Source organism: Lepus europaeus, chromosome 18 (genome assembly GCF_033115175.1).
Source record: "Lepus europaeus isolate LE1 chromosome 18, mLepTim1.pri, whole genome shotgun sequence".
NCBI lineage: Eukaryota > Metazoa > Chordata > Mammalia > Lagomorpha > Leporidae > Lepus > Lepus europaeus.
Genome location: NC_084844.1, coordinates 51,096,483 through 51,162,882, shown reverse-complemented (window position 1 = coordinate 51,162,882; position 66,400 = coordinate 51,096,483). Strand labels below are relative to the sequence as shown.

Below are 66,400 nucleotides of genomic sequence, written 5' to 3'. Positions count from 1 at the left end.
AATGGCTGGAGCTGCACTGATCCGAAGCCAGGAGCCAGGAGCTTCTCCAGGTCTCCCACGGGGGCACAGGGACCCAAGGACTTGGGCCATCTGCTACTGCTTTCCCAGCCCATAGCAGAGAGCCGGATTGGAAGAGGAACAGTCGGGACACAAACTGGTGCCCATATGGGATGCCAGTGCCTCAGGTGGAAGCTTAGCTTACTGTGCCACAGCACTGACCCCTAGGTTTATTTATTTTATTTTAAAGATTTATTTATTTTCTTGAAAGTCAGAGTTACACAGAGAGAGAAGGAGAGGCAGAGATTGAGAGAGAGGTCTTCCATCTGTTGGTTCACTCCCCAACTGGCTGCAGCCGTCGGAGCTGTGCCAATCCAAAGCCAGGAGCTATGAGCCTCCTCCAGGTCTCCCACGCGGGTACAGGGGTCCAAGCACTTGGGCCATCTTCTACTGCTTTCCCAGGTCACAGCAGAGAGCTGGAAAGGAAGTGTAGCAGCCAGGACTCTACCCGGCGCCCACATGGGATGCAGGCACTGCAGGCAGTGGCTTTACTCGCTACGCCATAGTTCCGGCCCCTGGCCCCTAGGTTTAAATTCATAAGAATTGATTGGTTTAGTTCATCTTTTCACCTCATGCCAGTGGTCAAAGGTCAAAGGCCAACTTAGTTTTATCTCAAGTTTTTATTGGCACATTAGTTTTATCATCCATATATGTATGGTGCTAGTTGGAGACATCTCAATGTTTGACATATCAATACTTCAGCATTTGTCTCCTGACAATAGGATTTGTCTTAAATAACCACACCAAATTATTACACTCAAGAAATTTAACCTTGGGTTGGACATTTAACATAGTGGTTCAGTTGCCAGTTAATATGCTCACATATCATTTCAGGCTGCCTGGGTTCAGCCCCCAGCTCCAGCTTCTGATTCAAGTTTTCTGCTAATGCAGACCCTGGGAGGCAGTGGTTACGGTTCAAGTGGTTATGCTCCTCTCAGACCTTCTCCTGAAGTGTCAAAAGAGTGGCATTATAGCTCTGTGAATTAGCAGATTATTGTTCTAATGAGATATTCACTCATGAAGTTGAGAGAAAAGAAAATTCATCTCTGCCAAGGGGGTAGGCATTTAGATTTGCAGTTAAGACACCCACATACGTTGGGGTTGCCTGAGTTTGATACCTGCGTCCAGCTCCTGACTACAGCTTCCTACCCATGCAGACCCTGGGAGGCAGTGGTGATGGCTTAAGTAATTGGGTTTCTGCCATCCATGAGGGAGAACTGGATTGAGTTCCTGGCTTCTATTGTCCCATTCCCAGCCATCGCAGCCATCCCAGTGGATGGGGGTCTCTCCCTCTCTCTGCCTCTCAGATAAATAAATTAAAATAAAAAAATAAGTTTAACCTTTATATATAACCATAAGCCAAAGTGTTATCCATAAACATATTTCTTTAATTGCCCCATAATGTTCTTTACAAGATTCTCTTTCTGATCCAGTATCTAATCTGTGATCACACATTGAAATGTCTGTGTCTCACTAATAATGTCTTTTATCTTAGTTAAGTTTCCTGCCTCCCCCCACCTTTTTTTTTTTTGTTTTTTAGCCCATTGATATGTCAGAGAGCTTAGGCCAGTTGTTTTGTACACTGTCAGTTATTTTGAATTTGCCTGATTGCTAACTAGTGATTTTATTCAGCTTAAACATTTTTGTAAGAACATGACATAGTTAATTTATGGCTAGCCATAATTCTTAGACAATTGCTGGCCAGTTGCCTGTCTGTGCTCACTCTCGATCCCCTTACTCCATCATTTCCAAGGCTCCTTTTCCCAGAGGCTTCTGGGTAAGTTTGGCTAAGGAGAGACAATGGTGGATGACTGGAGGTTAAGAGAGGGGCTGAGGCTAGGATATTTTCTCCTATTTCTCTGATTCCTGTGAGGCCCTTGACTGTGGCTACTTCGCTTCTGTGTCTCCAGTTCCTCCAAACAGACCCCGCCTCTGTGGTTGCAGCTCCCTTAGGGAAATCCCCCTTCCTTGGTGCTGGCTTCTTCTGGTTGGCCACAACTTCTGTCCTCTGATAAAACCACTTCTCCTGTGTCTCTTCTGCCCTAGGCTAGCCGTTGTTTCTGGCTGTGGCTAACATTTCAGTTATCTCACCTTCCTGTGTTTGATTTCTCAGCTTTTCCATTTCCTATGCAAGCAATTTCCTTATTAAATTTTCTCTTAGTTGGTTTGAAAAACCTAGGGTAGTGTCTGTTTTCATAACTAAACCCTAATACAGGCAGGGTGTTCACCACTGGTCAGATCTGCGTGACTTATGGAATGGGGTCACATGGTACAAAATCAGGCAGCGTTAGCAGCAGAGCCTATAAGAGGGGGAAAGCCCTCCTCCTTGGTTACAGAACTACATGAGAAGGTAATGTGTAGAGGTGGTAGAATTTTAGATGGTTTTTAAAAAAGATTTGTCTATTTGTTTGGAAGACAGAGTGACACGTAGACCAGGCTGAAGCCAGGAGCTCCACCCAGGTCTCCCATGTGAGTGGAGGACCCCAATGTTTGAGCCGTCATCTGCTGCCTCCCAGACAATTGGCAGAAAGCTGGATTGTAATTGCAGAATAGAGGGGACTCCACCAGACACTCCAGTATGGGGGGTGGCTTGATCTTCTGCACTGCAGTGCCCACACCTTGGATTGATTTTTATATTATTTTTATTCTTTTGTTTGTTTGCATTGCCTACATTTTTTTTTTTTTTTTGACAGGTAGAGTGGACAGTGAGAGAGAGAGACAGAGAGAAAGGTCTTCCTTTTGCCGTTGGTTCACCCTCCAATGGCCGCCGCGGTAGCGCGCTGCGGCCGGCGCACCGCGCTGTTCCGATGGCAGGAGCCAGGTGCTTCTCCTGGTCTCCCATGGGGTGCAGGACCCAAGGACTTGGGCCATCCTCCACTGCACTCCCTAGCCACAGCAGAGAGCTGGCCTGGAAGAGGGGCAACCGGGACAGGATCGGTGCCCCAACCGGGACTAGAACCCGGTGTGCCGGCGCCGCAAGGCGGAGGATTAGCCTGTTGAGCCACGGCGCCGGCCATTGCCTACATTTTTTACAATGAGCATGGATAGTTTGGCATGAAGAAAAACTCTTCTGCATGCTGTGTTTAATAAACAAATGAAGAGCATTGGATTTGCTGTGCACAGTAAGACATATCAAAGAACACAGAGGGACCCATAAAAGCATTTTGTCCCTCAAATCTTTTCTTTTAGAGGTTTATTTATTTCTTTGAAAATCAGAGTTACACAGAGAGAGGAGAGGCAGAGAGAGAGAGTGAGAGAGGCCCTGTATCTGCTGGTTCACTCCCCTAAGGTCACAATGGCCAGAGCTGCGCCGATCTGGAGTCAGGAGCCAGGAGCATCTTCTGGGACTCCCATTTGAGTACAGAGACCCAAGGACTTGGGCCATCTTCTACTGCTTTCCCAGGCCATAGCAGAGAGCTAGATTGGAAGTGGCGTAGCCAACAGCTGGGACCCATATGGGATGCTGGCACCACAGGGAGAGGCTTAGCCTACTGTGCTACAGCGCCAGCCCCATGTGATATAAAAATATGATTGTGTCATAAAAAAGAGAATCATCAGGGCTGGCACAGAGGGTTAACGCCCTGGCCTAAAGCACCGGTATCCCATATGGGTGCCAGTTCAAGTCCCTGGTGCTCCACTTCTGATCCAGCTCTCTTCTTTTTTTTTTGACGGGCAAAGTCAGACAGTGAGAGAGAGAGAGAAAGGTTTTCCTTCCGTTGGTTCACCCCACAAATGGCCGCTACGGCTGGTGCACTGCACCAATCCAAAGCCAGGAGCCAGGTACTCCCTCCTGGTCTCCCACGTGGGTGCAGGGCCCAAGCACTTGGGCCATCTTCCACTGCCTTCCTGAGCCACAGCAGAGAGCTAGACTGGAAGAGGAGCAACTGGGATAGAACTGGCACCCCAGCTGGGACTAGAACCTAGAGTACCCACACCGCAGGCAAAGGATTAGCCTAGTGAGCCGTGGCGCCAGCCATCCAGCTCTCTTCGATGGCTTGGGAAAGCAGTAGAAGATGACCCAAGTCCTTGGGCCCTGGCACCCAAGACCTGGAAGGCCTGGAAGAAGACGTGGTAGACCTGGAATAAGCTCCTGGCTCCTGGCTTCGGATCAGCCCGGCTTTGGCTGTTACAGTCATTTGGGGAGTGAACCAGCAGATGGAAGACTTTTATCTATCTCCCCCCCCCCCCCCGCTCGCTCGCTCGCTCGCTCTCTGGCTCTACCTCTCTATGTAACTCGTTTTTGAAATAAATATTTTTTTTTTTTTTTTAAAGAATCATCAAGAGGGAAATGGGGGTTGGGTATTCACCTAAAGGTCAAGCCAGCTAGTGGGTACCTGCATGTTACAACAGAGTGCCTTTTTTTTTTTTTTAAGATTTATTTATTGATTTGAAAGTCAGAGTTACACATAGAGAGGAGAGGCAGAAGGAGAGAGAGAGAGAGGCCTTCCATCCGCTGGTTCACTCCCCAATTGACCGCAACGGCCGGAGCTGCGCCAATCCGAAGCCAGGAGCCAGAGCTGCTTCTGGTTCTCCCACGTGAGTTCAGGGGTCCAAACACTTGGGCCATCTTCTACTGCTTTCTCAGGCCATAGAAGGGAGCTGGATCAGAAGAGGAGCAGCCAGGACTCGAACCGGCGCCCATATGGGATGCTAGGGTGTTAACCCACTGTGCCACAGCGCCGGCGCCATGAGTGCTTGGGTTTGAGTCCCAGCTCTACTTCCAATTCCAGCTTCCTGCTAATGGAGACCCTGGGAGGCAGCAGTGAGGGCTCAAGTTGTTGGGTCCCTCCCACCCACTTGGGAGATCTGGAGTGAGTGTCTGGCCCAACCCAAGGCCAACCTTTGTGGGCTATTTGGGGAGTGAACCAATGGATGGGTGTTCTATCTCTCTGTCTCTATCTTTCTGTGTCTCTGCCTTTCAATTAAAAAAAAAAAGTAGAGAAAAAGGGAAATGTTTCAGTGGTCGAGATTTGTACATTGTCACTTGATCCCACAAATGGAGAAGTCTTCAGTGATCCTGAGAAAATCATACCAGTTTTTAGGTGTTTGCATTCCACAGTGGCCTTTCTTGATTGTTCACACTAACTGATGGTACTGTTTTCAGTGCTTAGTTAATTAAATATTCTTAGGAATTTTGGAAAATTTATTAGATATGAAAGGATTTAGAGGGCTATTAAAATGAAATAATTGCAAAGTTAACATATAACTGTCATAATGAAGACATACAGAAATCACTGGAGATAAAATGAACTATTGAAAATGAGAATAACAAAATAAAATTTATAATCAACAGCTACTGGATTTGAATAGCTTTCATAGAAGGGCCACATATAGAAAATACGAATTCTGATTGACAGCATGCAAAAACCTGTTCTGCTCTGCATATAATCGTATCTAATCAGGTACAGAGGATCTTACAGAGTCAGGGGGCAATGGTTTTCTAGGTGTTCGGCTCTTTAGTCGCCATCGGCAGTACCAAGCAACAGACTCTGGACTTCAGCCTCTTACACCTGCCAAAACCTGTATTTAGTCAGGCTCTAATGTGGCTTTCAGGAGTTTATTCATTGGGCTCATGAAGTGTGAGACTAGGGTTGTTAATGGTATGAAATGAAACGAAGCATATGAATAAATAAATGTCTCCATTTTATTATGAATGATTATGACTTTCTCATATTGCATGTTTAACATTATCTTTTATGAACATGGAAGCAAAGCCAGAGTTAAACCTCTTTGTCTGCCACACACACAGGTCCAAGAATCATCTCTGACTCTGAGACTCTCTTCCTTTAGGACTTTCCACTAACAGTATGAAGAGTCGGGTCCAGGCTATGCAGTTGTTGGTTCCACGTGGGCTCTGAAGTTTTGAGAGGTGTTGGTATGTATCTTTGCAGATGTCTCTATTTTAAAAATCATGTATTTATTTGAGAGGCAGAAAGAGAGCGCGCTGAGTGAGAGGGACAGGGCACTCCCATCTGCTGATTCACTTCCCCATTGCCTGCAAGGACAGGGTTGGCTCAGGCCAAAGCTGGAAGCCAGGAGGACAGTCCAGATCTCCTAGGTGGGGCAAGAACACAATACTCTGAGCCATCACCACTGCCTTCAAGGGTGGTGCATGGGTAGGAAGCTGTCAGCAGGAGCTGGACGCAGGAATCCGAGCCAGTAACTCCAGTGTGGGATGCAGTGTCTTAGCTCCTAGACTAAACACCTGCTCCCTTGGCAGAGAACTCTTGAGGAATTAATCCATTATCTTTATTTTCTCCCAACTTTTATAATAATAAGTCAGTATCTCATGAGAGCACTAATCTGCCAATTCACAGAGCTTTTTTTTTTTTTTTTTTTTTTTTTTACTTTTTGACAGGCAGAGTGGACAGTGAGAGAGAGAGACAGAGAGAAAGGTCTTCTGTTGGTTCACTCTCCAATGGCCGCTGCGGCTGGCGCGCTGCGGCCAGTGCACTGCGGCCGGCGCACTGCGCTGTTCCGATGGCAGGAGCCAGTTGCTTCTCCTGGTCTCCCATGGGGTGCAGGGCCCAAGCACTTGGGCCATCCTCCACTGCACTCCCTGGCCACAGCAGAGAGCTGGCCTGGAAGAGGAGCAACTGGGACAGAATCCGGCGCCCCGACCGGGACTACAACCTGGTTTGCCGGCGCCGCTAGGCGGAGGATTAGCCTGTTGAGCCATAGCGCTGGCCCAATTCACAGAGCTTTAATGACTTCCTTTGGGTACATCAGGGAAATTGAGGAAACAGATTTGGGAGGAGAAAACTTAGGCTTGTGATGCCTGCTCAGTGGTATACCTGACACTACCCAAATAAATTGTTTTAAAGATTTATTTATTTATTTGAAAGAGTTACACATAGAGAGAAGGAGAGGCAGAGAGAGAGGGAGAGAGGTCTTCCATTCACTGGCTGGTTCACTACCCAATTGGCTGCAACTGCCGGAACTGTGCTGATCCTAAGCCAGGAGCCAGGAACCTCTTCCAGGTCTCCCACGTGGGTGCAAGGGTCCAAGGACTCGGTCCATCCTTTGCTGCTTTCCCAGGTGTGTTAGCAGGGAGCTGGATTGGAAGTGGAGCTACGAGGACTTGAACCCATGCCCATGTAGGATGCCAGCACTACAGGCAGAGCTTTAACTTGCTGCACCACAGCACTGGCCTCCCTCTTTTTTTGTGTGTTTCTTAGGAAATTTCTTGTTTCTCTCTCTCTCTCTCTCTCTCTAGCTTGAGAGAGAGATCTTCCATCCACTGGTTCATTTCCCCAAAACCTGCACAATACCTGCAGTAGCCAGGGCCAGAGCAGACTGAAGTCAGGAGCCAGGAACTCCATCTGGGCCTCAGTGTGGGTGGAGGGCCCCACGCGTGTGAGCCGTCATCCTCTGCCTTCCTGATTGCATCAGCAAGAAGATGGATTGGAAGCAGAGGAGCCGGGACTTGAACCAGCGCTCTGATATAGGATATGGGAGCCTTAAGTAGTGGCTTAACCCACCGCGCCACAGTGCCTGCCCTCGAGCTTTTCCTTTTGTGTTCTCTCCCTCTCTTTTTGAAGTAATTCTAGATCACAGTTGTATTTCCAGAGCACTATGAAATAAAATTACTTAGACTTTTTTAGTAGGTGATAAGTGAAGAAGTTATTATAACATTCTCAGCATGATAATTGGCATTCTTAGAAAAGTCAAGGACAGCTGTCATTTATGGAAATATCTAAGGCCTTGAGATATCAAGGCAGAGTGGAAAATATATCTGAGCTGTGGTGAATGGATGATTGGGATTCTTTTGAAAGTTACTGATTTTAAGTTGTATCAGAAATATTAAACTGAGAGTAATCACGTTTATACTCCAAACTGCTTTTCCATTCAGTACATTTAACTTAATTACCTAAAAACAAGGGTATTTGTGCAGTAATTTGGCCTTTCTAAGCAGTGAACCATTGACTGTTCCTCTCAGTTGCTTTCCATCATGTTCAAAAGGCATATCTCCCAGAGGAATCTGGTTTTTTTTTTTTTTTTTTTTCCCAATTCCTACTCAGTTTAATTCGCTCTCCTGCATTGCCTAAATAGGACCTAAAGTAATTCGTCTTTATTTTAGGATAAGTAGCTTTCTTTACATTCTTTCTAAACACAAAGGAATCTACTTTAGTTTTGTTTCTAAAAATTAAGATCAGAAATGCTAACACTTAAGTTTTGTAACTGTTTAAAAGGGACACATTGATTCTATGTTTTTTATGAAAAAGAATACTATTTCCATGGTATACATTTTTTTAATTCAATAGAGCCTTTTTAAAAAGAGCGATTTTAAGCTTATAGAAAAACTGAACAGAAAGTAGCAGTCTATTTTTTGAGCAGAAATTCTTAAAAGCACATGAAATTTCAGAGCCTGTTGCAGTACTTGGGTTCCTGTCCTGATGAGCTTGTGGGTACACCAATAGCTGTAACTAAGTGCAAAGTAGTATATCAAAGTCCATGACTATTATAGTGTGCTGTCAATCAGATGGCTCTAAATTACAGTTTTCATATACCTATAGTTTTGACACTGCTGTTTCCATAAAATAGTTGCTGTTATCCTCAGTGAAGTATGTTCCAAAATGTCATTACATTTGGCATTTTTAAGACCACCTAGAAACTGCCCCACACCAAACTTACCATCATGTCTTCTGTTTGAATACAATGGGTGGTGCAAATCAAGGTTACACTGCTGATGCCATCAAAGATGCCACTACAAAGCTGGTGCCAAAGGATTGCTGGCCTTTTGGATGTCATTGTAGCGCTGCTGAATGACAGGACAGCCATTTCCAAGGCCTGACTAAAGGATTTTACCCTTTCCCAATTCACAAGCAGAATCTCTTTTACTATTAAGTTTCTCTAAAATGGCTAATGAGACACCCTCAGCTCATTGCTCGCAGGAAGGTTTCTGAGGTATTGTGTCAGTGTTCCATCGTTAGAACAGATACATGAAGGGAGCTATTTAGGAAAGAAGGTTTATTATTTTTTTTTTTGAAGTTTTTTTTTTTTTTTTTTTTTGACAGGCAGAGTGGACAGTGAGAGAGAGAGACAGAGAAAAAGGTTTCCTTTGCCGTTGGTTCACCCTCCAATGGCCGTCGCGGCTGGCGCGCTGCGGCCGGCGCACCGCGCTGATCCGATGGCAGGAGCCAGGTGCTTTATCCTGGTCTCCCATGGGGTGCAGAGCCCAAGCACTTGAGCCATCCTCCACTGCATTCCCTGGCCACAGCAGAGAGCTGGCCTGGAAGAGGGGCAACCGGGACAGAATCTGGCGCCCCGACTGGGACTAGAACCCGGTGTGCCGGTGCTGCTAGGCGGAGGATTAGCCTAGGATTAGCCTAGGACTAGCCGGCCAGAAGGTTTATTTTTGTTCATGGTGTTGGAGGTTCAGAGTTCATGATCAGCAGCCCCATTGGTCTAGCGTCTCATGAGGGTGGTGGATAGTGGACCCACGAGGATCACCCAGCAAATCAGGAAGTAGAGCGAGAGACAGGAAGCACAGTCTTTGTCTTCCTCCGAATGGGTTCTCATAGTCACCATGATCGATCACAGGGCACTTCTCCAACAAAGAATTCATCACTCCAAGGCCTCATCGTCAGACACCATGATTGGCTTAAGTTCCATCCTTAGTCCATCGACATCAGACTCTGGGGAATCACACTTGTCACACATGGGCTTTTGGGGGACACTCAGACTTTTTTTTTTTAAAGATTTGTTATTTGAAAGTCAGAGTTACACAGAGAGAAGGAGAGGCAGAGAGAGAGAGAGAGTCTTCCATCCACCGGGACACTCCCCAGATGGCCACAATGGCAGGAGCTATGCCATTCCAAAGCCAGGAGCCAGGAGCTTCTTCCAGGTCTCTCACATGGGTGCAAAGGCCCAAGGACTTGGACCATCTTCCACTGCTTTCCCAGGCCATAGCAAAGAGCTGGATTGGAAGTGGAGCAGCTGGGACTTAAACTGGCATCCATATGGGATGCTGGCACTGCAGGTGGTGGCTTTACCTGCTATGCCACAGCGCCAGCCCTGGGACACTCAGACTTATCCAAACCATGACAAGTAGTGTTCTGAATGTAGAATGTTTCCCATCTTTTCTGTGCTATTTTTAGTTTCAGAAGACTGGCCTTGGGTGGCTGGGTTGCCCTTGGAGGCATGCTGATCCAACTGACTGACTGACTTCATGGCCCAGGAGGCTACTGGACAATCATGTTAGGTCTGAAAAAAATAAGATATCTGATTGTTGGTTTCCAGGCCTGTGTTCCTGTGACATCTCTCAGAATGAGAGCCTAAACTCATAGATTCTATGGCAAAATTCCTAATGTGGGGTCCAAACCTCTTGTTCTTGGTTATGAGTCTATAAATCTCTTAAAAATACATGCAAGTTTCCTGTAAATTTGACTTTCCCGGAAAACAAGTTTGCTATGGTTTGGATGCCAAATGTCTCCCAAAGGCCCTTTGTTAAGGCTTGACCTTCAAGGTGGTGCTGTTGGTAGGTGGTAGAGCCCTCAGTAGATGAGGCCTAGTGGGAAGTCCTTAGGTCATTGAGGTTGTGCCCTCTGGAGAGACACAACCCTCATGGGACTCCTTAGTAGTTCTCCTGAGAGGACTGATGTAAAAGCCCGAGTTTGGCCTCTCTATCTCTCTGCTTCCTGGCTTGCATGTGATCTTTTCTGTGAACACACTCTGCCACCTGCCGTGGGCCCCTCACCATTCCCAAAACCTGTACCTTGCCATTTGGACTTTGAGCCTCCAAAACCATGAGCCAAAATAGCCCTTTTCTCTGTAAGTTAGCTGCTTCAGCTATTTTGTTACAACTGACTAATGCAAAATTCTTCTTTCCCATCAGATTTTTCAAGAATTGATGTACCCCAAAAGGTTAACAGCCACTGGTATGTCCCATCTTCTTTAATTTCACTGCTTGGTATACACAGTTCCTCTGTTTTGTTTCTGTATTTTTAAAAAAAGATTTATTTATTTGAAAGAGTTGCAGAGAGAAGGAGAGAAAGAGAGAGAGAGAGAGAGAGAGAGAGAGAGATCTTCCATCCCCTGGTTCACTTTGCAGATGGCCGCAACAGCCAGGTCTGGGCTTCTTCCAGATCTCCCATGTGGGTGGCAAGAGCCCAAGCACTTAGGCCATCTTCTGCTGCTTTCCTGGGCACATTAGTAGGGAGCTGGATCGGAAGTGGAGCAGCAGGGAATCGAACTTGCAGCCATGTGGGATGCAGGTGCTGTAGGCAGTGGCTTAACTTGCTGTGCCACAGTGCTGGCCTCTTGTTTGTATTTCCAACCAATGGAGTGAATATTGGTTTTTACCAAATCCTTAATTGTCTCTCTCTCATTCTTTTTTTTTTCCAAAAAGCTAATTTATTTTTAAATTGACACATGAAAATCATTTATGTTTTATGATGTACAAGATGACTTTTTGAAACATGTATACAGAGACTATTGCTTGACCTAGTAAATAAGATTCTGGTTGAGACTCCTGTATCTCACATCAGTGTCTGGGTTTAATACTTGCCTCCATCTCTCAGCTCCAGTTCTGGCTGAGGCAGACCCCGGGAGGAAGCTGTGATGGCCCCAGTAAGTGAGTCCCTCCCACTGGGAGACCTTGACTCACTTCCTGGCTCCCAGCTTTGACAGGAGCCAATGATCAGCCCAGCCTTGATCATTGTGGGTAGCTGGGGAGAAAACGAATAGCTGAGACATCTCTTTCTCTCAAGTTTTAAAAAAATTTTAAAGAAATGTGTGTACATTGTGGAATGGCTAAATTGAACTAATTAACATACACATTACTTCATATGCTTGGTTTTTATGGTGAGAATACATAAAATTTACACAGTGATCTTCAAGTGTGCAATACATTGTTATTATCTATAGTCTCCATGTTGAACAATAGATCCCTCAAACTTACTGCTCCTGTGTAACTGAAATGTTACGGCGTTTGACCAGCGTCTCCCCAACCCTCTCTATCCTCCAGCCCCTGGTAACCACCCTTCTACTCTACATCTGAGTTCAACTTAAGATTTCACATAGATGTGAGGTCACACACTTTCTGTGAGTGGCTTTTTCCTTACTCAACAGAGTGTCCTTCAGGTTCATCCACGTTATCACAGATGACAGGATTTCTTCCTTTATCAAGGCCGAATAGCATTCCACTGGCATATACCACAGCACATTTTCTTCATCTGTTCACTCACGGATGGGCGCTTAGTTGATTCCATATCCTGGCTATTGTGACTAATTCTGCAGTGAGCATGCAAGTGCAGACATCTCTTAAATGTACTGATTTTGTTTCCTTTATTTCTAATCCTACTCAGCTGCAGGATTACTGGGTCATACAGTGTGGGGAAATTAGGCACACGAGGCAATTCAAAGATGGCGCCCAAGGGAAGTAAGGTGGGGTGGAACTCAAAGTTGTTTACCACCAAAGCTAATTGGCCTCGCAACATCAGGGGAAGTGAGGACAACTGATGACGAGTGTACAGACATGTGGCTAGTCCTATGAAAATCGCCCCGTAAAATGATCTTCTAAGTTATTGGTTGGTTCTTATGCCCTGCCCCAATGACTCTGCAGTTTTGTGCTTTAAAAGACTTTGTTATGCGCGCAATAAATGAGTCCCTGCTTGACTTGGCTCCCCATATGTCTGATTGTCTCCGGGATCAGGAGGCTGGGAAACGGGCGAGCGGTGTGCTTACCTTTCCTCGGGCCCAGTCCATCCTGGTATGGGTGGACTAAGACCCTGCAATACAGTACTTTTTAATTTGTGAGATACCTCCATAGTGTCTTCTGTAATGTCTGCACTAATTTACGTTCCCACCAGTAGCCTGCAAGGGTTCTCTTATCTCCACGTTCTCATAGCACTTATCTTTCATCTCTTTTGACAGATGTCCTAACAGATGTGAGCCGATATCTCACTGTGGTTGTAATATCTGCATCTCTGATAATTAGTGATGTTGAACACTTTCTTCACATACCTGCTGAATTTTTTTTATGTCTTTGAGAAATGTCTATTTAGGTCCTTTGCTATTTTTTTTTTTTTTTAATTTTTGACAGGCAGAGTGGACAGTGAGAGAGAGACAGAGAGAAAGGTCTTCCTTTTGCCGTTGGTTCACCCTTCAATGGCCGCCGCGGTAGCGCGCTGCGGCCGGCGCACCGCGCTGTTCCGATGGCAGGAGCCAGGTGCTTCTTCTGGTCTCCCATGGGGTACAGGGCCCAAGCACTTGAGCCATCTTCCACTGCACTCCCTGGCCACAGCAGAGAGCTGGCCTGGAAGAGGGGCAACCGGGACAGGATCAGTGCCCCGACCGGGACTAGAACCCGGTGTGCCAGCGCCGCAAGGCGGAGGATTAGCCTAGTGAGCCGTGGCGCCGGCCGGTCCTTTGCTATTTTTAAATTGGACTATTTGTTTTCTTGCTATTAAGTTGGTTGAGTTTCTTAGATATTTTGTATATTAAGAGCTTCTCAAATGTATAGTTTACAAACATTTTATCTTTGTAGGTTGTCTCTGTACCCTGTTGATTCTTTCCCTTGATGTGTAGAAGAGTTTTAGTTTGACATGATCCCATCAGTTTGTTTTTGGTTTTGCTGGTTATTGCTGTGGAAGGCTCTTGTTCTTTGTAGTTAGATGTTTGGTTGGACAATGAGTCTTTGGGTATTCTTTCTTTCTTTCTTTCTTTCTTTCTTTCTTTCTTTCTTTCTTTCTTTCTCTCTCTCTCTCTCTCTCTCTCTCTCTCTCTTTCTTTCTTTCTTTCTTTCTTTCTTTCTTTCTTTCTTTCTTTCTTTCTTTCTTTCTTTCTTTCTTTCTGTTGTTGACAGAGTGGACAGAGAGAGAGACAGACAGAGAGAAAGGACTTCCTTTTCCATTGGTTCACTCCCCAGTGGCTGTTGTGGCCGGCGCGCTGCAGCCGGCGCACCCGCACAGATCTGAAGCCAGGAGCCAGGTGCTTCCTCCTGGTCTCCCATGCAGGTGCAGGGCCCAAGCACTTGGGCCATCCTCCACTGCATTCCCGGGCCACAGCAGAGAGCTGGCCTGGAAGAGGAGCAACCGGGACAGAATTCGGCGCCCCGACCGGGACTAGAACCCAGGGTGCAGGCGCTGCAGCTCTGGCCTTGGGTATTCTTTCAAACACTGCTTGTGAGGTTTCATTTACTCAATAATTTATCTTATGGTAGTAGTTGTCCCTAAACATGACTTCGTCTTACCCTTCTATAGTGTGGATTGTATAAAACATACAAAACGTGTGTATGCGTGTGTGTGTGTGTGTATATATGTATGTGTATATATATATGTATGTGTGTGTGTATATATATATATATATAGAGAGAGAGAGAGAGAGAGAGAGTCCAGCTCAAGATTTAGAATATTGACAACATCCTGATATTCACACTGTCCCTGCCACTTCCCCCACCTGCAACAGGTTCTCCCTCTGCCCCAAAGGAACCCCTCTTCCAACCTTGTGAAAACCAGCTCCTGCCGCATCCTCACAGTCTTACCATCTGTTTACCTGTGCGGATTGTTCAGTTTTGCCTGGTTCTGAACTTAATATACAAGGCATTATACTAATTTATTTTTGTCTTGCTTTTTTAGGTCGATGGTGTCTTTGTAACAAAAAATCCCATTGCTGTGTGTAGCTGTGGTTCATTTATTATCATTATTCTGTCCAGCTGAGTGTATGAATATACTACAATCAATGTATTCACCTAATTATTGATGGACCATTGGGTGGTTTCCTGTCACTGACAGTGAAGGATAGTGCTGTCTTTCTCATGTAAATGGAATGTACAGACAAGAGTTTCTGAGAGACCTGTGACTCTGAATTGCAGTCTCTGTGCTGCTGGGGAAGGAGCACGTTCAGCTCTGCTAGGAAGCGCCAGATGGCCTTCCTGAGTGGCCCTGGGAATGTGAGCTCCCACCAGCAGTGAAGAAGGGTCCCCAGTGTTCTACACCCTTGGCGTTCTGAGAGCTGCTATTTTAGCTATTCTGGATGTATCTCCTTTGAGGTTTTCATCTCTATTTTCCTGATTACTAATGAGGTTAAGAATATACTTATTGGTCATTGGATCTCCTCCTTTTTAAAGTGCCTTTCTGAATATTTTTCCTTTATATTTTATTCTTTTTTATTTTTTAAAGTTTTATTTACTTATCTGACAGAGTTACAGGGAGAGAGGGAGAAACAGGGAGATCTTCCATCTGCTGGTTCACTCTCCAGGTGGCCACAACTGCTGGCCAAAGACAGGAGCCAGGAGCTTTCTCCAGGTCTCCCATGTGGGTGGGAGGGGCCCAAACACTTGGGCCATTTTCTGCTGTTTCTCCCAGGCCATTAGCAGGGAGCTGGATCAGAAGTGGAGCAGCCCTGGGCTGGGGTGGAGGAGGGAACAGGAGCTGGCGCTCATACGAGATGCTGCTGTTACAGGCAGTGGCTTAAACGAACCCTGAATATTTCACTCCTAGATTGTTCCTTACTGATCTATTGGAGTTCTTTGTGTATTTGAGATACTAGCCCTGTATGCTGACTGTAACTTCTCTCATCATTGGTTCTCCTACAATTTTTTGTCTTTTATAAAAATGTTGTTAATGGTCGTTTTCAAACATACACAAAAATAGAATATATAATAAGGCTTCATATTCTAATCATCCATATTGAACAATTGTACAGTGCTTTTTTTTTAAGATTTATTTTTTTTTATTTGAAAGGCAGAGTTACAGAGAGGCAGAGGCAGAGAAAGAAAGTCTTCTATCCGATGGTTCAATCCCCAAATGGCCAGGACAGCTGGAGCTGGGCCAAGCCGAAGCTAGGAGCCTGGAGCTTCTTCCAGGCCTTCCATGTGGGTGCAGGGGCCCAAGGACTTGGGCCATCTTTTACTGCTTTCTCAGGCCATAGCAGGGAGCTGGATCAGAAATGGAGCAGCCAAACTCAAACCAGTGCCCATATGGGATGCCGCTGTGCCGACCCCTATACAGTGCCTTATTTTTTTTTAAAGATTTATTTATTATTTATTTGAAAGTCAGAGTTACACAGAAAGAAGAGAGGCAGAGAGAGAGAGGTCTTCCATCCGATAGTTCAGTCCCCAATTGGCTGCAACAGCTGGAGCTGCGCTGATCAGGAGCCCGGAGCTTCTTCTGGGTCTCCCATGCTGGTGCAGGGGCCCAAGGACTTGGGCCATCTTCCACTGCTTTCCCAGGCCATAGCAGGGAGCTGGAAAAGAAGAAGAGCAGTCGGGACTGGAACCGGCGCCCATATGGGATGCTGACGCTTCAGGCCAGGGCTTTAACCTGCTGTGCCACAGCACCAGCCCCTGTACAGCACTTTTTGATGAACAGATGTTTTTAGTGCAGTCCATGTTATCAAGCTCTTTTTTTTAAGGTTAATACTAAATTTTGAGAATTACTTATATATGTATGTATTTATTTGAAAGGCAGAGTGAAAGAAATGCGGAGATAGATGGAGAGAGAGAGAGTTTCATTCATTGGTTCACTCCCCAAGACCCACACATCTGGGGATGGGCTGGAGCCAGGAACTCCATCTTGGTATTCCTTGTGGGTGGCAGGAACTCAAGTTCTTGGGCTGTCATCCATTGCCTTCCCAGGTGCATTAGTAGGAAGCTGGATTCAAAGTAGAGGAGCCAGGATGCAGACCACTCATTCTTTTTTTTCTTTTAAGATTTATTTATTTATTATTTGAAAGTCAGAGTTACACAGAGAGAGGAGAGGCAGAGAAAGAGAGAGAGAGAGGTCTTCCATCCGATGGTTCACTCCCCAATTGGCCGCAACTGCCGGAACTGTGCTGATCCTAAGCCAGGAGCCAGGAGCTTCTTCCAGGTCTCCCACGCCGGTGCAGGTGCCCAAGGACTTGGGCCATCTTATGCTGGTTTCCCAGGCCATAGCAGAGAGCTGGATCGGAAGTGGAGCAGCCAAGACTAGAACCAGCGCCCATATGGGGTGCCGGCACTGCAGGCCAGGGCATTAACCTGCTGCTCCACAGCGCTGGCCCCCAGACCACTTATTCTAATATGGGATGCAGATGCCCTAGTAGTGGCTTAAACTGCTCACTGCAGCACCTTCTTATAGTTTTGTCTGTTTCTCCCTTTTTTTTTTTTTTTTAATATTTATTTATTTGAAAGGCAGAGTTACAGAGAAAAAAGGAGGGAGGAAGAGAGAGATCTTTCATCTGGTGGTTCACTCCCCAAATGACCATGACAGCCAGGACTGGGCCAGATCACAGGCAGGAGCCAGGAACTCCATCCAGGGCTCCCATGTGGATGGCAGGGCACGAGCACTTAGACCATCTTCACAGCTTTTCCAGGTGCATTAGCAGGGAGCTGGATTGGAAGTGGAGCAGCCAGGACTCAAACCTGAGTTTATATGGGATGCTGGCATCGCAGGCAATAGCTTAACCTGCTGTGCCACATGCTGGCCCCTATAGTTTGATCATTTATATTTAGACCTTTACTAAACTTGAAACTGACTTACGTATAAGGTCCTTTGTCCCCCATAAGGGCACCTACCCATCCCAGAACCATGTTAAGTATACCTGATTGTTTGCCAACTGATCTACCCTATGTCTCTACCTAGAATAACGTATTCAGGGACAGGCGTTTGGCTTAGTGGTTAAGCGGCCAGTTGGGACATCTGTCTCACACATCAGAATGTCATGGGGTGGCTAGCTGGATCCAGGTTCTTGTCTCTGACATAAGGGAGAGTGCAAGGATGAGAATCAGGTACAGGTCAGCAGCAAAGCAAGATTTATTTGCATCTGTGTGAAAAAATGCACACTCAAGAAGGAGTGGAGGGAAGCTCGAGAGGAGCCACAAACCTACGGTTGCAGTCTTCTGTTGTTGAGACTTATTTATTGTCCAGTGTGATTCAGTTTTAAAGGTCCCACATGTCCTGGAAAAGAATGTATGGATTGCAAAGTTGGGTGGTATGTTCTACAAATATCCACTTGATCAAGTTTATTGATTGTGTTGTTCAAAAATATATTCTTACTGATTTTTCATCTGCTTGTTCTATCAATTACTGAGGCAGGTGTATTAAATTTCCCCGTATGATGATGGGCTTGTTTGCTTATTTATATGAACAATATTTGTCTCATATATTTTGAGATTATGTTGTGAGATCTATAGAAATTTAAAAATTGTTCTGTTTTCCTGGTGAATTGAACATTTTATCAATATGATATGAACTTCCTTGTATCTAGAAATATTGCTGACTTCAGTTTTTTTTCTTTCTGCAGTAGTAGAGTGACAAGTATTTGCTGTATATATGTGTGTATGTATGCATGCTTAAAAATGTAAATGCGTGTGTGCATATATATATATATATATATATATATAATTTCTCATTGTGAGATACACATAACACCATTTGAATCTAAAGGGACAACTCCGTTGCAGTTGTGCAACCATAACCACCGTCCATTTCGAGGAGATTTTGATCATCACAAGCAGAAACTGAGTACATGTTAGACGATAGCTCCCCAATCTCCCTCCTCCTAATCCCAGATAGCCTCTAATCTGCTTTTTGTTTTTATGAATTTGTCCCTGCTAGGTACCGTATGTATTCTGTCTCTCTCTCTCTCTCTAGTTTATTTGTTGAAGAAACAATCATTTTTTCTGTAGCATTTCAGAGACTGTGTTTCATTTAGCATGTTGTGTGACTACTTTTTTTTTTTTAGATTTATTTATTTGAAAGGCAGTTTTAGAAAGGCAGAGGCACACTGAGGAGGGGGAAGGCCTTCCATTTGCTGGTTCCCTCCCCAAATGGCTGCAAAACAGCCAGAGCTGGGCTGATCTGAAGCCAGGAGCCTGGAGCTTCTTCTGGGTCTCCCACATGGTGAAGGAGCCCAAGGACTTGGGCCATCTTCCAGGCCATAACAGAGAGCTGGATCAGAAGTAGAGCAGCTGGGACTCGAACTAGAGCCCATATGGGATGCCAGCACAGCAGGCAATGGCTTTACCTGCTACGCCACAGCGCCGGCCTCTATAAGAGCTCTTTGCATGGTGTTCTGCATTGCCTGATGGTGTGTTTAGATGTAGATTTCTCAGTTCTGAACTGTTCTCATCTATTATATCTCCAGGTACTTCCTTAGGATGTTGGCCTCTTCATTTTATTCTGCCTGCGTGTTAACATTCACCTCATATTGTCAATCTTCGCATCGTTGAGTTGCAGTGTAATTTACGTGTCTCTGATATTCTTTTTTTTTTTTTTTTAATTTTGACAGGCAGAGTGGACAGTGAGAGAGAGACAGAGAAAAAGGTCTTCCTTTTGCCGTTGGTTTACCCTCCAGTGGCCGCCGCGGTAGGCGCGCTGCGGCCGGCGCACCATGCTGATCTGAAGGCAGGAGCCAGGTGCTTCTCCTGGTCTCCCATGGGGTGCAGGGCCCAAGCACTTGGGCCATCCTCCACTGCACTCCCTGGCCACAGCAGAGAGCTGGCCTGGAAGAGGGGCAACCAGGACAGGATTGGTGCCCCGACCGGGACTAGAACCCGGTGTGCTGGTGCCACAAGGCGGAGGATTAGCCTAGTGAGCCGCTGCTCCGGCTGTGTCTCTGATATTCTACTAATTATCTCCTCAATTGTGTGTAATCTGCTGATTGTGTTTTTTTATTTTTATTTTTTTGACAGGCAGAGTGGACAGTGAGAGAGAGACAGAGAGAAAGGTCTTCCTTTGCCGTTGGTTCACCCTCCAATGGCTGCCGCGGCCGGCGCGCTGTGGCCGGCGCACCGCACTGATCCGAAGCCAGGAGCCAGGTGCTTCTCCTGGTCTCCCATGGGGTGCAGGGCCCAAGCACTTGGGCCATCCTCCACTGCACTCCCTGGCCACAGCAGAGAGCTGGCCTGGAAGAGGGGCAACCGGGACAGGATCGGTGCCCCGACCGGGACTAGAACCTAGTGTGCCGGCACCGCAGGAGGAGGATTAGCCTAGTGAGCTGTGGCGCCAGCCTTGATTGAGTTTTAATACTTTGCTATATTTTTACTATGTTATATTCTATTTGGTTCCTTTTCAAAATATGCTAGATTCTATGCTATAGATGGAATCTTAAAATTTTTCACATCAGAATAAGTTTATTTTTTAGTTTCATTTTTAAGACATTTATTTATTTAAAAAGTTTATTTATTTGAAAGAATTACAGAGAGAGGGAGAGACAGAGAGATCATCCACTTGTTCACTTACCCAAATTGCCGCAATGGCCAGGGCTGAACAAGGCCAAAGCCAGGAGCCAGGAGCCTCATCTGAGTGCCCATGTGAGTGACAGGGGCCCAAACACTTGGGCCATCTTCTGCTGTCTTTCCTGGGCTCATTAACAGGGAGCTGGATTGGAAGTGGAGCACTCAGTACACAACCAGCGCCCATATGGGATGCTGGCATTGTAGGTGGTAGCTTTACCCCCATCCCAGCCCCTTCTGAGACCTTTCTGAAGTATCTTCGTATGTGGGCCAATTCTGTGTTTTCATGTTCTTTAGACAAACATAGACCAAATTGCAACCTAGAGCCACATTCTACAAGGGATTTGAGAGCCATGCCACAGAAGCTCTACTTCTAGGTGTGGCCACCCACAAAACCCTTTAAGCCCGGACAAGCAGGTCTTCAGCAGATCTCTAGTAAATTCCTCTCTGTTCTGTTTCCTATTAGTCACCACCTCAGAGAGGCCCCGACGTCCTCATTGTGATGGGCGTGTCTCCAGTGTGTCTGTCTCAGCTGTGATACAAACCTCAGTCGCTACAACTTCTCAGAGAAAGAAGGAAGCTTCCCTGGATTCTGTGTTCCACTTTGTCAGTCATCACATTCTGACTAGATTTACCCCCTGGAAGAAGCAACTTGTCCTAGGAAGACTCAAGCCAACACTAGCACAATGTCTATGAGTTCCAGGCTGCATCCTTGGGATGTCCTACCCCCTCCGAAAACACCTGCCCAGTGAATTTACTGTCACTAGCAGCTAACACTAGAAGATGGGGCCCCTGTCTCCCAGCCTCTGTGAGAAGCAGCAACCTAATGTTGATACACTGTGGTTAATACCATGTTACTTTTGTTTTCTTAAGATTTATTTATTTTATTTGAGAGTCAGAGTTACAGAGAAAGAGAAGGAGAGGCAGAAAGAGAGAAAGAGAGAGATAGAGAGATAGAGATATTTTCATCTGCTGCTTCACTCCCCAATTGGCTGCAATGGCTGGAGCTGTGCTGATCTGAAGCCAGGACCCAGGAGCTTCTTCTGGATCTCCCATACGGGTGCAGGGGCCCAAGGACTTGGGCCATCTTCTACTGCTTTCCCAGGCCATAGCAGAGAGATGGATCGGAAGTGGAGCAGCTGGGACTTGAACTGGTGCCTTTATGGGAATGCCAGCACTGCAAGGGCAGCTTTACCTGCTACTCCACAGCGCCGGCCCCACCATGTTACTATTAAAATCTATCCTTATGACTTCAACCAGCATTTAGTTTGTTTGTCCATGGTTCCACATGAACCAACCTGGCTGTCCTGCTCTTGGTAATTTTTAACTTCCCTTACTCCCTGAGCCCCGTCTCACTCATCCTCCCGGAAAAACGCCCCTCAACCCTGTACAAATGGAAGTTGCACTCAGTTCACCCTGGGCTCTCTTCCCTTTTGCCATACCATATAACTGATGGATGTCATCCTTACCTAAACCAGGATCTGGGTTTGTTTGTCTTTAATAGACTAGTCTACAGTTTAAAATACTTTCTTTTTGATGGGCATTTGAATAATTTCCAGACCTTGGTTATTGTATAGGATATACAATATTATATTATGTGTAGAATAAAGTTGCTATGAACATTCAAATGTATGCCGAGTATGAAATCAAGTGTGTTGGGTCCTATGCTGTGGCGTAGCAGGTAAAGCTGCCACTTGCAGTGCTGGCATTCCATATGGGCATGGGTTCGAGTCCCAGCTGCTGCGCTTCCAATCCAACTCTCTGCTATGGCCTGGGAAAGCAGTAGAAGATAGCCCAAGTCCTTGGGCCCCTACACCTGCATGGGAAACTCAGAAGAAGCTCCTGATTTCTGGTTTCAGATTTGCGCAGCTCTGGCTATTGTGGCCATCTGGGGAGTGAACCAGTAGATGGAAGATTCTCTCTTTCTCTCTCTCTCTCTCTCTGTCTCTGCCTCTCTAATTCTACCTTTCAAATAAATAAATAAATAAATCTTAATTTTTTTTAATTTTAAAAAAGAAAACAAGTGTGTTTTCATTTCTCTTGGAGAAATACCCAGGAGTGAAATTGCTGGATCATAGGGTAGATGCATTTTTTAATTTATTAGGAATTACAGTATCTTCTGTCATTTTAAACTTCTATGAGCAAAGTAGGGCAGTACCAATTTTTTTCACATCCTTGCTCAAAATCAATTTTGTCAGTCTTTTCAGTTTAGCCTTTCTGGTGAGTATGTCATTCAGTTATGGTTTTAATTTATATTCGCTGAAGACTGAAGTACATCGCCTTTTCACGTACCTATATCCTCATCTTGTCCTGTGGAGTATCTGCTTAAGACTTTTCTTCTCACTTAAAAAAGTAAATTCTTTGACCTTTTATTTATTTGTAATTCTTCACTTTGAGTATGAGCTGTCTTTCTGATTTATGCATTACAAATATTTACTCCTTGTCTGTAGTTGCTCTTTTCATTTGCTTTGTAATTTATTTGATGAACATCAAGTTTTAATTGATCACGTTTTCCACGTGTGTGTGTGTGTGTGTTTAGTATCTTGTTTTCTGAGAAGTCTTTTCCAGGGTTATGAAGATATTCTACTGTGTTTGCTCTAAGCAGTTTTCTAGTGTAAGCTTATCACATTTAGATGTATCATTCTTTGTGAATCAATAGTGTCTGTGGGTTATTAACAGTCTCTTGTGATATTTTACTCTACAGTCTTATGTTTTCTGTTGTTTCATGGGCACTTGTTGAAGATTTTCTACAGGAAAGCTGCCCCTCCATTCACACATTTCTGATACTACTGTGGAGGTTTTTTCCACACCAATGAACAGTTCACCAGCTCGCTGACAACACCAACCAGGTGGCTCACAACTCCATTTAGTTCATTCTGAGACCGTCTAAAGTGGTGTCAGACCCCACAGGCTTAGGGCCCAGTCCCCTCTTCAGATACCAACTTCAAGTGCCAGGCCTCCAGTATGTCTGTCTTTTTTAAAAACCTTTTTTTTTTTCTTTTCACTTTGTAATTGTTTTAGTTTTTAACATGTTCAGTGTAATTCATATAGTTTTTTTCCCAAAAATTTATTTATCTATTTGAAAGTCAGATTTTCAGAGAGATCTTTCATCCACTGGTTCACCCTTCAGATGATGGCAAAGCCAGGATGGGCCAGGCTGTTGCAGCAACTCCAGTGTGCATTTCTGACCACCCTGGCTACCAACTGGGTATTCCCATGACCCTCTTCTCAGGTTTGGGAAATGGATTACTCAACTCAAGGAAATGCTATTACCTATTTATTATCAAGGATATTATATGGATAGATATGAACAGCCAGTGGAGTGGTATAAAGGGTGAGGCCCTTGAGGGGTCCTGAGCATGGGAGCTTGCAACTGCAGGGGGCTGCTGGATACTCACCAATGCAGAGCTCCAAACCCTTCCACTGCAGAGTCCAGACTGATCAAATTGTTGGCCACTGGTGATTGCCTCAACCTCCAGATCCTCTCTCCTTCCAGAGGGGAGGAGGAAAGAGGTGGGGATAAATTCTAATCCCCTGGTCATATGGCTGGTTCCTCTGGTCCCAGGCCTCATCCTCCAAGGATCACTTGTGAGCATAACACAGTCAGTAGAATGGTTGAAGGGCGATTATTATAATAAGCTCTTGTTAAGTATGATTGAATAAGAATCTTCCTTCTCACCCCATCACTAAGGACATTCCAGTGGTATTTGGAGTCCTGGCAGGAGATAGGGCAGAGGCTAAATACTGTTGTGTATTTATTATGTTGCACCTTCCTTCATAAAAAACAATAAATCACATTGAAAGTTTATTGAGAAATCAATTGACTGTATAATGTAGGTCCATGAATTCTGTTTTTTTTTTAATTTGACTTTCTTTAAATGCCACATTACCTATAAAGTAAGCCCATAAATCCACTAACTGTATTATCATTCATGATTGTCTTGGCTAATCTAGCTACCTTGCATTTGTATATACATTTTATTTCAATTTCTACAAAAAGATTCTGCCAGGAATTTTACTGAGGTTGCATTTAATCTATAGGTCAAATGGGGAGACAATTGAATATTAATGGTATTGTCACTGGATAATGCCTCAGGCAGCTCTGAAGTCTTTATTGTGACTCATTTCTACTTCAGATCTAAGGCTTCCAAAGCCCTGTGTTCTCCAAAGGCGTTTTCCAGGTTTCCAGTTACGTTCAGGATAGATGTGCAGTCACCTACCACCCTGAACTGGTTCAGACTCTACTTACTGCAAGGGCGAGGCCTGTGTAGACAGGTCAAAAAGCATCCAAAGGCCACCCTTTGCTTCTTTTTGATACTAAGAGCTCCACTCCAGGAGGAGCTGAAGCCTTAAGGACAAGCGCTGTGTGTATCAGCATGTTCTAGACCTCAACTGCCTGAGCGTATGCCACCTTACCTGGGTGACAGCCACTTCCCCTCTTGCATTCATTTCCCCTACGATGTGAGACGCCCACTTCCCTTTTGCTCAGAGAGCCGCAGCTTTGGACAGGTTCCCTGTGGTCTCCTTATTTTGCCTTGTGTGCTGACTCCTTGTGCATTTCTTGCTTGAACTTGCCAAAAGGCGACCCACAATTCTGGGCAGGTAGCAGTACTGAGTCTTCAAACCATGACCAGAGTATCTGCTTCTCCATATACTTGTCTTACTTAGCTTCTCTCTGCATCCATCTATCTTTCTTTCTTTCTTTCTTTCTTTCTTTCTTTTCTTTTCTTTTCTTTTCTTTTCCTTCCTTCCTTCCTTCCTTCCTTCCTTCCTTCCTTCCTTCCTTCCTTCCTTCTTTCCTTCTTTCCTTCTTTCCTTCTTTCCTTCTTTCTTTCCTTTTTTACTTTTCAGTGATGTTTTATATGAGTACATCTTTTATTAAATCAATTATTAGTGTGGAAGAAAAGGAAGTGATTAAGACTAAGAGTTTCTGAAGTGGAGTGAGGAGAGCGAGAGATGATTACATGCATACCTGCTAAAGGTTAAACCAAACTAATCAGTCAGAATGGGCTTGCAGTTTAGGATTTCTGCCGTCTCCAGAAACATCTACTGAGAACATTCCCTTCAAAAAAAAACCCTCTCCTGTATTTGTCTCAGGGAGCACTATTTAGGGTTGTCCTGATTCAGTATACCTGAATTGCAGTTGTTTGCATTGCCAAATGAATGCTATTTCTTTTGACCTCTGTGTTAACTTTTATTTTATTTATATATTCATTTTGACAGGCAGAATTAGACAGTGAGAGAGAGAGACAGAGAGAAAGGTCTTCCTTTTTCCATTGGTTCACCCCCCAGTGGCCGCTGCGGCTGACAGGTGCTTCTCCTGGTCTCCCATGGGGTGCAGGGCCCAAGGACCTGGGCCATCCTCCACTGCCTTCCCGGGCCACTGCAGAGAGCTGGACTGGAAGAGGAGCAACCGGGACAGAATCCGGTGCCCTGACTGGGACTAGAACCCAGTGTGCCAGCGCCGCAGGCGGAAGATTAGCCTAGTGAGCCGCGGCGCCGGCCATGATTGCTATTTTCAAATTATCTATTGCTAATGTGTGGACATTTAATTGATTTTTGTATATTGACCGTGTGTGCGCCAACTTTGTTAAACCCATTTAGTAGTTCTAGGTTCTATTTGTAGATTCTTTTGTATTTTCTGCACACACACACAATCATGTAATTTGTGAATAAAGACATTTTTACTTTCTTCTTTTCACATAACATATAACAAAAGACATATAAACAAAAGACAGACTACCAGTTACCACTGGCTAGTGGTAGAGGGATGTGAAGTATTATACAAATGAGCCAGAGATAGTCTCTGTGTATTAGCCTAAAATAATCCTATGGTTTTGATATTTTTTTTTCACAATTCTTTTTAATTTATATAAGGTGAACATATTTCTTGTATTTCATAGATACAGATTTAGGAGCATAGTGATACTTCCTACCCTACCCTCCCTCTTGCCCACACCCCTGCCCTCCCTCTTCCTCCCCTTCTTATTCTTTTAATTTTTACAATGATACTTTCAATTTATTTTATAATCAGAAGATTAACCCTCCACTAAATTGCTTCTTTCTTTTCAGTCTTTACACTCTATTTTCCTTGACTTATTACATCAGATATAATCTCCGTTACGAGAAAGAAATTTAAAACCAGGTAAGATTGAGGCTCACAGGGCCCAGCGTTGTGATGCAGCAGGTTAAGCTGCGGTCTGGACACCAGCCTCCCATATGAATGCTAGGTTGAGTCCCAGCTGCTGCACTTCTGATCCAGCTCCCTGCTAATGTGCTTGGGAAGGCAACAGAAGATGGCTCATGTGCATGGGCCTCTGCACCTGCGTGGGAGACCTGGTTGAATTTCCAGGCTCCTGGCTTTGGCCTGGTCCAGCCCTGTCTGTTGGGCCCATTTAAAAAGTGAATCTGTGGGGGCCGGTGCTGTGGCATAGCAGGTAAAGCTGCTGCCTGCAGTGCCTGTATCCCATATGGCCGCCGGTTCGAGACCTGGCTGCTTCACTTCCAATCCAGCTCTCTGCTATGCCTGGGAAAGCAGTAGAAGATGGCCTTGGGCCCCTGCACCCGTGTGGGAGATCTAGAAGAAGCTCCTGGGTCCTGGTTTCAGATCAGCACAACTCCAGCCATTGCAGCCAACTGGGGAGTGAACCAGCAGATGGAAGATCTCTCTCTTTCTCTCTCTGCGCCTCTCCTTCTCTCTGTGTGTAACTTTTGACTTTCCAATAAATAAATAAATATTAAAAAAAGGTGAATGGATGAGGAAAATCTCCCTCTCTCTGTCTTTCTGTCTTCCTCCCTCTCTGTAACTCTGCCTTTCAAATAAATAAATATTAAAAAAACAACCCGAAGGTTACTAAAAATCACCACCCCATAAGCGTGAGCCATGGGACCCTAGTCAGGTAAAGCTGTTGCCCGCCAGCTGACCCCACCTGGACAATAAAAAGCTCAGGCCACCCACAGGTCACTGCATGTGAACGTGCAGCAGAGTGTGAGCCCGTCACCCGCTGTGCTGTTCCGTGTACCCGGGTGACCGTGACGAGCAGTACTCTGTTCCTCCTGGTTTTGGTCTCTATTCAGACTGCTCTGAAGCTGCTCTGGGGCACCTGTTCCAGGCAGGGTGTTTCCAGAGCGGCCGTCCTCACCTCATGCAAGGAAACTCCCTTATTCCGACATTCGGTGGCCTCAGCGTGCTTCCTAGGTTGACAAGTTCAGCGATAAATAGAAATAGTGAGACTGGACACCCTAGCCTCGTTCTCCATCTGAAGTATGAGGCTGATTGCAGTTTTTTTAGTTACCCAGTAGCAAATTGAGGACATTCTTGTTTCTAGTTTACCAAGAGGTTTTTTTTTTTTTTTCCAGATATTGTGTTTTAGCAATTTTTTTCTTCATTTATTGAAATGAATGTTTACATTTTTTCCTGCATTTTATTTGAAACAAAGCCCCTATACCTGATGCCTTTAAAAAAAAAAAAAAAAAGACAGGCCGGCGCCGCAGCTCACTAGGCTAATCCTCCACCTTGCGGCGCCGGCACACTGGGTTCTAGTCCCGGTTGGGGCGCCGGATTCTGTCCCGGTTGCCCCTCTTCCAGGCCAGCTCTCTGCTGTGGCCAGGGAGTGCAGTGGAGGATGGCTCAAGTGCTTGGGCCCTGCACCCCATGGGAGACCAGGATAATAAGCACCTGGCTCCTGCCATCGGAACAGCGCCGTGCGCCGGCTGCAGCACGCTACCACGGCGGCCATTGGAGGGTGAACCAACGGCAAAGGAAGACCTTTCTCTCTCTCTCACTGTCCACTCTGCCTGTCAAAAAAAAAAAAAAAAAGACAATAATTTATTTATTTATTTGAAAGATAGAGTTACAGAAGTGAGGAGAAGGTCTTCCATCTGCTGGTTCACTCCCCAGTTGGGCACAATAGCTGGGATTGGACCAGGCTGAAGCCAGGAGCCAGGAGCTCTATCCAGGTCTCCTGTGTTGGTGGCAGGGGCCCAAGAACTTAGACAATCTTCTGCTTTCCCTGGCACGTTAGCAGGAAGATGGATCAGAAGTGGAGCAGTTGGGACTCAAACCAGCACCCATATGGGATTCACTGATGGCTTTACCAGCTCCACCACAATGCTGGCCCCATTACCTAATCCCTTTGATGTAGACCTTATCAAGTACCAAGCTTCCCCCCTTAACTTTTTTTTTTTATGAAGATTTATCTATTTATTTGAAAGAGTTACACAGAGAGAGAAGGAGAGGCACAGAAAGAGAGAGAGGTGTTCCATCAGCTAGTTCATTCCCCAGTTGGCCACAATCAGCTGTGCTGATCCAAAGCCAGGATCCAGGAGCTTCCTCTGGGTCTCCCACGTGGGTGTAGGGGCCCAAGGACTTGGGCCATCTTCTACTGCTTTCCCAGGCCATAGCAGAGAGCTGGATCGGAAATATAGCAACTGGGACTTGAACCAGCGCCCATATGGGATGCCGGCATTGCAGGCAGCGGCTTTCTCTGCTATGCTGTAGCACCAGCCCCCCTTCCTTAACTCATAGTCCTCTGTTTCCACTTTGATGATCACAAGTGAACTCCTTACAGAAGATTAACTCACTAAACAAAGGGAGTGGTGCAAACATCAGGTGGATTCCCCAGCACCCCAGTTCACAAGATTCAGAGTTCAGTTACCATCTCCATCATTACCATCCTAATGCTAGACCCCAGTTGAGGGTTTTACAGGATCCCCAGGCTCTAATCAAACAGAGTAATAACCAACTCCCTACAGACCCCAGACCCCAGCTGAATCAGAGCTCACTTCACTGCAGTCTCCTATCACTGACCAATCTAAGGAAGGCCACAAGCACTGTGGGCCAAAGACCTGCACACGAGCAGATTGTGCACTGCCGAACCCCAACTTTGATCTGTAGACTCACCACCCTTAATCCCTCGGGGAGTCCAGAAATGAAGCAATAGCTGCCCGACTCCTTACTCTGTGCTTTGTAAAACAAACACCTCCTTTCTGCCAGCACCCAGTGTCCGTGATCGGCTCGCTGGGCCTCAGGCGGGCAGACCCAGGTCTGGGGAGTTCTGCAGCGTGTTAATCCAGTCTTAGGTTCCGGGATGTGCTTCTGAGTCATGATGTACTTTTATGACTGGATGTGATTTTCCAGTGTTGTATTTGAGGGTTTTGCATTTGTTACGAATTTTCTTCCTATAATGTCCTTGACAAGTTAGGATTATATTGATTTTGTAAAAGAAACTGTTTCTCCTCTGAAGGGGTTTTGCCCAAAATTGTCACTGTTTCTTCCTTAAAGTCTAGTGGAATTCAGCAGTGAAACCATCCTGAAGCTTTCATTTTGGAAGTTTTAAAATTTTTGTTTGATTTCTTAAAAGAATAGAGCTGTTCAATTTTGTCTATTTCAGAAAGTTGTGTTTTTCAAAGAATTTTGCCCATTTCCGAAAAGTTGTCCTATTTGTCAGATAAAGCTATTCATAATATTTCATTCTCTTCAATGTCTGTAGATTCTATAGTAATGTTTCATTTTTTATGTATTTTTTCTAATCAATGTTGCCAGGGATTTGATAACTTTATTCATTTTTTCAAGAAGCCAACTTTTGATTTTGTTGCAGTTTTTTTGTTTCTTTTCAATTTTAATGACTTTTTACTCTTGTTTTTATTACTTTTTTCTTCACTTTACTCAACTTAATTTGGTTTTTGTTGTCGACCTCCTCCCCCTCCTTCTCTTCCTCCCCCTTCCTCCGTCTTCATGTTTATCTTCTTCCTCTTCATCTGAAAGGCAGAAAGAGAAGGAAAAAGATTTTCAATCTGCTGGTTCACTTCCCAAATGACTGTAACAGCCAGAGCTGGGCCAGGCTGAAATCAAGAGTCAGGAACTCCACCCAGGTCTCCCACATAGGTGGCAAGAGCCCAAGCTCTTGGGCCATCTACTACTGGCTTCCCAAAACAAGAAACCAGAACTCCAACCAGCATTCTGCTATGGGATGCCAGTGTTACCAGCAGCTGCTTAACCTGCTGCTTTCTAGCTTCTTTGGTTGGAAGGTTAACTCTTCCTCCTTTTCTGTTACATAGGCATTAACTCATGAATTTCTCATCATACTGTTCTTTAGCAGCATGCTACAACTTTTGTTATGATCTCATAATTGAATTTCAAATACTGTCTAATTTCTCTTGGGATTTCCTTGTCCCATTGTCTGTTTAGAAGAATGTTGCTTAATTTTCAAATGTAGAAGATATTCTGGTTGTGTATGTGTAATGAGTTCTGATCTAATTCCATTTTGGGGAAGGATCTGACAACTTCATACTCTGTATTTCAGTCCTTTGAAATCCCATGGCAGTTACTTCATGGTCCAGCGTAAGGTATATCTTGGGGAATGCTGTGTCTGCACCTGAAACAATATTATTCTGTAGTTGTCAGGTCTTGTCAATGAATGAAAGTGATACACAGTTCATTTTATTGAACTTAATTGGCTTTATTTTCAATTCCAGAATCAAGTAACACTTTAGTCCATGAAAAAGGTGTTCCAGTGAACACTTATAGACAGAGAAGGACTGAAGAAAGCAGAAACAAAAACACAAAAAGTGGGTTGGTCACTTCAAAATTACTTTCCTTTTAAGGCGGGACTAGGAGGCTGAACAATAGGAAAAGAACTCACTGGTTAGCATCAGGTTACTTCAGGTTCTCTGTGTGTGTGTGAAAGGATTAAGGCAGTGGAACTTCACTGTCATGCCAACTGAAACTGGCTGGTTTAGGAAAGTTGGCTTTTACTTCTCTAATCCTGATTTCTCATCAGATAAGCAATTTCATTTCAGTCAAGTGACTCCATTTTGATTTTTAGACAAGTCGGCTGGGCCCTACACAGGAACTTAATTCAAAACAATGGCCTCCTGGAATTTTTATTTAACAATCTCCAGACCCTTCGAAGAACTTTTTGTCACATTTTTGCAGAGTTTCTAAGTAATTTTGGCAGGATTGGTTTGAAACTAGCTATGGCTCCAAAACAGAAGCTAGAACTCTGGCTGTAACTGGACAGTCCTGTACAAGCCTCACTGGGTCTCTCCTCTGGCCCTAACACTTTGTCTTCAAGGGCACAAGTTCCCCAGCCCAGTTGGTTTATGCTGATGAGATCCAAAATGGATACCAGCGTGACCTCCAGTCAACCCTAAGTCTCAGTATCATCTCATTTTCATGCTAAAAGTCACTCCCACAGGCACCATGACAACTAGTGGAAGAGACCATGAATGAGCAAAAAGAGGTTGGTTTCCCAGTTCTGAGAATTACGATTCCCCTTCTCCGGAAAACCTCAACTGTTCTGCCACTCTCTGGCATGTGCCTTCTCACATCTGCTGCCCTCCCCCTCCGACTTCTCAGCCCCGCAGACTGAGACGCTGATCTGTGAGCTGGGCCTCTGTCCATCCTTTGGCCATGGAGTACAGCTTGTGCCATGGAGGCTCAGCTTCCGTTTCGTTATTGGCTTCCTGACACCATCACTTTTCTCTTTTTACGTGTACTTTAATCACTTTACTCTTTTAACGTGTACATACTAATGGTCACAACCCCTAAGCTGCACGAAAGCTTTCCTCTCCAGTGTCTTCTTTTGATGTTCTGTCTGAGGGAATTATTCTTGGTTAATAATGTCTGTGAAGAAGAAACCAGAAAGGCTCATCAGGCCTCTGAATGGCGCATTCTTTTTTTTTTTTTTTATAAAGAGTGTCTTTTTTTTTCAAGATTTATTTATTTTACTTGAAAGTTACAGTTACACAGAGAAGAGGCAGAGAGAGAGAGAGAGAGAGAGAAGTCTTTCATACACTGGTTCACTCCCCAGATGGCCGCAACAGCCGGAGCTGCGCTGATCTGAAGCCAGGAGCCAGGGGCTGCTTCAGAGTGTACACCGCTCATATCCAGTGTTACTCCCAGTCAGGGGACCCCACACAGTGCTGGAACCCCTCTGGGTAACACAGATGAGCAGCCATTGGTCTGCAGGCTCAGTGGCAGGTGCTCGGCTCAGGGTTGGTGCAAGCGTGAGACACAGAACCCTCTCTCCTGTGAGGGCCTAGTCTTTGTGTTGGCCCCAAACCTCCTATTCTCTTATGATTTCTCTAGTACTTTTTTTTTTTTGCCAGCTCACTTCAGTTGAAGGGTTCTATTTTGATTAGAAATAGGTCAATAATTTGAAAAATCAAGGGAAACCACTTAGGCCCTTATTTCCATTTTTTTTGGAAGGGTCTTGTCTTTAGGGTGTAAATAGATGAGCTAAGGAGGTACAACCTGCTTTTTTCTACTAAGAGCATTTAAATTCTTGCCCTCAAAACAAACAACAAAAAATCCTGCTATACTACTGAACAGTGAGTGACTTTACTATGTTAGCAGACCGTGCACTTCCTCAAATACTTTTCTTAAAAGGATTTATTTATATATTTATTTGAAAGGCCCAGTGATGGGGCCAGGAAGGAAGAGAGAGAGAGAGAGAGAGAAAGTCCGTGTACTGGTTCACTCCCCAAATGCCTGAAACAGCCCAGGGTTGGGCCAGGCCAAAGGCCAGAGTCAAGAGCTTCATCTGGGTCTCCCACGTGGGTGGAGGAGCCCAAAGACTTGGGCCATCTTCTGCTGCTTTCCCAGGTGCATTAGTAGGGAGCGGGACAAGAAGTGGGTGGGAGCCAATGTAGTGGTGCAGTAGATTAAGGTGTTAACCCGTGGGCAGAAATCTGTACTTAGGTAGAATAAGATAAAAGGGCTTATGTGATGGGACTTTAAAGAGTTTGAGGAGAATTCTCACTAAAAGGTAAGTTTATTTTGGTATCCAAATTTTTGAAATTCATGCATAGTTTTTCCATAAAACATTTCCATGAACATTTTGTGTACATGGATTTCAATTTTGGCACCAAAATAAACTTGCCTTATTATTACATTTCTGTGAACTTTCTGAAGTACTCTCCCATTGTAGTCTCCCGTGGAGTGGGAGGGAAGCATGGGCCAGGCATGTCCCGGGGAGAGGGGGTGTGTTAAGATGTGGAAGATGCATATCGTGGAGAGGGAACAGAAGGACTCTGATGGGTGGAACGAGCTGAAAACAGGAGAGCCAGGGCTTCAGACCCGTGGCTCTAAGGCAGGTTGCCTGGGTGCCCTCAGGATGGGCTCAGCTCCCAGGTCCTACACTGTGCTCTGTCTCAGTCCAGCACAGCCATCTCCACTGCAGCGCAGGACACGGTGAGGCACCCTGCCTCTTACACTGTCCCAGGGCCACTTGGGGTGCAGAGAAGAGGGGTCTCAAAGTGTTGGAGCCTTCTAGCTCCTGGCCCTCATGTGTCTGTAGCTGCCTCCTGCTTAGACCCCCAGGTTCCTTTTTTTATCCCCTACCCTTAGTGTGGGCTTGCTACCTGGAGTTAGTAATTTCCCCTCCATCCTCTATCCCACCTCTCCTACCAGCCCTGCGGCTCCCCCTTGGGAGTTGGGGAAAGTCCAACAAGGAGGACTGGAAGGTAGACTCTTTAGGACACTCCCGCTGGGGAGGGAGACTGTGAGCTGGCATCGTGCGGGAGATCTCGTCCCCATTCCTGGGTTTCTGATGAAGAAGCTTCCTGACCCAGGGCCGGGGTCCTCAGCACACTTGAGGGGCAGAACCTCGGGGATTCTGCTGCCCACTCTCTGGCCTCAGCCTCTCTGCTCCCTTCTTGTCCCTTTTGGTGATTTCAGGGCTCGAGAGGACCAGCCTAGGACTCAACTGCCCAGCTGCACAGGCCATGGGAAGTCAGGGCCGGGACAAAAGATCCACAAGGACCCAGACCACCTCACGCTGTTGTATCTACTTTACCCACTGCACTGTGTCCCACAGGTCTCTGAACACAGACGCCACCTCCCCCTTCACCAATGCAATGGAAAGCAAATAAAAATCAGAGCCTGCATTTTTTCTGGGAAGGAGGCAAGGCCATTTCTGCTCTTGGGAAGGGAAGTCAGGCCTCCCTTACAGCAGCGTGGAGATGTGGTTGGCTGCAGAAGATCCACAGGCTGAGAGAACTCAGAGCAATGGTCCCTTCAAACAAGGGAGGAGAGGGCCCCATCAGTGAGAGGGAGGGGACAGGATTTGCTCTTGCAGGAAGGAAAGGGGCAGATATTGCTTTGGGTGTTGGGCAGCCACATCAGCAAAGTGGGAATGGGGGAGCTGAGAGGCAGGGCACACAGGAGCCAGCCTTCCCTTCCTCTTTCACGTCCCACTTGCCTGCCTTTTGCCCTGGGTGGGTTTATCTTTGTCATCCTTTTTCCATTGAGGATTGTATCGTAAGCATTTTCTAGGTTGCTAATCTGTTTTCTCAGTAAACTTTTTTAATTTGGGGATCATTTAGATTTGCCAAGAATTTCCAAAGCCAGTACAGAGCATTCCTGTGGCCCCTCACCCAGTGTGCTTCTCCCAGTGTTACTGTCTCACATTCCTGTCTGTGGTCCCTGGTCAAAACTAAGAAACCACTCTTGCAACACTACTGAACGTTACTGTGTGAAGCTCCGGGCTTTGTTTAGATTTTGCCAGTTTTTATGTCAATGTCGTTTTTCATTTCTTTTTTTTTTTTTTTTTGACAGGCAGAGTGGGCAGTGAGAAAGAGAGACAGAGAGAAAGGTTTTCCTTTTGCCGTTGGTTCACCCTCCAATGGCCACCGCAGCTGGCGCGCTGCGGCCGGCGCACTGCGCTGACCCGAAGGCAGGAGCCAGGTGCTTCTCCTGGTTTCCCATGGGGTGGAGGGCCCAAGCACTTGGACCATCTTCCATTGCACTCCCGGGCCACAGCAGAGAGCTGGCCTGGAAGAGGGGCAACCGGGACAGAATCTGGTGCCCCGACCGGGACTAGAACCTGGTGTGCCGGCGCCGCAAGGCAGATTAGCCTGTTGAGCCGCGGTGCCGGCCGTTTTTCATTTCTTGATCCAGTCTAGGACGCCATTCTGCCATGGGTTCTTGGGCTTCCTTCATTTCAGACAGCTTTCCCGTTCCTTACCTGTCATGGCTGTGATCCTTTGGGGTTGTACTGACCAGGCATTTTGAAGAAAGTCTTTCAGATTAGCTCATCTGATGTTTTTCTCATGAGAGTGGGGTGATATGTTTTTGGGAAGACTATGATAAATGGTGATATGTCCTTTTTGTTATATCATATGAGGGTACTTAAAAAACTCACGGGGAATGGAATTTGAAGATAAGTTTATTTTGGGACAAAAACAAATTTTGAAGAGTAGGCCTTAGGCGTATGATTAAGATGCCAGTTGCAATGCCTGCATCCCATATAGATGTGCCTAGGTTTGAGTCCCAGCTCCGATCCTTAATCCAGCTTCCTGTCAGTGCATACCATGGGAGGCAGCAGGTGATGGTTCAAGTTATAGGGTTCCTTCCACCCACCTGGGAGACCTGGATTCAGTTCCTGGCTGCTGGCATTGGCCTGACCAGCTCTAGCTATTGTGGGCATGTGGGGAGTGAGCCAGTGGCTTCAAACTCTGTCTCTTTGTCTCTCTGCCTCTCAAAAAACTTTTTAATAAAGATTTCTTTTATTTATTTGAAAGACAGAGTTATAGAGAGAAGCAGAGACAGAGAGGGAGGACTTCTATCCTCTGGTTCACTCCCCAGATGTCTGCAACAGCTGGAGCTGCACCGATCCAAAGCCAGGAGTCAGGAGATTCTTCCAGGTCTCCCATGTGGGTGCAGAGGCCCAACGAGTTGGGCCATCTTCTACTGCTATCCCAGGCCATAGCAGAGAACTGGATCGGAAGAGGAGCAGCCAGGACTAGAACCAGCGCCCATATGGGATGTCAGCACTTCAGGCTAGGGTGTTAACCTGCTGCGCCACAGCACTGGGCCCTCAAAAAACTTTTTTAAATTTAATTAATTCAGTTTAAAAATTTGAAATCCTTGCATAATTTTTTCATAATTCACAGTATCCATGAAGACTCCTTAAATACATGATTTTAAATTTTTTGCACCAAAATAGATTTATTTTTATATTCCATTTCCCATGAATTTTTTAAGTTCTTGGTTTTTTAAATATTTATTTATTTATTTGAGAGGCAGAGTTACAGAGAAAGGGACCAACAGAGAGAGAGAGAGATTTTTTTTTTAAGTTCACTGTGACTTTTTTCCCCCAGAAACCTTTATTTAAGGTATACAAACTTCATGCATTTCATAAATACAACTTTAGGAACATAATGATTCTTCCCACTGTACCCACTCTCCTACCTTTCTTCTTCCTCCTTCTCCTATTATTTTTTACTAAAATCTATTTTCAATTAACTTTATACACAGATGATTAAAGACTTCAACAATTAGTATGGGAAAAAAAACACTGTTCTTCAACAGTTTTTTTTTTTATTTTTTGATTTCTTCTATGACCCACTATTCACTCAGGAGCATGTTGTTCAGTCTCCATGTGTTTGCGTATGTTCTAGAGATTCTTGAGTTGTTTATTTCCAGCTTCATTCCATTGTGGTCAGAGAAGATGCATGGTATGATTTCAATTTTTTTTAATTTGCTGAGACTTGCTTTATGACCAAACCTGTGATCTATCCTAGAGAAAGTTCTGTACACTGGTGAGAAGAATGTGTATTCTGCAACTGTAGATTGAAAAGTTCTGTAGATATTTGTTAGGTCCATTTGGTCTGTAGTATTGATTAACTGTTGTTTCCTTGCTGATTTTCTGTCTGGTTGATCTGTCCATTGCTGAAAGTGGGGTATTAAAGTTCCCCATTACTGCCGGCGCCGTGGCTCAACAGGCTAATCCTCCGCCTTGCGGCGCCGGCACACCGGGTTCTAGTCCTGGTCGGGGCACCGGATTCTGTCCCGGTTGCTCCTCTTCCAGGCCAGCTCTCTGCTGTGGCCAGGGAGTGCAGTGGAGGATGGCCCAAGTGCTTGGGCTCTGCACCCCATGGGAGACCAGGATAAGCACCTGGCTCCTGCCATCGGATCAGCGCGGTGCGCCGGCCGCAGCGCGCTACCGCGGCGGCCATTGGAGGGTGAACCAACGGCAAAGGAAGACCTTTCTCTCTGTCTCTCTCTCACTGTCCACTCTGCCTGTCAAAAAAAAAAAAAAAGTTCCCCATTACTATCATATTTGAGTCTATGTCTCCCTTTAGATCCATTAACATTTCCTTTAAATATCCAGGTACCGTATAATTAGGTGTGTATACATTCATTATAGTAATATCTTCCTGTTGAATTGGTCCTTTAATCATTGCATAGTTCCTTCTTTATCTCTTTTAACAATTTTTGTGTTAAAATCTGTATTGTCTGCTGTTAGGATGGCTACAACTGCTCTTTTTTGATTTCTGTTAGCATGGAATATCTTTTTCCATCCTTTCACTTGTAGTCTGTGTGTATCTTTGTTGGTGAGATGTGTTTCTTGTAGGCAACAAATAGATGGGTTTTGTTTTTTAATCCATTCAGCCAGTCTGTGTCTTTTAACTGGAGAATTGAGGCCATTTACATCCAAGGTGACTATTGATAAGTAACGACTTGACCCTGCTATTTTTCCATAAATATTCCTGTTGTTTACTTTGGATTTCCTTTGTGCTTTTACTGGGAGATTTTCTGCCTTCACCTTATTTTCATAGTGATGATCATGTTTCTGTGTTTCTATGTATAGCACATCCTTAAGCATCTTTTGTAAGGCTGTATGGGTGGTGACAAATTTTTTCAATTTCTGTTTATTATTTCACATTATTATTATTATTTCTTTATTTCACCTTAATTCATAAATGAGAGCTCTGTAGGGTACGGTATTCTGGGTTGACAGTTTTTTTCTCTTAAGAAATGGAGTACATCTTGCCATTCTATCCTAGCCTATAGAGTTTCTGATGAGAAGTCAGCTGTGAGTCTAATTGGAGATCCTCTGAAAGTAATCTGGCATTTCTCTCATGCACATTTTAGAATTTTTTTCTTTATGTTTTACTGTGGAGAGTTTGACTACAATGTATCATGGTGAGGATCTTTTCTGGTCATGTCTATTAGGAGTTTTACGTGCTTCCTGTACTTGGATGTCACTTTCTCCAAATTAGGGAAGTTTTCTATAATTATTTCACTAAAAAGGCCTTCTAATCCATTCTTTCCACACCTTCAGGAGCTGCCAAGACCAGTATATTGGGTCATTTGATAGTATTCCATAAGTCTCCAACACTTTTTTTTTAAGATTTATTTATTTATTTGAAATGCAGAGTTACAGAGAGGCAGAGGCAGAGAGAAACAGAGGTCTTCCATCCACTGGTTCACTCCCCAAATGGCTGCAACTGCCAGAAATGAGCCAATCTGAAGCCAGGAGCCAGATGCTTCCTCCAGGTCTCCCACACAGGTGCAGGCACCAAGGACTTGGGCCATCTTCCACTCTTTCCCAGGCTGTAGCAGAGAGCTAGATCAGAAGTGGAGTAACTGGCACCCATATGGGATGCTGGCACTGCAGATACTGGCCTTACCTGCTATGCCACAGCACCAGCCCCTCCAACACTGTTTTTTAGTTTTCTGATTTCTTCTTCTTTTTTTTTCTGACTAAAATTTCCAGAGATTTGTCTTATTGTTTTTTTAAAGAGTTATTTATTTATTTGAAAGTCAGAGTTACACAGAGAGAGAAGGAGAGGCAGAGAGAGAGAGACAGAGAGACAGAGAGAGAGAGAGGTCTTCTATCTGCTGGTCCACTCCTCAATTGGCCGCAATGGCTGGAGCTGCGCCGATCTGAAGCCAGGAGCCTCTTCCAGGTCTGCCACATGGACGCAGGGTCCCAAGGGTCTAGACCATCCTCCATTGCTTTCCCAGGCCACAGCAGAGAGTTGGATTGGAAGTGGAGCAGCTGGGACTCGGACCAGCGCCCATATGGGAATGCCAGCACCGCAGGTGGCAGCTTTACCCAATATGCTACAGCGCTGGCCCCAGATTTGTCTTCTAACTTGGATATTCTTTCTTGTACCTCATCGAGTCTGTTGTTAAGGCTTTCCACCATATTTTTTATTTTTCTTTCAAATGTCAGTTTCATGGGAAAAGTGTTCATTCATGTCCTATACATATGTCTAATTTGTGGATTTGCTTCTGATTACTTGTAAGTAATCCTACAATCATTTTTTTTTTAATTCCGTCTCTGGTGTTTCTTCAATCTCTTCATTTTCACATTCCAGTATTGAAGTTTTGTTGTATTCCTTTGGAGATATCATGTCTTCCTTATTAAAGAATCTTCCTTATTCTTGTTTCTTGAATCGCTGCACTTATTTGAGGCATTTGTTTTGGTTTTTGTTTTTGTTTTTCCCTGTGATATTTTTTATCTTTGGATTATGCCTCTGTGGATTAGTGGAGTGTCTGTTCTTTCAGTGAATACCCTGAAGCGTGTGCTGGGGGTGGCCAGGGAGCTCTTTTCAGTGCTCCAGGGTGAGGGGAGTGTCCAAGGTGACACCCAAATTGGATGTGGTAATTTTTTTTTTAATCAGAGGGAAGATTTAATCTTCTCTGTTGGCATAGTGTTACACTTACCTCTTCTCCTCCAAGGAGACCAATGCCTGGTTGCTAGCCCCAGTGGGTAAATATTTGTTTACACTGCCACAGGAGCCACACAAAGGATCCGTGCAGTCCTCCATGTGAGCATGGATCCATGTGAGCACAATGACCCTCACCAGGGAATCCAGGAGCCCTGAGCATGTGGAGCTGCCCACATGGCTACCCAAAGACCCAGCTACACCCTGCACCCTTTACGCAGACAGTGTTTTCACAGTCCCAGCACACAGGGCTCCCACAGTCACAAGCACCCAGGCCCCTGTCAGTTCTCCCAGCCAAACTCTTGGCTTCTCTTCTCGGCTGGTTGCTGGTATGTGGCGCAGCTGTTATGTATGTCCAAAATGGTGCCTGCTCTCTCTCAACTAGTTACAGGACACCATTGCCAGGTGGTTGGGGAGAAAGAAACGTGTCTCCCTTTTTTCTCCTCTAGGTTGGCAGGTACACTGTCCCCCACAGGGCTCCAAGCAGGACTCACACCAGGCTCTTCCCACAGCTTTATCGCCATTGGCTTAGGCTGCTGCAGTGTGGTCTCACCTCACTCTCTCTGGTGCTGAGGCTCTTGGCTGCTGAGGTCCTGAGCTGTGCATGTCCACATCCTCCCCAGAGATCCACAGTGTCTAATTTGTATGGAGTTTCCTCTGCCATTTCCCTAACTCTTCTCCGAGATTGCACTCTCTCCACGTTTTTTTGTATTTGTTTTGTTTTTTAACTATCTTCCCCTGGAGTAGAGCACTAAGTTCCCTCCCTATTCCACCATCTTGGTGTCTCTGAGAGAGAGGTCATCCACCTGCTAGTTCACTCCCCAAATGGCTGCAGTGGCTGGAGCTGGGCTGAGCCGAAGCCAAGAGCCAGGAGCTTCTTCCTGGTCTCCCATGCAGATGCAGGGGCCCAAGCACTTGGCGCCGCAAGGTGGAGGATTAGCCTGTTGAGCCATGGCGCCGGCCAAGGCAGCTTTTTTTAAAAAAAAAAAAAAAAATTTTATTTATTTGAAAAGCAGAGTTACAGAGAGGCAGAGGCAGAGGCAGAGAGAGAGAGAGAGAGAGAGAGAGAGAGAGGTCTTCCATCCATTGGTTTACTCCCCAAATGGCTACAATGGCCAGAGCTGTGCCAATCCGAAGCTAGAAGCCAGGCGCTTCCTCTGGGTCTCCCACACGGGTGCAGGGTCCCAAGGACTTGGGCCATCTTCTACTGCTATCCCAGGCCATAACAGGGCACTGGATCAGAAGTGGAACAGCTGGAACTCGAACTGGCCCCCATATGGGATGCAGGTGGTGGCTTTACCTGCTATGCCACAGCACCTGCCCTACAAGGCAGCTTTTAACCCACCCACCCACACACACACACATACACAGCTTTCACTGACCAGACCAGGCTTCTCCATTCCTGTACTTTTTTTGTGTTTGGGGCCTGCTGACTCTTCTCTTTCAAGTTCTTTATGCAGGATATGGTTCACCATTGTGACCCGTAATCACCCCACAGTGCTGCAAAACCCCAGAACCTGGTATGTTCACCACTGTGTTCAGTACTCTCTGTCCATTCCTCCTCCCATCCCCCTAGCTTCAGCCTCACTAAGCCCTGGCCGCTGTGACCACTTGCGGAGTGAACCAGCAGATGGAAACTCTGTGTCTCCCTGTCTGCTTTTCAAATAAATAAACCTTAAACAAAAGATTTCATTATTTTATGTGGTAGAATAATACTCCATTGTGTATATATAGCACGTTATCCATTCATCTGTTGATGGATGGCTAGGTTTGTTATGTATTTCTGTTAGGCTGTCACAAAACGCACCAAACACCGGAGTAAGGGAAAGGGCTTTTTGGGGAAAACCCAGCAGGCTGGAGGGAAGGGGCAAAGAGGGCAAAAGAGAGAGAAGGAGGGTGTAAGAGAGAGAGAGACAGAGAGGAGAGGAGCCAAGAGAGAGGAGAGGAGAAGAGAAGAGCAGAGGAGAGGAGCCAAGAGAGCCACGTGTTCAGGAACTGGTCTTTTTAAAACTTTGCCAGAGGGCGGGCAGGGAAGCAGGAGCAGCGAATCCCATTAGGATGGGTGGAGCTTGACACCGGTGGTTGGGCCATGTGGCCACCTGGCTTCCAGCAATGGCAGCGGAAGCCAGGGCATAGGAGGTAAATCAAGGTGCAGACCGCACCATAGATAAGACTGCGCCGTTTTCCTAGCAAGGTTGATTCCAGATCTTGGTTACTGTGAATAGTGCTGCAGTGCACATGGGTTGGTTTTTGTTTTGTTTTGTTTTTCATGAGCCTATTTCATGTCCTCAGGATACTTACCCAGAAGTGGAATAGCTGGGCCATGTGGGAGATCTACTTTCAGTTTTTGAGGAATGTCCATAATTGCGTGACTAGCCTTTGTTCCCATGACCATGTGTAAGAGTTCTCTTTTCTCTACACCCTTTCCAGCATTTATTTTTTGTCGTTCTGATAATAGCTGATCTAAATGGAGTGAGATAATATCCCATTATGGTTTAGATTTCCATTTCCATGGTGGCTAACGATATTGAGCATTTTAAAATGTATTCGTTGGCCATTTATATTTCTTCTGAGAAATATCCAAATCCTTTGCCCATTTTTTAAAAACTGGATTGGTAGTTAATTTGGTGAGTTTTCTAAGTTCCTTACATATTTTAGATATTAATTATTTGTCAGATGAATAGTTTTAAAATATTTTCTCCCATTCTGTTGATTTCTGTTCACTATATTGATTACTTCTTTTTGCTGTATGGAAGCTTCCTAGTTTGATATAATTATGTTTATTTTTGCTTTTGTTGCCTGTGCTTAGGGGTCTTCTTCAAAAAAGCCAGTCTCTTGAAGTGTTTCCCCTATATTTTCCTCTAAAAGTTTTGTAGTTTGGGGGTCTTAAATTTAGATCTTCGGTCCTTTTTGAGTTGTTTTTTGTCCAGGTGAAAGGTAGGGGTTGGGGCTTGCTTCAGTCTTTTGTGTGTGGATATCCAGTTTTCTCAGAATCATTTCTTGAAGAGTGTCGCTTCTCCTGGGTATGTTTTTTGACTCCTTTGTTTTTGACTCCTTTGTCAAAGACAAGTTGGCTATTGATGTGTAGATTTATTTCTGGGATTTATATTCTTTTCCACTGGTCTAGGTGTCTATTTGACGCCATTACCATCCTGTTTTGATTATAATAGCTCTATAATAGACTTGAAATCTAGTATTGTGATGCCTGTGGCTTGGTTCTTATTATTCATGATTGCTTTGGCTATTTGGGGTCTTTTGTATTTCCATTTGGATTGTTTTTTATAGTTCAGTGAAGAATGTCATTAGTATTTTGATGGGGGTTGCATTAACTGTATACACAGATTTGGGTAGTATGGACATTTTAACAATATTAATTCCTCCAATCAATGAACATGGAAGTCTTTCCACTTCTTGTGTCCTGTTCGATTTTGTTCAAAAATCTTTCACAATTTTCATTGTAAAGGTCTTTCTCATCCTTTCTCAGTAAAACACACTGCTTTTTTTTGACAGGCAGAATTAGTGAGAGAGAGAGAGAGAGAGAGAGAAAGGTCTTCCTTCCATTGGTTCACCCCCCAAATGGCTGCTATGGCCGGCGCTGGCATGCTGTGCTGATCCAAAGCCAGGAGCCAGGTGCTTCCTCCTGGTCTCCCATGCAAGTGCAGGGCCCAAGCACTTGGGCCATCCTCCACTGCCTTCCTGGGCCACAGCAGAGAGCTGGACTGGAAGAAGAGCAACTGGTACAGAACCGGCGCCCCAACTGGGACTAGAACCGAAGTACCCGTGCCGCAGGCAAAGGATTAGCCTAGTGAGCTATGGCGCCGGCCAAAACACACTGCTCTTAATCTTGCCATTTTCATTGGTATTTGGAAACCTTTCTGTATCAGCACAGAACTCTTCCTTTTTTTTTTTTTTTTTTTTTTTTTTACAGCTGCAAAATATCCATTGTATGGATATACTGTAATATATTTAGCCAATCATCTGTTGATGAACTTTTAGATTTTTTTTTCAGTCCTTTTCCAAAGTGAACATTAAGACAATGATTAGCCTTCTTCCTTATTTTGCCTGTGTGCAAGTACCCTTGGCTGTCCATATCCTTGGAATCTACTTCCTTGGATTCAGCCAACCACAGGTTGAAAATATATATTTAAAATTATGCCTGCCCTGAACATATACAGACTTTATTTTGTGTCATTATTCTCTAAACAATACAGTTTAGCAGCTATTAACATAGAATTTTCATTGTATTGGGTATTATACATCACCCACAGATGCTTGGAAGCATACAGGAGGATAAGTGTGAGTTATTTGCAAGTACTGCACCATTTTATGTAAGGGACTTGAGCCTCTGTGAATTTTGGAGTCTGTAAGTGTCCTGGAAGCAGTCTGCTCTGGCTACTAAGGACCAACTGTACAGGAGTAATGAATCCTCACATTCCATCTTGGACCAGTAGCAGAAGGCTGAAAAAAGAAGCAGAGCTGGGACTTGAACCCAGGCACTTCGATGTGGGACGTGGGCATCCCAAGTGGCATCTCGTTTGCTGCCTCAAATGCCTGCTCCCCTTCCTGGGTCTTGACTGCACAGCCCCTGTATTCTCTGGGGCCTCTCCGCACATGAGGAATTCCCAGCTCTGTGTGCGCTCGGGGAATTTTTGACTCACAGATCTCCAAGTACTCGTTCTCTTGGCGATTGTTTCCCCAGCCTCATCAGTCCCACCCTTCGTCAGACGGGCCCTCAGCCACACTGCAGATTTCTGGGGCCCTTTCTCCGCAGCCCTCTTCTGCCTGGCCTGCTGCCCCCTGAGTTCTGCCTCAGCTTCCTTGGAACTGTGACCTCTCAATTTTCTCAACTCAGAAAGCTCGTGGTTTCTCAATTCGCAGTTTTCTCAATTCAGTGTTGCTGTCTTGGGAGCCCCTGCCTATGCTGCAGGCCCTCCGCCATCTCTAGGCAGAAAGCCTGGGCAATTACAGGGCCCATCTCATTGATTTGCCTTCTTGGCCCTACACTACCTGTTTCCCAAGGTTTGAAACTTTGTTTCCTGTATTTTCTCAATTTTTCTTTATTTCTTTTTTATGGCAGGAAGGCAAGTTCCATAATAGTTTCCAGATCTTCAGCTTCGTATGCATTATTTTCCTTGTGATTTTCTTCGATTTAACTATTACCTTGCTTCAGAGGTACGCTAGCCCTTTACAGGAGGGGAGGAAAGGAAGTTTTGGTGGTGAGAATGGAGGAGTGAACTTAAGGGACTGCAGCAGGAACAAGTAGCAGGATCTGGTCATTGCATGTGGTCACTCTCTCCCTGTACAAATAATAAGTTACATATTATCAAAAGTTACAATCACAATGGCAGTGACACTGAAAATAAGACTTTCAGCCCAGTTAGAAGCAGTTGCTCTGATCTCAAGGTAATATTGGGACTCAGAAAAGGATACGCCAGAGACTGGAGGCTGGACACACAGAGCGGCCTCGGAGGCTGCCCCTCTGATCTTGTCGCCAACAGCTGCAGGAAGGCTTGAGCCAAGCCCCTGTGCGGTGCCCTCGGTGCAGATGCTGGATCCTGCCAGGTCCTGGTCGCCCACAGTCTCCAAGCCTCCCTCCCATCCCTTAAAGTTTCCTTGTCCTGGCCGGCGCCGTGGCTCAATAGGCTAATCCTCCGCCTTGCGGCGCCGGCACACCGGGTTCTAGTCCTGGTCGGGGCACCGATCCTGTCCCGGTTGCCCCTCTTCCAGGCCAGCTCTCTGCTGTGGTCAGGGAGTGCAGTGGAGGATGGCCCAAGTCCTTGGGCCCTGCACCCCATGGGAGACCAGGAGAAGCACCTGGCTCCTGCCATCAGATCAGCGCGGTGCGCCGGCCGCAGCGCGCCTATCGCGGCGGCCATTGGAGGGTGAACCAACCGCAAAGGAAGACCTTTTTCTCTGTCTCTCTCTCTCACTGTCCACTCTGCCTGTCAAAAAATAAAAACAAAAAACAAAAAACAAAAAATAAAGTTTCCTTGTCCTGTGCGTCCTAAAACTCACTGAACCGAGGGCATGGTACAGCCAACCCCATGAGTCCTTGCTCACAAGGCTCATGAGGTCATTTCTCTCCCATCTTTGATGTTCGGTGTTGTCCTGAGCAAGAAGTAACCACTGCCTGGCTGAAGGCCACTTTTCTATCCCCAGATCCCCAAAGAGACACGTTGCCCACCACTCAGAGGCGGCCCTTGAGCACTGCAGACCACGCAGGGGCTCCCCCACAGGCTGGACGCACATCTGTCAGCCCCAGCTTCAGTTTCTAAGAGCCTTTACTCCCACCCCTTGGATACCAGATTAGGTGACAGCTGCCAGGCTCCTTGCTCTGTGATTTGCAATGAACAATACTTTCTTCCACCACTTGACATCAGTGATTGGCTTGCCATGCGTTGGGCAAGTGGACCTAGGTCTGGGGGAGGAGGGGGAATTCCACAACAAGGTCTCGTTGGAATTCCCTTATCCACATTAGGACCAGACCAAAAAAGGAAACACAACTGCCCTGCCTCCCCTCCTCACCTGAATCTCGTGATCTGCCTCAGAAGAGGAGAGTGAGCACTGTAACCACGCCTGGGCGGATTCTGTCACTATCTTCCAGGGGCCCGTCTGAAAAATAGTTTGTCTCTTAGCTCTGTTCATTTTCCCTAAAAACATTCCGAAGCCTTCGAAGTTATCTACATTTCCCATCCTCCTCCCTATGGAAAAAAGCTCCGTACGCTTCTGAATCTTGTGGAGCTGCAGGTACTTGTACTTTGTGACATCTGCGTGCACTTTAACAAATTTGTGTGTTTTCCCCTATTTAATCTGTTGTCGGTTCATCCCAGTGAGCCGTGAACTCCACACTGTCACTTACTTGCTGTTTACAGTTTGAATAAGAAAAAAACGATACACCTCCAGAGAAGCTGTGATGGCATAAAAGAAATAACACTTTACAAACACAGGAGACTTCTTGAAAAGAGCCCTGAATTGGGGATCAGGAATTCTGGGATCTAATTCCTGCTAAGCCATCCGTAATCTGTGCAGCCTGCAGCCCCTCTGGGCCTCAGTTTCTCTGTCATATGTAAAAGTTCATACAAAGCAGTGACGTGAGCTGCATTGTGCCATGCAGAGGCAAGCCGTCCCTGCGCTAGCTATTATCGAGCAGAGCGAGTGTTAAGATGCAGAGGGTCACGGGGACGCTTCAGTCCCAGGCGGACCTTTGTCATCTTGGAGGTCTTGCGGAAGGAGGCATCGTTCCAGATGGAAGCAGTAACTAGGCGGGAAGGAAGGGGTGTGAGAAGCACCGCGAGCAAACCACAGAGGCAGAGACAAGCTCGCGTTCCCCACCCTGGCCAAGAGCAGCTGACGGGCACTTGGAGGAAATGAGACGAGAGAGCTCAAGGGCTGGCACGGGAAGATTAGGGGTGTGTGGGGAGGAGGAGGTGAGGACACTGCTGAGAAGGAGCTAAGAAGGGTGACTGGAGAGAGAGAGGGATGTGGGAGAGCAGAGCGGCTTATCACCACTGCTCTGTGGCTGCGGGGGGTGGGTGCTAATGATGAAAACGATGCCTTCTAATTGTAAAAGCCATGCATGCTAGAAGGAAGCCTCCTCAGCTGTTTTTTTCCCAAGTATTCCTACCAGTATGGTGAACATCCTCATATGCTTTCTCCCATGCATGAACACATATATAATACAAACTTACATTGATGTCAGATGATAGTTACCCCTCTTAACCTTGAAACCCCTTCCTGTCTGCCATTGACTTCTTCGTCCCTGTGCTGGGGCTCTCTAACCTACAGATCGGCGTACTCGAGGCCTGGGTCTTGGATTCCTGCTCCTCGCCCTGCATTTCTTGTTTTGCTCTTGAAGAGCTCTCCATCCGTGCAGTTGGCTCCCTAGTCTCCTCTTTAGCACCTGATTTCTCTCAGGAGCTCCACGTCTGTGTTTTCTGTTGGACATCTCTTCCTTTGCTCTTACCCAGCACCGTATATGGACTTGCCTACCATCCAGGTGAATTAAGTAATTGCAAAGGATTCCTTCTTCAAGCTTTCCAGTTTTGTCAGTGGTGTTACATACCCCCAAAGTCATGTGCTCAGACATTGTTTTACCCTTGATTTTCTTCCGCTGTCGTCCAGGTCCAGTTAGTTCTGCTCCCATGATATCTCCCTTCCCCGTCCGTCTTCAGCACTTAGACCGTGATAAACATCCTGCTTTAATCCATCTCCTCCTAGATACCACACCAGCCCTTATAAAACACTATTTACATGGTGTCACTTACGGAGACGTGAGGTGCGGTACATAGAGAGTGGAAGGGTGGAGAAATAGGATGAGTTTGGCTTTCAACAAACCAAGTCTGGGGTGCACTTAGGAGTCACAGGACCTCCTCAGGGCCCACTTTAACTGTTCACGCCTGTGCCCCTGTGAAAGCTCTGATGTCTGAGAGAGGCCCTAGGGACCCCTGCGTGAGGGGCTGTGAGCAAGTGGTTGAATGCTCACTGTACGGCAGACACGGCGTGACCCACTGCGGTCTCCACGGTGACCTGGACTCTCCCTGATGGGTTCGCACGTGCATCCCGGTGCCTCCTGCAGTGACGGAGACACTGTGAACGCTTATCTAATATCTGATTGATGAGTGTCTGCGTGCACGCGTGGATGAAGGTAATGGGTAATGGAAATACAGCAGTGAGCTTCTCGATCCCTTCCTTTGGGAGCTGGCTGTCTGGTTAGGGAGACACAGACAACCATTGTCAAGTGGCACATTAAATACACGACTACAGGTCGACTCAGAGGGCAATAAGGATTCGGGCAGAGAGGGCATGACTTGGCACTTGTGCTGAGTGTTAAAGAACATATCCAGGTTTTCCAGGCGAGGACATGCCATGAAGGAGGCCTGCAGGGGCGCGTGGCTGTGGACGGCTCTCAGAATAGCAGGCTGTCTGATGCAGCTGTGCTTCACGCGGCAGTCACAGGCCAGCTCTCCCTGGTGGGCCCACCCCTTCCGCAGCCCTGGCCGAGGGGAAGCGCTGCGTATACTTGCTGTGTGCAAAATGGAAGTGCACCCCAGTCACAGGTGGTCCCTAAGGCAGGCAATCATAAGTTTCTAGCAGCTGAAGAGATGTGTTCCGGTGGAGTCTGTTCGTGCTGACCTGCACTTCTGGGTTGCAGGCTGCCTTGAAGTTACTAGAGGGAAAAAGTAGTAAGCCCACTGCTGGTATTCTCTCTGGCCTTTTCCTCCAACTTACCCACCACTGTTAGCTTCCAGAGTCCTCAACAAGCTGCTCCATGTGTGTAGCATAGGTCTTTGCAGCTGCATTCCGCAGGCGAGAGGACCCGGGCATCTCTGATAGAAAATACGAGGAATTGTAAAGCACGATGATTCTAACCTGGCCGTGCTGCGTTTGGCTTCCGCACACATGGCCATGTTTCTGCAGCTCAGATCATTTCTATCGGATGATTTTCCCTCTTCTCTGGAAGCATTCTCACATGTTTCTTTAAGGTCCATTTTTAGAAGTAAATTTCCTCATTCATTTCTTTAAATTTAAAAACAATGTTGAATTTTACTGGGTTCGCATTTCTTAGCTGATCAGTAATTTCTGTCAGCACCAAGGACCGGACCCCGTTGCTTCCTGGCTCCCGCTGTTGATTGAGGCTTCTGTCATGGTGGGAGCCTTGATCCCTTGCAGGCGACCCTGCCTTGTGGTGTTTTCCAGATCCTCTTTCCGCCTATGGCCTTCTGAAGTTTCATCCTGATGTGTCCGGTGCTTCGCGGATGTCCACTCCTTCTGCCCGGGATACGCTGCCCTGTGGGCTCCAATGCTTCATTTGTTCGGCAGCACCGTTAACCAGTATTGCTTTAAATATTTCCTTTTGTCTGTTGTCACGACATCTTCTTTCTGAAACTCCAGTTATTTCCATCCGGCACCTTCTCACTTTATCCTCCGTGTCTGTATGTGTCTCATATATTTTAGTATCCTTACCTATCTTTGCCACATCCTGAGTTTTAGTCTTTTGACAAAATCCTTTTTGGTAAATCTCTGTCTTTGGTTCTTCCAAATCTTCTGTTAAGTCATCTTTTCAGATTTTAATTTCAACAATCCTATAATATTCTTGTTTCCAGAATGTTTTTCCTGATCTGTCCAATCCGTATCACTTCTTTTTGTATACTTATATTTGTAATACAACCCCCTTTTCTATGTAAACATGTAAAAGGTTTCTGTACCTCTTAATCTCTCTCATTTTATTATGCTCTCTTATTTCATGTTTATCCCCTATGTTGTTGTGCTTTCTGTATCTGTGACTCAAAAGTACTGCTTTTCATTTTGTCTTCATTCCTGTGATATTTTAATTTTTTCTTCTATGTTAAAAATTATTTATTTGAAAGGCAGAGTGCCAGGACCGGGAGGAGGGGATATCTTCCATCCATACCCTGAAGGCCTGCAACAGCTTGGCCAGGCAGAAGCTAGGAAGCTGGAACTCCATCTGAGTCTTCAGGGACCCAAGGATCTGGGCCATCATTCACTGCCTTCCCAGGTGTGGTGGCAAGACACTGGACTGGAAGTGGAGGAGCCAGGACACAAACCAGCAGTCACATATAGGATACAGGTGCACCAAGCAGTAACCCAACCAGCTGCACCGCAACGCTGGCCCTTTCCTTCTCGTTCCTCAGTTCTCCAGTTCTCATTTTGATCCCTGCTGTTGCTTTGCTATTTCATTTTCAAATTATTGTATTTCCTACTTTGTAGAGTTATTTTACAATGGCAGTTACCTTTTTTTTTAAAATATTTTTAAATTCACAACGAAATCCTTGGATGTATATTTTTTCCAACCCATGAGAACATATTTTTGATGAATGATTTCTGTAGAAATGTTTTGTGCTATTGTTCATGCTTAAGAGTGTGATTTGTCATTAGATGAACACAGTGTTAGTTCCTATTTAACACTCCTGCTTGAATGAGTTGGAGTCTTCCCTATCAGTTATGTGCAGAATTTCCTGTGGGTACTCAGTTATGCAGGGACACGAATAATGTTCCCTTTCCTGTTTCTGGAAAGATGGATTTTCTTCAAATAGGATGATTTTATGTATCCATGCCCTCAGATTCTCCCAGCCATAGCAAGTTCAAGGGGCTTCACTGACTGTGGCCACCAAGGGACCCAGTCTGTGACTCTCAGTGCCTTCAGAGCTCTGCCGATCAGAGGACCCTGTGCACGGCTTCCCTCCCAGGGGCCCCGTCAGTTCTTCCGGCAGAGCTTCCGTGCAGCTTTGCTGGCACCAGCTCTTGGATAGATTTACACATCGACATGAATTGCTGCCTTTCTTCTAGACTTCTCAAAATTGGCCTTTGAATTCTCTTTGTTATGCTTTATGATTTCCAAGGGAAGAAATAAATTTATATATACACATTTAATGTATATCATTATATAGTGTTTATTGTGGCTATAGTTCTATAGAAATAAAGTACAGAAAATATGAAATTCATCATAACTTAATTCTTGTAGAATATAGTATATGTGAGAAGCATTGTGGTACAGCAGGTAAGGTCTCACTTGCAGCACCAGCTTCCCATATTGGAGCGCTGGTTTTAGTCAGGCTACTCTGCCTCCCATCCAGCTCCCTCCTAAGGCACCTGAGAAGGCAGCAGATAATGGGTCAAGTGCTTGGGCCCCTGCCAACCATGCGAGAGACCAGGATAGAGTTCCTGTTTCCTGGACTTATGGCCATTTGGGAATTGAACCAGTGGATGAAGTTTGATATCGCTTGCTCTCATTCTTTCAAATAAAAAAATTATTTTTAAAGAGCTCATGGAAATGCATATTATCTTTAATTCCATATCCAAAGCACATCTTTAACATATTTATTTGAAAGGCAAAGTGACAGAGAGAGAAGGAGAGACAGACTACTGTTTAGACGGAGTAGAACAAAGCAAAAAACAGAAATTAATAAATTGGGAAATGAAAAAACAGTAAAAATACACATAAAACATTTTTTTTACAAAACCAAATACAAGAAGCACCTCAAGTCAGCTTTATTTTTTACAAAGTGAGAGTAAAACTAAGCCAAATAAAGAAAGAATAAAAGAACGAAAACTTCTTATATGACTATGTCATAGAGACTTTTTAAAAATTGCCCAAACTGCGCAGAGGGGTAGAAAAGAAGGAGTGTTCTAAGAAGCCGTGATAATCAAAAATGCCGGCTTGGGCTGGAATTGTAGTATAGTGGGTTAAGAGCATCAGCGATGGCAGCATCTGGTATCAGAATGCCACCTTGAGTCCCGCCTGCTCTGCTTCCAATCCAGCTCCCTGTTAATGTGCCTAGGAAAGCAGCGCAAGGTAGCCCAAGTGATTGGACCTCTGCCACCCACGTGGGAGATCCAGATGGAGTTCCTGGCTCCTGACTTTGGCCATGCCCAGCCCCTGCTGCTGTGGCCATTTGGGGAGTTAATCAGTGAATCGAAGATCTCTCGCTCTCTCACTCGCGCTCTCTCTCTCTCTTTCTAACTGTGCCTTTCAGTTAAATAAATAAATCTCTAAAAATGCTAACTTTCCTCTTGTTAAGTAATAGGGATTGTTGGCTTTGTTCTCAGTCAATCCAATAGGAGCCATGCTAAGATCACATGAACTAGTACATGGCTCCCCAGTTTAGTACCCATGGTTAAAGTAGGGAGCCCCCCCAGTCGGCGACGCGGCTCATTAGGCTAATCTTCCGCCTGCGGCACCAGCATCCCGGGGTTCTAGTCCCAGTTGGGGCACCAGATTCTGTCCCGGTTGCTCTTCTTCCAGTCCAGCTCTCTGCTGTGGCCCAGGAAGGCAGTGGAGGATGGCCCAAGTGCTTGGGCCCTGCACCCCATGGGAGACCAGGAGGAAGCACCTGGCTCTTGGCTTCGGATTGGTGCAGCGCGCTGGCTACAATGTACTGGCCATGGCAGCCACTTGGGTGAACCAACGGAAGGAAGACTTTTCTGTCTCTCTCACTGTCTTAACTCTGCCTGTAAAAAAAAAAATTAGGGAGCCCCCCAGGGGTCAGCAGTGTAATAACAGGAGTGTGTCTGGCTGTTGAGGAGATGGATTCCAGCCTAAAGAGAAAGCTTGGCGTCAGAGGCTTGCTCATGTCCCTTCCCAGTGTACAACTGCATCCACAGAGAACGCTGTGCACCTCCAGGGTGGGCAACAGGGCAGGTGCACGGGCAGAAGATCTGGCCTGAATCAGCTCAGGATCATCTAACCAGGGTTCCTGGTCAGGTCCTGGGTCTGGTGTAAAAGGATGGGGAAAGAGGCCTTGATGTGTAAGGGGCAGGTAGAGTCCACATGGGATCCCCACACAGTGGGGGTGCACACAGTGGGGGTGCAGTCGTGGGTCCTTGGTAGGCACAGTGCCCGTAAAAGGAGTGGAAGGAGAGGGTTGTGTTGGACACTCCTGGGATGTTGGAGAGGCTGTTCTGGAGGCAAAGGATACGCTGTGGGAAGTGGTTTTAAAGCAGTTACAGATGTGAGGGAGGCTTAGTGAGAGAGCTGATGGAGAAGCAAGATCTCCAGGAGCTATCCTGGTTGTCTCCCTTATCTCTCTTTCTTAAAAAAAAAAAAAAAGATTTATTTATTTATTTGAAAGTCAGAGATACACAGAGGAGTGACAGAGAGAGAGAGAGAGAGAGAGAGAGAGATCGTCCATCCTCTGGTTCACTCCCCAATTGGCCGCAACGGCTGGAGCTGTGCCAATCTGAAGCCAGGAGCTTCTTCCAGGTCTCCCATGTGGATGCAGGGGCCCAAGGACTTTCCAGGCCATAGCAGAGAGCTCAACTGGAAGTGGAACAGCCGGGACTAGAACCAGCACCCATATGGGATGCCGGCGCTTCAGGCCAAGGCGTTAACTTGGTGCACCACAGTGCTGGCCCTGTATCTTTCTTTCCTTATCTCTCTCTCTCTCTCTCTCTCTCTCTCCCCCCCCCCTCCCTTCCTCTCTCTCTCTTTTTTTTTTATTTGAAAGAGTTAGAGAGGCAGAGAGAGAGAGAGGTCTTCCATCTGCTGGTTCACTCCTCAAATAGCTGCAATGGCCAGAGTTGCACCAGTCAGAAGTCAGGAGCCAGGAGCTTCTTCTGGGTCTCCCAAACAGGTGCAGGGGTCCAAGAACCTGGGCCATCTTCCACTACCTTCCCAGGCCATAGCAGAGAGCTGGAATGGAAGAGGAGCAGTGGGAACTTGACCCCGGTGCCCATATGGGATGCCAGCACTTCAGGCCAGTGCTTTAACTGACTGTGCTCTGGCGTCAGCCTCTTTCCTTATCTCTATCTTTAAAAAAAAAAGAAAAAGATTTAATTATTTATTTATTTGAAAATCAGAGTTACACACAGAGAGAAGGAGAGGCAGAGAGAGAAGGAAGTCTTCCATCCTCTGGTTCACTCCCCAGTTGGCCGCAACAGCTAGAGCTGTGCTGATCCAAAGCCAGGAGCCAGGAGCTTCTTCCAGGTCTCCCACATGTGTGCAGGGGCCCAAGGACTTGGGCCATCTTCCACTGATTTCCCAGACCAAAGCAGAGAGCTGGATCAGAAGTGGAGCAGCTGGATCTCCAACCGGCGCCCAGATGGGATGCCAGCACTGCAGGCGGCAGCTTTACCCACTATACCACAGCGCCAGCCCTGTCCTTATCTCTTTTAAAAAACATTTTGCCTATCATCAATATCATCTATCAGTCATCTATATATGTCTATCCATTTGAAAGGCAGGGAGAGAGAAGACAAAGTGAGAGGGAAGGAGAGGGAGAGGGGGAGAGAGAGATCTCCCATCTGCTGGTTCACTCCCCACATGCCCGCATCTGACATGGCTGGCCCAGGCAGGAACCAGGAGCTGGGAACTCACCCTAGGTCTCCCATGCGGGGGACAAGGCCCCAGCTGCTTGGCCCACACATCTCTGCTTCTGCCTTATCAGTGTCCCATATTAACCTTATTGAAATCGCCTCAAATACTTGTGGAAAGCTGTAAGACACATATAGATAAGTAACTGAATAGTTAAGATGTGTAAGAAGATTTTTGTCTTTTTCTCTGTCCCATAGCCCCTGGCATAGCTCAAGTGTTCATCTCCTTACCCTGAGATGATGGTAATTCCCTAATTAATTGCTTGTTATCTACATTTTCAGATCTGTTTATTTGCTGTATTTCACATGTCCTGAATCATGGCTTTGAGTCCCCCTTTGAATTAGTTCTAGACTAGACCTTGCTCTATATGGGGTCTTCAAAGAGTTCATGGAGAGTTTGTACTGTGAAAAAAAAAAAATACGTGTGTAGACTTCAACATTTTTCTAAAATAAACTCATCGTTTAACTCCATTTTTTCTGTGAACTCTGTGAAGTGCTCCCATCGTTGGTTGTCTGTCATGTCTTTAAAAGCACACAGCCCTGCAGGAGGCAGAGTGGTGTGTCCGTGATACCCGTCTCTGTCTTGTCCTTGGAGATGGAGGGGGCTTCTGTATCGTCCACGGGTTCCAGGGGTAGCAGTCCAGCTGCGGACAGAAGCGCCCAGAGACCCAGGCCGCTGACCCACACATTCTGTCCTCCCAGTCTGTATTTGAGGGACCCTGGTTACCGGCGCCCTGGCCCAGGTGGGCACAGCACACTGTGCATATGAAGATACACAAGGAAACACAGTGGCAAAGGTGAGGGACTCTCAAAAGCTGGGAACCTGAGTCAGATCAGAAGAGTGGCCGGCGCCGCGGCTCAGTAGGCTAATCCTCCGCCTTGCGGCGCCGGCACACCGGGTTCTAGTCCCGGTCGGGGCACCGATCCTGTCCCGGTTGCCCCTCTTCCAGGCCAGCTCTCTGCTGTGGCCCGGGAGTGCAGTGGAGGATGGCCCAAGTCCTTGGGCCCTGCACCCCATGGGAGACCAGGAGAAGCACCTGGCTCCTGCCATCGGAACAGCGCGGTGCGCCGGCCGCAGCGTGCCTACCGTGGCGGCCATTGGAGGGTGAACCAACGGCAAAAAGGAAGACCTTTCTCTCTGTCTCTCTCTCTCACTATCCACTCTGCCTGTCAAAAAATAAAAAAAATAAAAATAAAAAAAAAAAAAAAGATCAGAAGAGTTAGAAACGGAAAGACCAGAGGAGACAGAGCTGAGCCAGAGAAAGGGAGTCAGAGAGGGAACAAATCTTTGGGTTCCTGGCCTTTGGGTTGGAGTTTATTCACAGTGAGTAAATGAGTGTTCACTGACCTAGAATGAAACTTGAAACTACGGAGAGAGACTAGGGAGGCAGGAAATTGCCTAATATATGTTAAAAAAAATTCAAGAGTATAACAGACATACCCCACAGGTAAGTACAAAGAAAACCACACGTGCACACACCATGATCAGCCACTGAACTCCAGAGAAAGGAGAAAATGCTCAGACAGAAGCCAGAGAAAGACATACTCATCTCAGAGGAGCAGGGGACAGCCAGCCACCTTCTCAACAGAAACAGTGGAAGAGAAAGAGTAATGGCTACCCAGAATCTATACGCAGAAAAATACTCCACAGAACCAAGTCAGAATAAATGGGTTAACAAACAAAGTGAGAACACTGGGAGATAAGCACTCTAAGGAATAAGAAAGGGAGTTCCTTTGTAAGTTTATTTTTAATTGATAGGGAAAAACTATTTCTGGTGTAAAACAGATGTTTTAATAGACGTTGTGAATGTCTAACACTAGCGTATTTCAGATATCATTTGCTCCCACACTGATCATTGAAGGGGTAACACTGACAGTACACCTTCTTAGCAGTTGTCAGGTGAACAGTGTATCGGCACCAACTACAGTCACCATGATACATGCAGGATCTCTGAGCCTGTTCCTCCCGTGGAAAGAACAGACACCCTGTGTGTTTTGACTGTCTCCCCTACATCCGCACACCCGGGCTCCAGTGGCCACCGTCTTACTCTTCTGTGTGTTTGACTTTCTAGACTGCACATTTACGACCTTGTGTGCTATTTGTTTTCTGCATCTGGCTTACTTCACTTAATGTAATTTCATACAACATAGGGTATAGGATATAACCTCACTTCATCCATGTTGTGAAAGATGCCAGAGCCAGCGCTGTGGCATAGTGGGTGAAGCCGCTGCCTGCAGTGCCGGCATCCCATATGGGCACAGGTTCTAGTCCCAGCTGCTCCTCTTCCAATCCAGCTCTCTGCTGTGGCCTGGGAAAGCAGTGGAAGATGGCCCAAGTCCTTAGGCCCCTGCACCTGTGTGGGAGACCTGGAAGAAGCTCCTGGCTCCTCCTGGCTCCTGGCTTTGGATTGGTGCAGCTCCAGCCATTGTGGCTAATTGGGGAGTGAACCAGCGGATGGGAGACCTCCCTCCCTCCCTCTCTCTCTCTCTCTCTTTCTGCTTCTCCTTCTCTCTGTGTGTAACTCTGACTTTTAAATAAATAAATAAATATTAAAAAAAAAAAAAGATACAATGCCCTTGTGTGTAAATGCTGCAGAGCAACCCCTGCATATATTTAAGGCCTCTCTGTCCGCTCTGTGTCCACAGACACTCAGGTTGACCCTGCTTCTGGGCCATTGGGAACCTGCTGCCCTGAACCCAGGAACGCAGACAGCTCTGGTGCGCTGACCTTGTCTGCCCAGCAGTGGACTTGCGGCATCACAGCATCACAGGGTAGGTCTGTCCCGCCGTCATCAGCTGCACGTCTGGGCTTGAACACTGGCATCCAGGAGTGTGTGCCGAGTGACTCAGGGCAGGGCCGCCCCTCCCGGGGCTGCTGGGGCCACTGGAACAGAGGAGGAGGCCGGAGGGATCTGCGGGTGGGAAGTGAAGACCCCCGGAACCCCAACACAATGGGGAGCTGAGTGTGGCTCCCTGGTGACCGGGGCTCAGAGCACCTTATACCGATTTCCCTAGGGGGATCCCTGGAGGTCCAGGCGCGGTTGGGGGGCTCCAGGACCTGGGGCGGCTGTGGGCGGTGGGCGAGCTCAGGAGGCCACCGCAGCTGGTGTGGGGATGCACCGCAATGTCCCGGGGCCGGTGAGCGTGGGAGCGGGGACGAAATAGCATGTGGGTGGGCGTCGGGTCGCAGAAGGGAAAAATGAGAGGACCAGGAAAGACGAGCGGTGTCTCCCTGTCCGTGCCGCAGCAGGAGGCACGGGCACGCCGCCGGCCTCAGGGGTCTCCCGGAGTTTGTCCACACAAAGCGGAGCCAAGGTTCTCCGGATGCGCACTGACCCCGCTGCAGGTCCCCAGCCCTGCCTGGGTGCTGTGTCGGGTCGTGCAGGAGACGGTGCTGGAGCTCCGTGTCCCTCCGCTCCGGGGGCGCCTCCTGCTGGAGAGGCTGCGCAAGCACAAACGGCTGGTGGATTTCCGCAGCTGTGCCTGTGGATCCCAAAGCACCTGAGCGCCCAGGGGAGGTGCTTGCCTCATCCATCCCCAGGTGCAGGACGAGGGCATTGTGTGCGTAGCCAGGGGCACAGGTGAAGGCTCCTGGGGAGGGAGTGCGCATCGGGCAGGCTGCAGGAAGCAGGGGTTCCGAGGGGTGTGGCGATAGCAGAGGGGCAGGAGAGGGGGCTGAGGATGCTGGCGGGCGGAGGGGCCCCAGCTCCCAGACGGGAGTAAGGATCCCCAGCACGTGTTTCAGAAACATTAGGAGCCCGGGAAGGAGGAAGATGCGACTGTGAGCTCGTGTAAGCCTCCCATCTCCTCCTCGCTGCTCCACCTACCTCCAGGTGGGGCTCCTGGAAGGGAGGGTTAATCCCACCCATAGCAGGGAATGCACCAGGGGGTCTCCCCAGGCATCAGGGATTCCTGGAGCATAAGGATTTAGAGATCTCCCTCTCCCACCCCCTGCAAAGCTGTGAGGGCTGGAGGTTTGCACCCTCCGGGTGCAAGGTGGAATCCGTTTTGATCTCCTTGCACTGCACTCTTGACACGGGGTAAAAGATTTGACCGTCAAGGGAGATATTGGACCTCACAAACTGTTTAAAAAGATGGAAATTGAAAATGTTCCCCCAGAGTAAGAACGTCAGGCTGCTTGGTTCCCACCACCTGCCGAAACCTAGCGACACGTTTCCTCCACAGCAGATTGGGAAGAAGCAGGGCAGAGGAGGTGGGAGCTGAGCTGTCAGCGCGGCCGGGAGCTCGGGGTTCCCAGTGTGCTCCCCAGCCGTGTCCTCCGAGTGCTGTGTGAACCCAGGAAGATGGATGAGACAGCAGATTCTCAAGGGTGCAGAGTCAAGCTCCGAGACTTCTGGGAGCCTCTGGGAGCCGGGAGGACTTGACCCAGCAGGAGCAAGGTCAGGGTCTGTGGCCCGCATCACAGCTGCAGCCAGCAGCCCAGCCCTTTCTCTTTGCCTCCCAGCCCTCCCCTCTGCCTTCTTCTCAGCTCTCCCCCACCGAGTCCACGGTTCCTCAGCCTGGGCACCCGATAAATGGGCCCCAGAATTCTCTGTTGTGGCAACTGTTCAGTGTTTTGTAGCGTGTTTTTAATTTTTAAAAATTTTTTTTAAGGATTTATTTATTTGAAAGTCAGAGTTACACAGAGAGAGGAGAGGCAGAGGAAGAGAGAAAGGTCTTCCATCCGCTGGTTCACTCCCCAGTTGGCCACAATGGCCAGAGCTGCACCGATCCAAAGCCAGGAGCTTCTTCCAGGTCTCCCACGTGGGTGCAGGGGCCCAAGGACCTGGGCCATCATCTTCTGCTTTCCCATGCCACAGCAGAGATTGGATCGGAAGTGGAACAGCTGGGTCTCAAACCGGTGCCCATATGGGATGCCAGCACTGCAGGCAGTGCTTTACCCACTACGCCACAGGGCCAGTCCCCTTGTAGCGTGTTTAATAGCAACCCCTGGCCCCCACCCACTAGTGACCAGGAGCATCCTCCAGGGCTACTGTCACAAATGTCTCCAGGCCTTTCCAAGTAACGTCTGGGGCAGAATCACCCCTGGTTGACAGCCATGATGCACACCATCGCCTCTGCTAGCCCTTCCCTCTTCTATCCCTCCTCTTCCAACTCCACCTTCATCTCTTCCTTTTTTTCCAGCCTTAGGAAGGAGCTTACACGTGTGGAGAAAACCAGCAGGAAAGATCAAACAAAGTCCCTGCAGAGAATGGAAGCTTTTTAATAAGAGCGAAGTCCTGCACCACATAAGGCTAAAGTCTGCAGGGTAGAGGTAAGACTTGAGGGGGGAGGGGGGGGCGGCGCCGTGGCTCAGCAGGCTAATCCTCCGCCTAGTGGCGCCGGCACACCGGGTTCTAGTCCCGGTCGGGGCGCCGGATTCTATCCTGGTTGCCCCTCTTCCAGGCCAGCTCTCTGCTGTGGCCCAGGAAGGCAGTGGAGGATGGCCCAAGTCCTTGGGCCCTGCACCCCATGGGAGACCAGGAGAAGCACCTGGCTCCTGCCTTCGGATCAGCACGGTGCGCCGGCCGTGGCAGCCATTGGAGGGTGAACCAAGGCAAAGGAAGACTTTCTCTCTCTCACTGTCCACTCTGCCTGTCAAAAAAAAAAAAGACTTGAGGGGGGTGGGGGGCTGTTGCTGTGAGAAACTGAACCTCCAGGAGCTCCAGCTGTGGTGGAAGACACAGGTTGTGTGCCATTCAGGGTTGCATTGTGGGAAAGCAATGTATTTAAACTGAAAGACTTGATTGAGTGGAAGCAGGATTTGGCCTGTTGAATGGGAGAAGGGAAGGTCCGGAGCTGACTGCCTACAGGCTGGGTTTGTGGAGGAAGCCATTTCCCTGGGGTTCCGCTTCCTTCCTTCCTTCCCTCCCTCCCTCTCTCCCACCTTCCCCCCTCCCATTCACCCTCCTCCTCCCTGCCTCCTTCCTTCCCTCACTCCTGTTAGGAAAAGAGTTCCAGGATGGTGCCTCCTCACATGGGGCACCATAAATGTTAGAAAAAGAGGTGCAGAATAGAGAGCAGGCAGTGAACAAATTTACAGCCAGACCGAATTTATTCAGAGAAAATAAATTCGTAGAGGTGGGTGACCAACTGCCCGCACGCACATGATGGAACACGTGGCAGAAGGCCCCAACAACGGGGGTGGGGGGAGGCTTTTTGTATTTTAAGAGGGCTAGGGATGGGGGTAGGGTAGGGGGCAGCAGGCGGAGGTGAATTCAGGGCCTTGAGAACTTGAAAAAGAATACAGGATGGGGAATGAAGGCAGTAGGGTGTGAGGCCCCATTGAGTCAAGGGCAAGGAGCACATTCCAGTGTTTATCTTTTGGGCAGTGAGCAAGAGTCTTTGTTCCCTCACCTCCATCCTTCCCTCTCCCTCCCCACTTTCCTGTCTGTCCCTCCCTCTTTCTTTTTTAAGATTTATTTATTTGAAAGGCAGATAAAGAGATCTTCCATCCACTGGTTTGCTCCCCAAATGGCTGCAGCGGTCAGAGCTGAGCTAATCTGAAGCCAGGAGCTTCTTCTGGGTCTCCTGCACAGGTGTAGGGGCCCAACTAACTGCTTTCCCAGGCCACAGCAGAGAGCTGAATGGGAAGTGGAGCAGTCGGGACTCGAACCAGCGCCCATATGGGATGCTGGCAGTGCAGGTGGCGGCTTTACCCACGGTGTCACAGCTCCAGCCCCCCTCCCTCCCATTCTTTCTCAATCCTCCCTCAGTCCTCCCTCCCTCCTTCCCTGGCTTCTGCTGTCTCCTCCCTGCCCTCTCCCTCCCCCCTTCTTGCTTCTGCCTCCCTCTCTTCACTTTCTCCGTCCCTCCCTATTTCATCTCTGCCTCCCTTCCTCCTTCCCCTCTACCTCCCTCCATCCCTTTGTTCACCCCTTCCTTCCTCCTTCCTCTCCCTCCTCTTCCCTCACTCCTGTTTCCTCGCTGTCTTGCTTCCTGTCCTCTCCTCCCTCCTCCTCTCTTTCCTCCCTTCCACCTCCCCTGTCTTTGCTTTCTCCCTTCCCCGCCCCATCCAGCCTCCATTTCTTCCTCCCTCACTCCCTTCCTTCATTCTGCCTTTTTCTTACTCTCTTCCTCCCTCCCTGCCTTCCTTACTCCTGTATCCCTTCCTTTCTCCCTCTCTCCCTTCTCTCCTCCCAACCTTCTTTTCTTACTCCCTCCCTCACCATCCTTCCTCCCTCCCTCCCTTCTTCCTCGCTCCATTTCTAGCTCCCTCCTTCCAAGCTCCCTCCCTTCTTTCTTTACTCCTCCCTCCCCTCATTCCATCCCTTCTTCCCTCCCTTCCTCCCTCCTCCTTTCCCTCCTTCCCCGCTACCCCAAACACCCATTCCCCAATGTCACCACTTAGCAGCAGTATGTGGCAGCCTCCTGTGATGCTGCAGCTTGGTCCAGCCTGAAGACAGACTTCCTGGTGACTGGCCAGGCACACAGCCCTCAGCCTCCACTCACTCTCCTGCTCCAGCTGCGTACACACACACACACACACACCGAGGCTGCCCACCTCCCTGCTTCTTGCCCTTGCTTTGACACATGGCTTAGCCCCAGGTCTGTAGCTCTACCCCCAGCCACCCTAGCTATCGTCAGGTCTGCTGGGAGAGCCCTGTAGCTAAGGTGGGTCCTGTGGTTACAGCACTGGGGCAGCATTGTCCTCAGAACCTGACTGCCCTCCGCCTTTCACACTCCTGGCCTCAGAGGCATCTCCTCAGATAGCCCAGCCGGCCCCTGCACGCACCTGCTCCCTGGGCCGCAGGTGCTCAGTCTCGGGCAGGCGGTGGCGGGACCTTGGGACTTCAGTCCCCTCAGCACCTGTCCCTGCCCAAGATCTCCACTGCGCCCTGGTGTTCCAGCCGCTCCTCCTCATTTCACCCAGACTCCCTGTCTCCCTGTGGTCCTGGCTCAGCCCTGCCGCTTTGTGACCATGTCTGGCTCCACCTGGGCCAGGTAGCTGCGTGACACCCTCCACGGGCTCCTGGGCTATAGAAGACGGGATGCGATGTCCGTTTCTGAATGGTTCTCCTACCTGTGGCTTGGTGGGTACTGCTGGGTCCCTGATGATTTGTGCACCGTGGGGAAGCCACCACCCACCCCAAGGCTGTGCCACAGCAGGGCACAGTGGACTCACCACCTGGTCTCCACCAGACCTGCTTGGAGATGACGCTTCCAGCGGGCAGAAGGCAGCTTGAAGGGCAGTGGTCTTGGTGGAGGAACCCAAAGGGCTGGGCCGTCTCGTCCTCCTCCTCTCGGCGGAAGGAGGAACGCGGAGGAACGCGTCTCAGGCCCTAGATTCCAATCTGCGGACCCAAGCCCAGGAGGAGCTGATTGCCGGGCACAGGGACTGCTGTCCAGAGGCAGGCCTAGACGCGTCCTGTGAGTACCTGCAACAGGGGAATGCTGTGCCCATCCCAGAAGCCCCAGAGCTCCACCCCTCCTGCAGTGCTCCTGGGCTGGATCGCGTGGCCCCGGAACTGGGTGCTCAGAGTGCTCAGGCACCCACCACTCACCTCTCACCTCAGGCCATTGCACCCGGCAACCTGACACCCTCTAGTGTCCTACCTGGGTGCCCATCCCCCTGCACTGGTCCTTGTCACCACCACCTCTTTCCCAAAGGATCTGCTCTGCATCTGAATACGTTCTGATAAATAATGAACTGGATTCTGCATGCAGCCTTGGGGAAGCGGGGAGAAAGGACCTTACCTTGTGCCTGCCTGTGTGTTCACATTCCAGGGAAGGAAAAACGTGTTTTGCTGAAGCAAAAATGTCTTCCAGCAATCAGTGGTTCCTGCTAGGGTCTCCCCAAGCCTCTGTGAGATAAAGGACCCCGGTGTTCACTGAGCCCGGGGCCTGAGGGATCTGCCTCCTGAGCAGGGAGGCGTCTGAGTCCTCAACCAGTAGGTCCCCCCCCCCCCCGCCCCTGCTCATCTCTGCCGGGCCGGGGCGCCCTGCTCTCGCGGCAGCTCAGGCTTCCTCTCAGCCCTTCCCATTTCTGCTCTCTCCTCCTGCCTTTTTTTTTTCTTTTTTTAAGATTTATTTATTTATTTGAAAGTCAGAGTAACACACAGAGAGAAGGAGAGGCAGAGAAAGAGAGAGTTCTTCCATCCGCTGGTTCACTCCCCCATTGGCCAGAGCTGCACCAATCCAAGGCCAGGAGCCAGGAGCTTCTTCCAGGTCTCCCACTTGGGTACAGGGACTGGAACTGGCATCCATATGGGATGCCGGCACTGCAGGCGGCAGCTTTACTCGCTATGCCACAGCGCCGGCCCCTCTCCTCCCACCTTTAAAACACATCATGTAGGGGCTGGCAGAACAAGTAAAGCTGCTGCCTGCAGTGCCGGCATCCCATATGGGCGCCAGTTCGAGTCCCAGCTGCTCCACTTCCAATCCAGCTCCCTGCTGTGGCCCAGAAAATCAGTAGAAGGTGGCCCAGGTCCTGGGACCCTTGCACCCGCATGCATTGTAGACATTTGGGAAGTGAGCCAGGGATGGAAGACCTCCCTCTCTGTAACTCTGCCTTTCAAATGATAAGTAAATCTTTTAAAAAACACATCGTGTAGCCCATAGTCCTAGACTTTGGGGACGGGAGGACAAGGAAGGAGTGGCAGGGCGGGCATAGTGCTAGGTTTCAGTAAGTGGTCTCAGTTTCCCCTCCAGCACTCTGTGGCTGCTGCCCCCACCCACACCGTATACCTGAAGTGGGGCTGGAGAAATGACGAGAGGCGACCTGGGCCTGAGACGCAGCAGGACAAGTCCTGTCAGTGCAGGGCCAGGGCCAGGGCTCTGATCACGGCAGCAGTAGTTGCACGGTGAGATCTGACACGCTGAGTCTGCAGTGCAGGCGGATGGAGCGGGAAAGACGACGACGACCAAGAAACCTGGCAGGCAGAGAATCTGCAGGGGCGGGTACTGTGCGGAGTGGGCTAAGCTGCTGCTCCCAGCTCTCACTGTGAGGCCATCACAAAACACACCAAACACTGGCGTTAGAGGAAAGGGTGGGGGAACCCGACAGGCCAGGGGGAGAGGGAGAGGGAAGGGGAGGGGGGAGGGAGGGAGAGAGAGGGAGGGAGGGAGGGAGGGAGAGAGAGAGAGAGAGAGAGAGAGAACACGTGTGCGGAAGCAGGTCCTGTTATACCTTTGTGGGGGATGCCAGGAAGTAGGAGCAGTGAATCCCCTTGGGGGGGGGGGGCAGGGCTGACACCTGTGGTTAGACCATCTGGTCACCTGGCTTCCAGCAAGGGGCGGGGTGTGTGTGTGTGTGTGTGTGTGTACACCACAGGTAAGACGGCAGCATTTTACTAACACACATCCTGTATGCTGACGCACGTCCCAGCTACTCCACTTCCAAGCCTGCTCCCTGCTAATGCTCCTGGGAAAGCAGTGGAAAGGAGTTTAGTCTCCCTGCACCCACCTGGGAGACCTGGGTGAGGCTCTTGGCTTCTGGCTCCAGCTTGGCACAGTGCTGGCCATTGCAGCCATCTGGGGAGTGAACCAGCAGGCGAAAGATCTCTCTCTGACTCTCTCTCTGTAACTCTGACTTAAAAATAAACAAATCTTTTAAAAACACACAAAAACAAACAAATGCTGTCAAGCATGTGGAGAAAGGGGAACTCTTATACACTGTTGGTGGGAATGTAGTTGCTGCAGCCGCTGTGGAAAACAGCTGGGAGAGTCCTTTAAAACCTAAAAGCAGAACTGCCGTGTGATCGAGCAATGCCATCACGACGTAAATACCCGAAAAACATGAAGCCCCTTAGCAGACACCCGCACCGCGACGCTTATTCAGCACTCTTCCTAACGGCCAAGAGCAGCATCGGCCAGGGTGTCCACAGCAGACGAGTGGATAAAGAAAATTCGGCACATGTATACACAGCGGACTATCATTCAGTCTTGCGAAGAATTAAACCCCGATTTCCGCAGCAGAATGGTTTGTGAAACTGCAGGTCCTTGTGATAAAGGGCACTAAGACACAGAAACATCACATGCCCGCCCTCTCCTACGTGGAAGCCAAGAGGATCCTCAGTCTGTCACCTGCTGGTTCACTCCCCAGATGGCTGCAATGGCCAGAGCATCGCAGGGCTAGGACAGCTAGAGGGAGCTCAGAGAACTGGTACCAAACCAAAGTGAGAAGGAACAAGTTCTCACGCTGCACAGCGGAGGGGTGACGAGCGTTCACACAGTCTAGTGTCCTTGGCAAAGCCAAGAATCGTAAAGGGGGGATTTTGCTCGCAAGTGTCCCACTACGCTCCGTCAATGTGTGCTGTTGCTGTTCATAAAACTTTTATAAACACAGACGAGTCTGAGTCCTTGATACCAAAACAACTCACACGTGTAAGCGCGTGCCAGCGTTTTCAGGAATTCGCACTCAGTTTTCCCTAAGGCACAGTTTCCCTTGAACATTCCAACTTCCTGTGGTGCCCGCTCGCCACTGCTCTCCCACAGGATCACAACGCTGCTCGCCCCGGACCCCGCACCGTGGTGCGGTCACGGGACCAGCCCCGGACCCCGCACCGTGGTGCGGTCACGGGACCGGCCCCGGACCCCACACCGTGGTGTGGTCACGGGACCGGCCCCGGACCCCACACCGTGGTGCGGTCACGGGACCGGCCCCGGACCCCGCACCGTGGTGCGGTCACAGGACCGGCCCCGGACTCCGCACCGTGATGCGGTCACAGGACCACGCATCGTCCACCAGCGAGTGGTGTTTCCTCAACTCCACAAACTGCAGCGGCTCCAGCTCCTCGGGGCCACGCTCGGTAGCCAGTGGTTTGCGGGTGGTGTGGGCTGGGGTCGGGAAGGAGGATAACCAGGGGCTGGGCCTGGGGAGGGGGTCGCATGTGTCCCTGTGGATCCCGGGCCATGGAAGACAACATCCCCTCATTCGCTCCCTGCAGGCCT

The 66,400-nt window shown here is 47.6% G+C and overlaps 1 long non-coding RNA gene across 4 annotated transcripts; it reads left to right on the top strand.

The window, feature by feature from the left end:
- The first annotated feature begins 5,845 nt into the window (after positions 1–5,845).
- On the top strand, positions 5,846–64,529 carry LOC133776529 (uncharacterized). Of its 4 annotated transcripts, XR_009868426.1 has the most exons (6): positions 5,846–5,932; positions 10,895–10,937; positions 57,155–57,280; positions 59,654–59,783; positions 62,382–62,541; positions 62,651–64,529. It is a non-coding gene; the product is annotated as an uncharacterized LOC133776529 (long non-coding RNA). The 4 variants fall into 4 exon arrangements; XR_009868425.1 differs by lacking the exon at positions 62,382–62,541; XR_009868424.1 differs by having other exon boundaries at positions 62,382–64,529.
- The last annotated feature ends 1,871 nt before the right edge of the window (positions 64,530–66,400 follow it).